Source organism: Microcebus murinus, chromosome 14 (assembly GCF_040939455.1).
Source record: "Microcebus murinus isolate Inina chromosome 14, M.murinus_Inina_mat1.0, whole genome shotgun sequence".
In the NCBI taxonomy this organism is placed as follows: Eukaryota; Metazoa; Chordata; class Mammalia; order Primates; family Cheirogaleidae; genus Microcebus; species Microcebus murinus.
In genome coordinates this window covers 72,604,414-72,675,090 of record NC_134117.1, presented here as the reverse complement: position 1 = coordinate 72,675,090, position 70,677 = coordinate 72,604,414, and the positions used below count along the sequence as shown (strand labels likewise).

General features: G+C 52.0%; 1 protein-coding gene across 1 annotated transcript; it reads right to left on the bottom strand.

Annotated features, from left to right (window-relative positions):
* Positions 1-17,757: 17,757 nt before the first annotated feature.
* On the bottom strand, positions 17,758-57,179 carry LOC105863936 (anthrax toxin receptor-like). Its single transcript, XM_012751520.3, has 17 exons — positions 56,685-57,179; positions 53,917-53,985; positions 52,692-52,763; positions 50,769-50,850; positions 50,632-50,665; positions 49,629-49,708; positions 49,484-49,552; positions 49,061-49,141; positions 48,911-48,971; positions 44,454-44,552; positions 37,774-37,843; positions 37,099-37,177; positions 35,238-35,510; positions 33,964-33,990; positions 32,655-32,798; positions 30,533-30,613; positions 17,758-18,101 (listed from the first exon to the last, which is right to left on the bottom strand). Exons 1-17 carry the CDS (start codon positions 56,924-56,926, stop codon positions 17,814-17,816), a joined length of 1,851 nt encoding a protein of 616 aa, XP_012606974.1. The 5' UTR covers positions 56,927-57,179; the 3' UTR covers positions 17,758-17,813.
* Between the last annotated feature and the right edge of the window lie 13,498 nt (positions 57,180-70,677).

The window sequence follows — 70,677 nt, the reverse complement described above, 5'->3', positions numbered from 1 at the left end:
ACTGGACCAGGAAACAAACCGAGAGCCACACGAGAGTACTGCAAAACAGGCTTTTATTTCGCCAGCGGGCTCAGAGCGGTCTCGCCTCCAAATTCTGAGCAACATGAGGTCTAAACATGGGGGCTTTTATACAATATGGAAGCAAATGGTTACAAAGTCTGCTAAAGCTCTGGTCTCACGGTCTAGTCACATGTTACTCTATAGTTGCTTTGCAGTTGCGCACAATTGAAGTCTAGCGAAAGGTTGCTGTGTTGAGGCCCAGCTGACTGCTGACCATGGGACCCTCGTCCTCTTGATGAAAACTTGTGCTTTGTAACTTTACTCTTAAGGAAAAATCTGTACTTTGTAAATTAAAAAACAAAGTAATTAACTGTCACTGATTGTTTACCTTGTCCAGCTGCATGTAGTTAAAATTTTACTGTGCTTGCCTAACCCTAGGAAAGAATGTACCCTCTGACCTAACTGATGCTATCTGCTTCTGTAAACCACATGCTTGCAAACTGTTATCAGAACAGGTGGTCTGAGGCTGGTCCTGGACCCCCCAGCCATGGAAAATATGAGGCAATAATGTTCCCACTTGTGTGCCAAAAGTCATGTAGCTCCAACTTGGAGTAGTATAAAATCTCCCTGCTTTTACGGCTCGGGACTGCTCTCTGTGCCTGCCTCTTTTCAGGGCAGGAGTAGCCACTGGCCAGCTAATAAAGACTCACAATTCGATTCGATTCAGGCTTAAGTGGTCTTTTCTCACACTCCATACCATAACAACTCCTTAGTTTCTTAGATACACAGTTGTGCTACTACTAGGAGGGGAGTGGAAAAAGTCTCCGTTACATCCCCCTCTTGATGCCCCTAAATGCGCTGTGCGATCACCACTGCATTAGCGGGCAGCACCTAAATTGTTTAGTGGACAGTATACTTGGAGGGCCATGATGCAGGCTGTGGCCCTTCGGGTGACCGTAGTTTCTATGAACTTAATGATCTGGCTGGTAACGCAGGGCTCTACAGTAACAAGGAGAATGGTTATGAGGGACCAGCGAGAGGGAGTAAACAAGAAGACTATTGTCCCAAGCTGAGACCTAACCCCCAGTTTTGGCTTTCTTATCTTTTTTGTTGGACTCTTTCTCTTAGTTCTTTTATCTTTTCTGTTACTATCCCTGATTGGGTGACATAATAACAATACCCCTCCCCCAGGAATACCCAGGTTCCCCCTTTTTCAGCACTCAGGAGATCTGGAGTTCTCTGGTTTTGAAGGGTCACTGCTGCTAAGGACTTTAGTTGACCCTGGAGGGTAGCCATGGAGTCTGCTATTCGTTCTATGTCATTTACCAGTTCCCGGGATAGTTTTTGGTGAATGTGTAAGTGAGGTCCCTAATCCACAAATCCGGCTCCAATGCTCGTCAAAATACCTGCCCCTGCGAGGAGTAGGGTGAACAGAGGGACTGCGTGTTTCCTTCAGACATTTAGGGGAGGGTTTAAGGCTGATTCAGCTTGGGAAGTATTGTAGATTAAAACATCTGGGACAGGAATATTCGGGTACAGACCCCGGTCCAACAGCCCAGAAGACAGAGATACAAGTTTTGCCACATAGGAAGAATGTACCTTCTCTGGGAGAAAGAATATTGGAGCTGTAGGTGTGACTTTTGTTGCATAGATTGCCTGGGAGAGTGCCTACAGGCTTGAGCTGAGGAGACAAGTGACATTAAATGATCTGGCCAGATGTACACCTTGTTACTGGTCCAACTAGGAGGGTTTTGTTGGGTTCTGGCGCAGGGGCTCTCCAACCTGTGGGTATTGGAACCCCCAGGTATAGTTGCCTATTGAGGGGTAAGCAAATCCAGCATTGGGTCTGATTAGGTAATGCCTTAAGTGTGCTATTAACAATCCGGGCTATCTCTTGGAGGGACCTGGCAGAGTTTTGGAAGGTGGGGAGAGTGGCCTTTGGGTGCCCACCCCTCCATTTGCATCTTGCTTTATTGGGAGCCCTGCTCCATAAGCCCAACAAGCCATGTCTCCTTGTCTTCCCCCTCAAGTATTTCCTATTAAGTGCCGTTCCCACTATTTTTTTGTTCCATGGATACATTTTTTTAGGCTTGTGACACATTCTGGCGTAGGGACTGTGGTTAGAGCCTGGAACTCATGAGTCCCATATGGCCCTGTTTCCAGGTCATCAATCCTCCTTACATATTTGTGACAAGAATGGGAACATGGGTTTTGAGAATTTATGTATTTGCGTAAGGAAACTCACGTTAAGATTATTAGTTGCATCTTGTGTCAATGACCTTTATCCCGTATTAAGTTAATTTTCTATAGGAATACCCAAATTAGAAATAGGACCCCTGCTATAGCCGTATACAATATGATAAAACACAATCTTTTACCCATTCCCCAGTCTTGGGGGCTGTGGAGTAAAGTCCAATGGCCAGTAGTAGGGCCAATAGTCCTGATAAGCCAATAGGGATGTAGGAAATCAGTCTGGCCAGGTCACTGTGTCAGAGGTGGACCTGTAGTGGGTCTTTTGGGTCCTGCTCTGCTGTCCAGGTGCCTCAGTCCTCTTCAGATGATGCTCTTTTTACTTGGGTGTGGTGGACCCAGGAAGTTATTTCTGCAATTTTAACTGCAGTGGGTGTGGTTAAGACTATAGTGTGGAGGCCTGTCCAGGTGGGCTCAAGTGGCGTCTTTCTCCAATCTTTGACCCACGCAGAATCTCCCGGGTGAGGGGGGTGGACAGGGTACCTCACTGCTATGGGTGTTCTTTCTCTAACCTTGTGATAAATTCTGTTCAGAACCTTGGACAGGGAAACAAGCTGAGCTTGTAGTGTCTTCTATTTGGGTAATATTGGGTAATATTTCCTTAAGCAGCCTGATTATAGGTGGGGGCCTTCCATAAAGAATCTCAAAGGCTGAATATCCTGATGGCCCCGGGGTACATCTGACTCTGAGTAGAGCTAGGCTGAGTAAGTCCACCCAGGGTAGTCCAGTTTCCTGGCACATCTTTGCGAGGGTGTGGTTCATACGCTTTACTTTCCCTGAACTTTGGGGTCTATATGCCGTATGGAGCTTCCACTTACTCCCCAATGCCCTTGTTAAAGTCTGCGTGAAGTCTTCGGTAAAGTTCGGCCCGTTGTCACTGCCCACAGTTGTGACTGCGTATCCTGCCTTCCATTGCCCGTTCTGGACGCATCTGCTGCGTGCATCTGGGAGTCCTGGATCAATGGGCAGGAGGGTCGTGGGGTGTAAGTTCTGCACGGCCTCCAGGGTTATCTGTGGGTTATCACGGGATAGTCCTTGGTATTGGGCTAACAGGCTGCTAGAGAACCAATGGTGCCCTAAGTTGTCGATGAGTTCGATGACTGTGTGGGGAATGTGAGCTCGAGTGTGTCCACTCAGTGTGAACTTTTCCATGTCTTTGAGAAGGGGCCATTGCCGCCATTACCCTTAAACAGGAGGGCCATCCTGAGGCCACCACATCGAGCTCTTGGACAGATAAGCCACCAGTCTTTGCCAGGGTCCTAAGGCCTGTGTTAGGACTCCCACTGCCACATGGTCATATCATTAACAAACAGGTTGAAGTCCCCAGTGTGACGTGGCAGCCCTAGGGCCGGGGATCGGTGCAGCTGATTCTGCAGATCTCGGAAGGCCTCTTCCTGCTCAGGTCCTCACTTCAGCTCCTGCGCCTCAGGCCCGGGCAGCGGAACCACTGGGCGTCCCCAGGGATGTGGCTCGGGAGTGTGTGGGACTGGGCACTGCTGGAGGGAGGGTGACCGTGGCTTCGTTTACCATCTGGAGATCCTGGATGGGCTGGTAAGTCCCATCAGGTTCCTTTACTGGGAGCATCGGAGTATTCCACGGGGACTGGACTGTCTCAGGATGCCTTCCTGAAGAAGTCTGTCTAGGTGAGCTTGGATTTCCTTCCGAGCTTCTCTAGGGATAGGATATTGCCTTTTGCAGATGGGCTGTGCTCCGGGTTTTAGCTCCCTTATGACTGGAACCCTTTCAACTTCTAGTCCAGGGGGATTGTCTTCTGCTCACACTGTCAGGAAGTTATGCCAAAAATCAGGGGGTGGGGTTCCCTCCCTTGATGGCCGAAATGTGGCCATCGGTGTAAGGATTCTGTAGACCCAATGGTCAGTAGCTTCTCCCATGCACCTTGCAGCCACATGCCCAGTGGCCATGGAGGCACCACTCCATTTATTTGGAAACTAAACAACATTTTACTTTGTTTGTTTCTCTCTCTCTCTTTTTTTCCTTCCATCTTCTCTTCTCTTCTCTTCTTTTCTCTTCTCTTCTCTTCTCTTCTTCTCTTCTCTTCTCTCTCTCTTTCTTTCCTTTCCTTTCTCTTTCTTTTCTTTATCTCTTTCCTTCTTTCCTTTTCCTTCTTTCCTTTCTCTTTCCTTTCCTTCCCTTCCTCCCCCTTCCTTTCTCTTTCTTTCTTTCCTTTCCCCTCTTTTCCTTCTTTTCTTCTTTCAATAAGGTCTACCTCTATTGCCCCTGGGGATGGTGACTGCCATTATCAAGGAACTGCACAGCTGCCAATGACAAGTCTGTGCCACCTTCAGGATGATAGGTGATCTGGGCCCCAATTTGTGCAGGAGGTCCTGCCCCAATAAGGGAACTGGGCAGTATGGGAGATAGAGGAATTCCTTGTCACTTAGTGTCCCCTTGTGGAGTGCCACAACTGTCTTTCCATTCATCAGTTGACATACGAGTTGTTTCTACTTTTTGGCCATTATGAATAATGCTAAGAGAATCTGACAGGTTGACAGAACCATTATGTGGTGCCACTGAGACAGAAAATGTTGGGCGCTGGGGCGCGGCCGCTTGCTACCTCCCTGTCGTTCCGCATCTCCCAGGGCCGGTGCTGTGCATGGCCGGTTGGAGGGTGCGCTGCTGGGGCCAGCCCCGAGGTACAGCCGCCACCCCCCCCCACACACATACGTGCTGGAATGTCCCCGGGCCCACTGCCGCCACCTGCTTCTGGGCCCTGGGCACTGACATCCACTGTCCAGGCCCGCTCAGTGCTCGCCTGCCTCCTGTCATCCTGGCGTGCTGCTCGCGTGATCCTGATTGGGTAATTTTTGCATCCCACTGTTGCTGATTGGATGTTAAAGCTTGTAGTTGATTGGATGCTTTTGGAGCCCTACCAAGGGTATAAAAGCAGGAGGAGAACAAGGAAGGGGGGCAGAAGATCAGAAGAAGGGAAGACAGCTGTGACACTTTCTGTACTGAGCCTGCTGGCTGAATAAAAGGCTGTTCTCCGAGTCTTCGTGTGCCGCTTGGTTCTTTCCCCAGTCAAGAGCTGTAACACTAGCTGTGCACTTGCCACAACACCACTTTATACCCACTGAGGCAGCTATAATAAAAAACAGACAATAATAAGGGGAGAAACTGGAACCCTCCTTCACTCCTGGTGGGAATGTAAAATGGTGCAGCCAGGTTGGAAAACAGCCTGGCAGCTCCTCAAGAGGTTAAACATGAAGACGCTCTATGACCCAGCAATTCCTTGGTGTGTTCCCAAAAGAATTAGAAACATGTCAAAGCAAAAACTGTTATAGGGATGTTCACAGCAGCATTATTCACAATAGCCAAAAGAAGGAAACAACCCAGATGCCCATCAACAGATGAATGGATGAACAAAATATGGTCTGTCCAGCCATGTGCGGTGGCAGATGCCTGTAGTGCCAGGTTTGCAGGAAGCTGAGGTGGGAAGATCGCTTGGGCCCAGGAGTTTGAGCTCAGCCTGGGCAACACAGAGACCTTGTCTCTAAAAATAAATAGATAAAATAATACTATAGTCTATCCATACAATGGGATATTATTCAGCCATAAAAAGGAATGAAATTCTCATACATACTGCAATGTGGACCAGCCTTAAAATTTTTTTCAAGTGAAAGAAGCCAGACACAAAAGGCTCTATGGGGTATGATTCCATTTATGGGAAAAGTCCAGAGTAGGCGAGTCCAGAGACAGAAAGCAGATTAGTGGTTGCCAGGGGATTGAGAGAATTTCCTTTTGAAATGATGAAAATGTTCTCAAATTGGCTGCGGTGTGGAGATGGCTGTACAATTCTGTGAATACACTAAGAACCACTGAACCTCCCACTGTGGATGGGTGAATTGTATCTCAATAAAACTGTTTCAAAGAACACACCCTGCTGGGCTGAGAGCCATAGTTGATTCAGATAATTACAGTCCTGTACCAGAGTTTGGCTTGGCTGTTATTTGGCCAATGAGATGGGAGAATGTTCTGCCAGGGGACTACGTAGGAGAGCTGCCATTGAGAAATTAAGATCTACAGGAGGAAACAGACTCTGAACAACACTTGAGTGTCATCTTCTCTATGTGTGATGCCTGGAGCTGCAGCAGCTATTCCTGGACATGAGATCAGGCCAGACCAAAGCCTCAGTGATTATTTCTTTGGCTGTGAAGAAGCTTTTACATTCATAAAGCCTTTATGGATCACTTGATAACCTGTTTCTGCAAAACAGTGTTCTCAGGGGTGTTGTGTGTGTCAGTGTATGTGTGAGAGTGTCTATGCATATGTCTGAGTGTGTGTATGTGTGAGCATGTCTATCACACATCCTGCTCTGCAGAGCTCAGTGTGGAAGGACAGAGATGATGCAGGTGGGACTCAGAGGCACAGTGGAGATGGAGCAGGGGATGTCAGGGAAGGGTCAGGAAGAGCTCTGTGGCCAAGCGGCCTCTGGGGCAGGTCTGGGAGGAAAGCACACTGCTCTAGGCAGGGCAGCAACGGGGGCAGAGCCTCCAGGAGGGAACTGTAGGGCCAGGCCAGAGGGCAAGGGTGTGTGTGTGTGTGTGTGTGTGTGTGTGTGTGTGTCAGGCGGGAGCTGCAGTTCCACTGGTTCCCCTCCGGGTATTGAGTCTGTTCTTGCGTTGGGGACCCTTGGTGCCGCTGGGGAGGCCTGGCCCAGCAGACACTACCCCGTCTGTGTCCTGGAAGTTGGCTGGAGCCAGGAGGGGACGTGGCTCCTTGGGCTCCCCACAAGCCACGTTGGGGCCTTGGAGACTCAGAGAGAGGCGTGATGGAAGACGGGCATGGATGTGTCAAGGCTGCACTTGCTTTGTCAGGGCCCCACCCCAAGCGCTTCTCAGCCCTCAAGCTGGGTGCCCTAGCTGAAGCTTCTGGGGCACCAAGGGCCTGCACCTGAGTGAGAGGACAGAGAGATGGACTCAGCAACGGGAACAAAGGTTGATTTTGTCAACCTGTGCGACTTTATTTTCCCTTTGATCCCAAAGAATCAAAGGCAGAATTCAGCACAAGCCGAGGTCCAGGCTCTGAACGAAACCTCAGTGTGTGCCCGTAGGAGCATGACATAAAGCCAGCACCACCCCAGGCCTCAGACAACCGCCCCTTCCTACCAGGGGAAGCTGCTTATGTTCTTGGCGAGAAGAGACCTCCCACAGGTGGCTGCTGCCGCAGCATCTTGCGTGCTCATGCCCAGGCTGGTGTGTTGGCTGGGCCGGCTCCCTCCCACACTGGAACTGCTGTCACTCCCCTGGAGTAGTTCCCATTCCAGTCCCAATCCTCTGAACTGGGAGGACTCACCTCACCTCCAGCTCCAGGGCCTGGTGGCTCTATAATGTGCAGGGTCCCAGGTTCTTTCTGTTTGGGCCATCTGCCTCTGTTGGGTTTGGTCTGTCTTCTTGCCACTCACAAGGAAGGATGCTGGGAGCCACTTGGAAAGGACAGATGCAGAACACGGACAGGCGACCCCTGAGCGTTCCCAGCTCACTCTGCCCTGAGCCCACCGTGTGGTCTTGGCTGTGACCTTTGTCTGACACTCTCAAGGCGCCAATACCACCCCTCAATTGGCAGGGTGCCAGCGAGCTCCCTCCAGGGCTGACCTCATGAAGACACACTGTTCTGGAGTTTATGCTGCCACATTGGCGCACAGCAACAGCCAATCATATCGTTACGCAATTGTCATGTTCAAGAATTTGGAACAATTATTGAATAATTAAGTCTCATTGCATTTTATAGTCCCTCACACAATCCTCTTTTTTCCTTCCTTGGACTACAGGCATGCGCCACCATGCCTGGATAATTTTTTCTATATATTTTTAGTTGTCCAGCCAGTTTCTTTCTATTTTTAGTAGACACAGGGTCTCACTCTTGCTCAGGCTGATCTTGAACTCCTGATCTTGAGCGATCCTCCCCTGTCAGCCTCCCAGAGTGCTAGGATAACAGGTGTGAGCCACCATGCCCGGCCTGGATAAATAATATTTTTGCATTATGAAAACAATCAAACTTGCAAGCTGAGGCCCCAGGCTGGCTGCCGGCTTTGGCCAATATGGTTGTATCAACCTCAGCGAAGACACGGCTGCACGGTGACATCGTCCTTCGTCTGGTTTCCTCTCCGGCCTACCCCGTGTCAGAGACTGGAGCTGGGCAGTGGCTCCTGGATGGAAGATGCGGCCCCCAGACAGTCCTGGTCCCAGAGGCCTGACTGTCACGTAGGCTGCATCTGCAACAGCTGTTTTGATCGCTCCCTTTCCATGCCCTTCCACAATCTGTCCAGGCTGTGAGTTCACTGACAAAGGTGCAACCCGAGCTGATGGCATGGGCTTCCCCAGCTCCAGCCCCAGCTCCAGTCTTCCTGGCGTACCTTCCCTTCACCAAACACGCGCACACCTGGCTTTGGCTGGTGGACGTTCTGGTCGGAGCTGGCTGTTGTGTTCCCAACCTCTTCCTGTGGAAGGAGTCCACCCCTGTGGACACCTCAGGAGCTGCGATGTTGGCCTGCTGGGCTTGTGGCAAACGTGCTGCTGTCACCTGAGGGGCCTGTCTGGCCTGTCCTCTTTCTGGAGCTCCAGGGCGTGAGTAGTAGCCGGAAGGACTCCTCCTCCGCTCATCGCGTGTCTCCCACCTGCCTCGTCTTTCTTTGAAACAGGGCACACATGTTGCCATCACTTCTACTTTTGTTCTAATGTCATTAACAATTACCTGTGCTCCTGTTCCACGGCAGACAGCAGGGACAGATGGAGGCAGGCCGGGTGCTGCCCTTAGAGACCCCAAGCCTGAAGGCGAGGGCCACACACAGCACAGAGGAGCAGTAAGGGCTACTGCGGACAGATGCCCGGGCCCTACAGGAGCAAGAAGCAGGACACTTAGCCTGGCTACTATGGAGAGCTTGCTGGAAGAGGGGACCTGTCAGCGAATCTTAAAGGATGGATAGGAGTTAGCTGGGTGGAGAGTGGGGGAAGGGCAATCTAGGCAAAGGAAACAGCATGTGGGAAAACACAGAGATATGAAAGAGCACAGGGAACAATCTTCTCTTTCTCTGTCTGTCCATCCACCCATCCATATACTCACCCATCCATCCATTCAGCAGTAGACGTGGCCCTGGAGCTGAGTCAGCTTCTTTCTCAGGGCTGTGGCTGGAAGAGAATCACTGTGAGAAACTGGAAGTACAAGGCCGCACGCCGTGGGAGGCCAGGACCTATGAACAGAGCTGTTCTGTGGGACCAGCAAGCCCCTGGGGCTTGTGCAGAGACATGCGGCTGCCGCACAGCGGTGTGCACGGAGAAAAACCCGCTGAAAACGAGCTCCTAGACGAAAATGCAAGCCCTGAAAGGAAACCCAATGACAACAAAAAGTACACCCAGGAAACCAAAGATAATAGTGAAGTCTCAGCATGCCTGCTGTATAAGCAGTTTAAGTGTGAGGAAAGATAAAAAGAGGAATGGAATCCACAAGAAGGAACAGGATAGCTATGGGAAAACAGAGAAATTCTAGAAATAAAAATGACAACAACATGGCGATCTGACTGTGGGCCGCAGAGGGACCCAGCTGCAGGGAGTGTGCAGCAACCTCTGAGGAAAGCCCTGGAGACACAGCACGGAGAGGCAGGGGCTGGGCAGGCATGTGCTGTGAGGACTTAGAGAGGCAGCAACTTCAAGTATGGCCTGGCAGTGCCTGTTGCCAGGCGGCGCTCTGGGCACGCGTGTCTCTGCACATGTGTGCGGAGTGTGCACTTTATCACCTCCTTGGCCGCTGAGTTGCCTTGCTGGAGACACGCAGCTCCTGCACAGGGAGACCGGGCTTGTCTTGTCTGTTCCTGACACTCAGCAACTCTTGCGACTTAGGAACCAGAGAGCCCAGGGCAAGATCTTCCTCTGCCTCGTTTGCTTCTCATTGAGGTCAGGTAGTGTGACGAAAGAAAACACACACGTTGGAGTTTGGGACTCTCTTGGACAAGCTTACCCCTCTCCGAGGCTCACTGTGCGCATCTGGAGGATACACAGGGACAGGGAGGTGGCAGAGGGCCACTGCAAAGGTCATGGGTGCCTGGCTCCTTGGAGGCTCTCAGTAACTGCGCTGTCCTCCTCTGCCCTGCACGGGCTTGCGCACTGGTGTTGCTCCCTGTGCATTCGTGGGAAGGAAACCAATCACAGCTTAGTCATGGGAAGAGTAGATAAAATAGTCACTTCCCATTTGAACACCGGCGGCACCCCAGGTCCTGAGGCTCTGCTCTGCTGCGAGCAGGCACCACGCCTGCTACTTCACTCTCCTGAAGTGAGACAGGGAAAAGTGTTCTTATAGAAAGAGTTTCCCTATCTGTCCTCACCCTGGGGTGCGTGGGGAAAATGTCAGGGAAGTCTGTAGGATCTGCAACACCTCTGGGGGCAAGGCCACTTGTTTTCAGGTGGTGGGCAAAAGCATGAAGTTCTGAGGCTTCCTTGTTGAGAAAGAAACAGGGTTTAAAGGCTTTCTTCCTTTTTAAATTCCCTTCTATATCAGATCTGCCCCAGTATCTTTTGATTAAAATGAAAATAAAAAACAAAAATATGCCAGAACCAAAAACAAATCTCCCAACTTCAGTTTTATTGATTTTAAAAGGTAACGCCTGCTCAGAGTAGAATATTGGTAAATACAACATTTAAAGTATACACAGGGCAGGTATGGTGGCATCTGCCTGTGGTCCCACCTACTTGGAAGGCTAAAGTGGGTGTATCACTTGAGCCCAGGAGTTTGAGGTTGCAGAGAGCTACCATTGTGCCACTGCACTCCAGCGTGGGTGACACAGTGAGACCCCATCTTAAAAAGAAAAAGAAGTATTGAAAATAAAGTATAAACCAGTGCATTGATGTTGCCCATAACCCACCGACATAGATCACACTTACGATCCCTGTAGGGGCCAAAGGGAAAACTTCCCCTTTGCAATCTAAAGATTTGCTGAAAAATCAGCTGACAAAAGGCATATAAATAGGAAAAATAGCAAACAGATCAGCAAGCATGCACAAGGAGAGTCACAGGGTGATTGCCCGATACTCCAGCGGGTACAGATGCTTATATACCCTTCTTCATGGGAAAAAGGAGGGGAGGAAGGGCAGATGATTTTAGGGGGGTAGTAAATGCTTTCTAAGGGAATTCACTGGACTTGAAGAACATACAGTGGCCTAAGACAAAGTCTGTTAGGCTTGCAGAGTGGAAAATGGCTTGTGACAAGTCTGTTCAGGTTTGTTCACAGACTTCAGTCTTTCTTTCTGCAATACAAGTTCAATCAGTGAAAACTCAGGGAAGGGGCCAGAGGCGAGTGTTTCTTTCTTTGGCAGGTTTGGGCTTCAGGCAGATTAGGAACTTCCGGAGAACAGCTTTAACTGCGCCTTGGGACCCAGAGGGCTGAGAGCAGGGCGAGGGAAGGACAGAGAGGGCCTGTGGCTTCTTTTTCAGTTAGCATGTCAGAGTGCTGTCTTTCAGGTATCAGCTTCTGAGCCCTAACATTCCCTTGTCTGAACTTCCCTAGAAATTTCACACACTGAAAACTGAGTTGGCAGCTGGGGGGAGAAAAATCAAGTTCATAGCCAAGTGGCAAAAGTCTGCGCTCAATTCGTCTCCCATTTATGGGAGTACGCCAGTCCAGTGACACAGTTGTGCCTCATTTCAGGAGATGGCATTGCAGACAGAGCCCCAAACAGGAGGCAAACAAAGACTAACCCGTCTCCTTGGGGACTGGGAGGCAGTCAGGTGAGGTGTCTCGGTGTCAGACTGAAAGCATCTCCAGTTACAGTGGAAGTAGGCAGTGGACATCTGACAGATTTTTCTTACCTGTAGTTTGTTTATAGATAAGCTTTAGCTTTCAGGGCCCCAGAAAAAAGGTAGTAGCAATTTCTTTTAGTCTGAGTCATAAAAATGGGGGGTGATAGGGAAAAACCTCCATCCTGGTGCCCCACGGCTGAACTCACTGTGGATTGGATATGAAAAGCTTGTTGCTGGTTGGATGCTTTTGAATCCCACCACTGATTGGGCAACTCCTCATGCTCATAGTTGATTGGTTGTGTGTAACCCCAAGAAGTGTATAAAACTGGAGGAGAACAAGCAGTGCTCAGAATTTGGCAGCATGCCCCTCTGAGCCCACTGGTGAAATAAAGGCTGATTCTCTGACCCTCTGTGTGCCGCTCGGTTCTTTCCCCAGTCAGTCGCTGGAACACTCGCTGGAATAGGGGAGGGGGGCAGGGAACATTAATTTGGAGCCTTGGAGCCGGGAAAGAATTCAGAATTCAGTCCAAATTGCAGGTAAATGATAAAAACTCCAAAACAATGAGCAGGGCTAGAATCTAATCACAGGTGTACTATAGTTTTCCTTTGAAATATAATTTGTTTCTCTTCAGTTCCCCATTTCTGCTAAAGATAAATCATAGTAACACCAATTTATTTGCCAAATAAGTTTTATTCTTATGATACTCGACCTAACGATTTGCGCACAGTGTATCAAGAATAATGACTAGCTATTTAGGCTCTATTAAGTTGGCTTTGAGGGAACTTTTCAATAAGTACTCTCCGATTAAACTTTTGAAAGCCTCCCAAGGCCAAGAGCAGTGGCTCACACCTGTGATCCCAACAGTTCCGGGCACCAAGGTTGAAAGGGTTGTTTGAGGCCAGGAGTTCAAGACCAGCCTGGGCAATAGGAGGACCGCTGGGGGCCAGGAGTTCGAGGCTGCAGTGAGTTATGATCACACCACTTTACTCCAGCCTGGGTGACAGAGCAAGACTCTGTCTCTAAAAACATTTTTTGAGAATACAAATGTTTCCCCAAGTATTTATGTGTGTGTGTATTTGTATGTAGACATATCTCTGCTTGTTTTGCCTGTGTGCGTGTAAACTCCAGAGCGACCGGGTGCACCACACTGTGTCTGGAGCAGGGGCTCCAGCACACGGACACACTCTGGCTGTCCCTTGTCTGCGGGGACACCCAGCAGGGCACGGGGCTCCAGGTGAAAGGGCCATTTCTTTTCTGGTGTTAGGAAGAAGTTGAGCTCCTGTTTCAGAAGAAAGGATAGATAGTTGGCTGGCTCTGTTGGGGTGAATAGGTGCCCCAAGTGTATGGGACCAGGTAATATTGGGTGGTCTTCCATTCAAGTCCTCTCTGGTTACTGCCCGCTAAGATTCTAAGAACAGGAGATATGGGGCTTTTGCATGGCCATTCATTTCTCATCCCAACCTTGTGACCCAAAGGTGGATAGAAAACTTGCATGCCTCCTGGCCAAGGTCAGATGCCTGGCGTATGGCCTTGGGGCTCCTCGTGGCTCCTGGGCTTGTACATGCGCAGTTCCACATCTGCCACATTGGAGGCAGCTCGTCTCCCAGGGTGGGCATAGTTTGGCTGCTGGCATCCTCTATCCACTCGGGCTGATGGTGTCCAGAGTCTGCCTTGGAGCTGTTTAGTTTTTTGCTTTTCTTATTCCTGCCACCTACTTTGGAGGCCAGAGGGTTGTCAAACCAGACTCCTTTTTACCGTGCTTCTCATCCTTATTGAAGAGGTCCTAGGAACCAAGCTCTCCAGATGTTTTTAAACCAGGTGTTCGTCAGCCTGTGTGTGGGTTTCTCCATGTGGTACTGGGAATGGCCAGAGCAGGCTCACTCAGGACACAGCAGCCTTTAGCATCTGGGCCCATTTTCCTGGCCCCCAAGAAGCCCCAATGGCCCCCAGTGCAGTATTACTGTGTCCTGGATGTCTTTCCATTTGGGCACCAGTTTCTGCCACCCAGCCACAGTGCCCCATCCTATGCAGAGGTCTCAGGACTGGCCTTCCTGCCTCCCTGGAAAGCCTCTCCTCCCGTCTGCAGCGAGACACCATTGTCTGCACCACACAGGTGTCCAATCAGCAACGCCTCTCCTGATGGACAGGTTCAGGATAGGTAGAGAGTTTTCCTTCCTGAGGGTGTCGGTACTTTGGTTGGTTCTGGCTAAAGTGGCTGCCCTGGTTTTTGCCATCAGGGTGTGACTACATGGAACTTGCAGGGAAAGACTCCACTGGCCTTTCATTCTTTCTCAGTTACTGAGGGCCTCAGTCATTCGATCTCCAAGAACTGGATTCTGTCAACAGCAAGCTTGAAAAAGGACTCTGAGCTTTAGCTGAGATTGCCGCCCCAGCTGGCAACTTGATTTCAGCCTGGTGAGATCCTGAGCAGAGAACTCAGATGAGCTGTACCCGGATTAGTGGCTCACAGAACTATGAGAAAATAAATGCTGTTTGTTCGTGCTGCGAAGTGTGTGGGATTTGTCAAGCAGCAATGAGTAACAAGTACATGGGGCATGACTTTTAAGGGCGCTTGAAGAGTCTGGCATAGGAGGGTCGTGGCAGCACTGGTGGAGCTTGCTCCTCCTGCTTAGGGCCCTGTACCTTGTAAGATGCAAATGCAGCCCTGGCTCCACCCCAATCCTCCTCAGAGTTCCAGAACCTTCTCTCTAATTGGCCACTGGACAGCTCCCTTCCCTGTAGTCTGAGGTCTGGTTGCCCAGAAGCAGGGCCTGAGGTGAGGGTATGTGTGGTGCTCCCGGTAGGAAGTGCTCCCGGGAGGCCAGGCAGGAAGTGAGGGACAGTGGACAGGGAGGCCAGCAAGGCTCGGGAGCCCCACAGGGAGGTCCCCGGGTCTGGGTCTGCTCTGGGAGGTGGGTGCTGCACCTATCTCCGTGGACTCTGCAGGCACCGAGCTGGGCAGTGAGGATGGAGACTCCAGGCACTGCCTGGGCTTCCGCACGTCAAGGACGTTCCTCGGAGGAAAGTGGCAGAGCAAAACTCAGACACCCAGGGATGGCGGTGAGCCCCAAGCAGTGCTGACAGCGTCCACTACAAATACGAGACTCAGTGTGGCCCCAACTGGCCTCCATCCAATCCTTGGGGGCACAAGCCTGAAGGCACACTAACCCCCTGCCCCTCCCATTCCTCCTCCAGGGTCCTGGGCCCACTTCTCCCCATCCTTCCCCAGCCCACAGGCCACATCCACTTATGGTCTGCCCCCAGTCCTTCTCTGCACCCCATGAGCTTCTAGAATGTTCCCCCCATCATGCCTTTCTCCTCACTTCCCTCAGCACCTCCCCAATGTGCTCAGGCTCATTTCAGACCCTGTTCCAGCCCTGCCGGGCTCACCCATCCCCCTGCGCCGCTGGGTCCCCGAGGAGTGCGCCGCCATGCTCAGGGGACCGCCCTGCCTCTGCAGCTGGGAGCCATGCCTGTGTCTCCCTGCCCTATCCTGTCAGGTCTGCTCCAGGTGGGAACTCGAAAAGTATGTATGGGACTCGGCACATGGCTAACGGAAAACCGAGGTCTGTGAAATAATGGCTGCAGGGGTCTGGAGAGTCCCCAGAGGTTATAAACCTAATAAACAGTTGCAGCCAGCATTTCCGCCCCTGACAAGGACAGAACTACCCCTCCCTTTTCTCTACAGGATGAAACTGATCCAGGGGTCCCAGAAATTTGTTGCTTAAAAAATTTTTTTTTATTGCAGCAGCTGCTCTGGCCCAGGAACTCACTCCCCCCTGAGAACTCCTCTATGAAACCCAAGGCTCTCATCTCCCTCAGTGTGGATGCTCTTTGGCCTCCACCCATCTGCTCAAAATAAATAACATTTTGCTGCACATGGGGCTCCGTGTCTCTCTAGTCTGTGGACCTAATGTGTGACGTTCATTCAGCGAGAATCACCTGGGCACCTACTAGCACACACTCAGTCCCCAAGCACACACCCTGTGCCCATGCACACACCCTGTCTCCATGTGCACGTGCTCCATCCTGCACACACGGGCCGTCCGTGTGCATGCACAGCCCACCCCAAGCACGCATGCTTCACACCAAGTCCTCCTAACCTCCCCTTCACCTTCCTGCCACCCCGCCCCACTCCCCTGACAAGCTTTGTTGGTGCCTGTGATCGTTCAGGGCCCGTGGAATGCCTGCCTCAGAGCAGACTTCTCGAAAATCCAGGTGTGATCTAGAGTAGCAGTGGGGACATGGGCAGCCCTGAAGCCAGGCAAGGCAGGAGCTTCAAAGAGAAGGAGGGTTCCAGGCTGTAGGAAACGGTCAGATGGGGCCTGAGGAGAGGGTGTGAGTGCAGACAGGAAGGCCACAGAGGGACAGCACCCACACACACACTGGGAGGCTGCACACTGCGGGGCCACAGAGCGCGGCTGCGTCTGGCATTGTCTCTGCACCACGCCCTGGGCCTGCCTCGGTCTTGGGGCTGGCATTTCTCTCTGGGCTCTGCCCAAGGCCCTCCCCGCTGTGGCTCCTTCTAAGGGGACCCGTCTCAGGTCACCTCCACAGCTAGACTTTGGCCAGACCCTCCTGGAGGAGACCCAGTCCCCAGACTCACCATCCCTAGTCACACCTAACTAATGAGGAATTAGCAAGGCTCGTACTTTGGAACAAGGAGTGCTTTATTTCTCATAAGGGCAGCGGCCGCTGGGCGGCTGCTCCAGCATATTGGGAAGCAGGCCCGGCCAGAAGCCAGACACACACGCTTCAAAGAAGAGATAAAAGACAACAGGGTGGCCACATACACATATTCAACAAGCTATAGCAATTATGAATATTCACGAAGGGAAATCATTTGTATGTGATTGGGCTTCTCTCAGGAGTCCAGGAGCCTCAGGGGTTCTGGGAGCCCCATCAGAGCCTTCCTGGGATGGAGGGGTGGTCCCCCAGGCAGGCCGTGTTTGCTGAAGGGTGGGTATGAGCTCCAGGGCTAGGGGGTGGCTAGCGAGGGTGGTGCTGGGGGAGCATCTTAGGCAGAGGCCCCAGGTGGGCCAACCTGGAGTGGCATAATTGAACCCATGCCCAGTGAGATTCCTCTGCCCCTTGGTGGCCGGTGACTCATGGGCCCCAGCGGAGAGCGGGAGGTGACCCTGCTTCTCACAAGAAGTGTGATTCTGGCAAATTATCTAACCGCCAGATCCTCTGGGTGTTACTCTAGTACTTGGAACCCATGCCTCCTCTTTCCTAGTGATCAAGGGGTCTAGACATGGCAAAACCCCAATGAATGGAGGCTGTTAAAATTCTCTGAAATTCTCCTGGGCTTGGGGACAGTGTGGGGTACGTGAAAGAGAAGTCATGTTTCTATAAAAGGCCTCCTTCTATGACACATGCAGAATTTGGGAAGCCAAAAAATGGAAAGCAGGGTTGTGAAGTGCAAGAAATGAGAGATTCAAGTAGATCTTTCACAAAACATCAGGGAAGGAGACACAGCATCATATTCATATTTAAAAGATTTTTTGGGCTTTTTTTCCATAGAAAATTTGGAATAAGACTGCATAGATTTGATCCCTTGGTGACAGCTGAGGTCATGGCTGTTGGGACTGGGACTCGCCCCTGCCCTCCATCCATAGGACACCAGGCTGGCTGTCCCAGCAGGGGCGGTCTAAACAGGTCTCACACAAGGAGCAGGCTCCTCAGGGGACAAACTCTTTGTCTGATCAGCAACAAATTCCAACTCCTTTGACCATAAACCAAGACTCAATATATATGTCTAATTTGGCAGACAAAGGCTTGTTAATTGTGGGTGTTTGGTGCCTTAGAGGTCAGGCTATAGGGGTGGGAGGGACATAGGCATTCTGCGGAGACACTGAGCAGGGGGAGGGGATAGCTGCAGCATCCTGGAGGAAGGCCTGGAGCAGCTGGCTGGGAGCTGTTGGCACCTGGACATGCAAGGTGCTTGCGTCATGGGCAGGCAATCCCAGCTGTGTGGAAGGCAGACCTTCGAGACGCAGGGTGCCTGTGTCATCGGAAGGCAATCCTGGTTGTATCGAAGGCAGAACTTGGGGCCGCAGGGTGCACATGGGGGCTGCATCAGGGGTAAGTTGAGGCACCTCCCCTGTAGGGAATAGAGGAGAGACAAGGTCACCGAGACGGCATTGGAATTGGGCCTGGAAGGCCACGGTTGCCTGGCTCCAGGGGGTCGGGACCAGTCAGGGCCGATGAGGGGCCTTGCTGGTTCTCCTGCTCTCCCCTGGGTGCTGGCCTCCAGCCTCACTCCTCCTTCCAGGCTCAAGTGAGGCACTGCATGTCCACCCTGCCTTCCCCAGCCTGCCCTAGGCACGGTGATTCTGGTCGCCTGTGCTTGGGGTTCACCTTGTCTGTGTGCCCCTGGGCTGGCAGCCTGGGGAGCAGGCAGCAGGAGGCCCTGCTCCCTGTGGCCCAGCGCTGCCCAGAGGCTCTGGCGAGCGTGTGTGGCAGGGAGCCTCACCGCGCCCTCAGGCCTAGCTGCAGGGCCCTGGGCAGGGGGAGTGCGGCAGCAGCTTTAGGAAGAGACTGGTCCAGACTCGGCAAACTCTCTCAGCAGGTCCAACCTCCCCTGACTTTGCTGTCACAACCCCACCCCCACCCCAGCCCCATGCCCTCATTCAAGCTCAGCTGAGGACCCCCAGCCTTCACTCAGAGTGCTCAGATGTGCCAGGGAGAGTGGCTGGTGCACAAGGGCCAGCTGGCATGGACTCGGCCCCTCCTACTCCAGGAGATCCTGAAGGCATTAAGAAGGGGGCCCACACTCCATGAGGCAAGACACTGCAGTTCCTAGAGGACCACAGGACTGCCTAAAACCCAGGGACACCAAGGGCCCCCTGGGCAGCCAGGCTTTTAGGAGCAGGGGCAGAACAAAGGCCCCTCCCCAGGTTGCCTGTGACCCCTGACCCCACATGCACACTCCCGCTTCAAGCCCTCCTGCCCTCTGTGCCTGGGCGGTGATGTGCCCTTGCTCTGTGCAAGGGCAGAATACGACAGTCCCTGCTCAAAGCAGTTTCTACTTCTGTGTCTTGCTATGGCTGGCCGAATAAGGGCCCTGAAAGATACCTGGGCCCTAATCCTTGGAACCCTGGCTAGGGCACCTTATGTGGCAAGAAACTTTGCTGCTGTGATCAAGTGAAGAGTCTCGAAGTGGGGTGATCAGGCTGGATTATCTGTGTGGGCCCGTTGCAATACCAAGGGTCAACAGAAGAGGGAGGCAGAGGGGCATTTGTCCACAGAAGAGGAGCTCCCAGGTGTGGAAGAGCAGAGAGACATGTGAAGACGCTGTGCTGCTGCCTCTGTGGCTGGAGGGAGGCCGGGAGCCAGGCAGTGCTGGGAGGCAGCGCTCAGTGCTGGAAAGGGCAGGGAGTGGATTCCCCCAAAGCCTCGGGAGGGAATGTGGCCTTGGTGACACCCTGATTTGAGCTCTGTGAATCCCATTTTAGACTTCTGGCCTCCATAGCTGAGAGAGCATACATTTGCATGGGTTTAAGCCACTAAGAGTGTGGAACTGTCACATCAGCAGCGGGAAACTGACACACTTCCCCAGGAAGACAACCTGCAGTAAAAGCCCTGCTCTCCACCAGACTGAAGGCAAGACCAGGAGAGGGCTAAGCAAATGTTCACTAAAGACAGAGTATGGTCTCCTGACTTGCCCCACGCAGTCCCCTGCCTCACTGTGCAGTCCTGGGCCTGTAAGGGTCAACCAGGAGGGAGGGGTCAGACTCAGAAGCCTGGAGAGTGGAGGGTGGGTCTCAGCCCAGCCCTCTATTGACTGAGGGGTTTGGAGCAGGTTCCAAATCTCAATGATTTCCTCTTCACAACACAGGTAATCACCTCCAGCCCCAGGGGCACAGTGTAGGGTAGCTTAAGGCATCAACTCTTGCACAGTGAAGTGCAAGAGTTAATGACAACACTCTATGAGGGGAGAAGGAAGCCATTGCTATGACCTCCAGGCCCTTCTCAGCCCTGTCTACAGGGCCATTTGTCCTCGCTGATGTCATCTGGCTCTGATATCTGCAGTCTTGGTTCTACCGTCCACCACTGTGGTCTCTTTCAGTCCTCCTGGGAATCTCTGTGCCATTAACCTGCCAGTGGCTATGATCCGCTGTTAGGGCAGCCTACACAGGAGAACAAAGAGGCTCCATGACAGGTACAAAGAATGAGTGCATGCATGTTGTCTGTGGCATAATCTCAGGGGCTGAGGCAGGTGTTAACAGCTGGACTTAAAATGGAATCATGCTCTTTGGTTGCTATAGCCTTGTGGTACAATTTGAAGTCAGGTAATGTGATGCTTCCAGATTTGTTCTTTTTACTTAAGAATGGGCTATTCAGGTTGTTTTTTGATTCCAAATGATGCTTAGGATTATTTGTTTCTACTTTGAAATATGATGCTGGTTTTTTGATGGAGATTGCATTGAATGAGTAAATCACTTTGGGCAGTGTGGACATTTTAATAATGTTGATTCTACTAATCTATAGGCTTGAAATGTTTTTCCGTTTGTTCGTGTCATCTGCGATTTCTTTCATCAGCGTTTTGTGGTTCTCCTTTTAGAGGTCTTTAATCTCCTTTGTTGAATATTTTCCTAGGTATTTTATTTTCTTTGTAGCTATTGTGAATAGTATTGAGTCCTTCATTTGACTGTCCACTTGAATCTTATTAGTACATAGAAATGCTGATTGGGGTACATTAATTTTGTAACCTGAGACTTTGCTGAATTCATTTATCAATTCTAGGAGTCTTTTGGTGGAGTCTTAGGGTTTTCTAGATACAAGATAATATCATCAGCAAACAGGGATAGTTTGACCTCCTCTTTCCTGATTTGGATGCCCTTTATTTCCTTCACTTGGCTGATTGCTCTGGGCAGGACTTCCAATATTATGTTGAATAGAAGTGGTGACAGTGGTCATTTTTGTCTTATTCCAGTTCTTAGTGAGAATGCTTTCAACTTTTCCCCATTCAGTATGACATTGGCTGTGAGTTTATCATCTATGGCTTTTATAATTTTGAGGTATGTTCCTTCTAGGCCTAGTTTGTTGAAGGTTTCTATCATGAAAGTGTGCTGGATTTTATTGAATACTTTTCTGCATATGTTGAGATGATCATGTGGTTTTTGTTTCTGTTTCTCTTTATGTGGTGAATCATGTTTATTGATTTCCATATGTTGAACCATCTTGGTATCCCTAGGGTTAAACCCACATGATCATAGTGAATTATCTTTTTGATGTGCTGTTGAATTTCATTTGCTATAAAAGTATTTTGTTGAGGACTTTTGCAACTATGTTCATAAGGAATATTGGTTTGTGGTTTTCTGTTTTTGTTGTATCCTTTTCTGGCTTTGGTATCAGGGTACTACTGGCTTCAAATAGAGACATAGACCAATTGAACAGAACAGAGAACCCAGAAATAAAACCATCTACCTACAACCAACTGACCTTTGACAAAGCAGACAACAATATAACACTGGGTAAAGGAAGCCCTATTCAATAAATGGTGCTGAGAAAACTGGATAGCCACGTATAGAAGAATGAAACAATAATCCTGTCTCTAACCATATACAAAAATTAACTCAAGACAAATTAAAGACTTAAATGGAAGACATGAAGTCATAAAAATTTTAGAAGAAAATGTAGGAAAAATTATTTTAGACAAAGAAATTTTGACTAAGAATCCCAAAACAAATATAGTAACAACAAAAATAAATAAATTACACTTAATTAAATTAAAAAGCTTTTGCAAAGCAAAAGAAATAATCAACAGAATGAACAGACCACCTACAGAATGGGAGAAAATATTCACAAACTACCCATTCAACAAAGGACTGATATCCAGAATATACAATGAACTCAAACAAACAAGGAAGAAAAAAATAGCCCCATCAAAAAGTGGGAAAAAACATGACCAGAACTTTCTTGAAAGAAGATAGACAAATGGCCAAGAAACATAAGAAAAAATGCTCAACATCTGGGAAATGCAAATTAAAGCTACAATGAAATAAGATCTTACCCCTATCAGAATGGCCATTATTAAAAAGACAAAAACAATAGATGTCGGTGTGGATGCAGATAGAAAAAAAAAATGCTTACAGACTGTTGGTGGGACTATAAGTCAGTACAATCTCTATAGAAAACAGGAGGTGGAGAAAACAGGAGTATGGAGGTTTCTCAAAGAAATAAATGTAGACCAACTATTCGATCCAGCAATTCCACCGTTGGGTATCTACCCAAATCAAATGATGTCATTTTATCAAAAAGACATCTGCACTAAAATGTTTATCACAGCACAATTCACAATTGCAAAGATGTGGAATCTATCTAAATGACCTTCAAGTTATGAGCGGATAAAGAAAATGTGATACACACACACACACACACACACACACACACACACACGCACGCACGCACGCACGCACGTCCATGGAGTCCTACTCAGCCATAAAAAAGAATGAAATAATATCATTTGCAGCAATGTGGAGGGAACTGGAGACCATTTTTTAAATAAAATATGAATCATTAACATTCAAACTATTTTTTTAAATTTCTGAATATTATAGGGATACAAATATTTTGGTTACATGAATTGCTTTTGTGCAGTTTGAGTCAAAGTTGTAAGTGTGCTCATCCTCAAGATAATGTGCATTGTACCCATTAGGTGTGAATTTACCCATCCCCTTCTTCCCCCTCCCACTTGCTTGTTTTCTGCTGAGTTTTATTACCATATATGCACATGAGTGTTGGTTGATTAGTTCCAGTTAAATAGTGAATACATGTGGTGTTTGTTTTTCTATTCTTGCGATACTTTGCTTAGAAGAGTGGTCTCCAGTTCCGTCCAGGTTGTAACAAAAGGTATTAGTTCACCATTTTTTTAAATGGCTGAATAGTACTCCATACTATACATATACCACATTTTATTAATCCACTCACTTACTGATCGGCACTTGGGTGGATTCCAACTCTTTGAAATTATGAATGGTGCTGCAATAAACATTTGAGTGGATATGTCTTTTTGAGAAGACTTTTTTCCTTTGGGTAAATACCCAATTGTGAGACTGTTGGATCAAATGGTAGGTCTACTTTTAGTTCTTTGAGGTATCTTCATACTACTTTCCATGAAAGTTGTACTAGTTTGCAGTCTCTCCAACAGTGTATAAGTGTTCCTTTCTCTCCACATCCACAGAAGCATCTGTTGTTTGGGGACTTTTTGATAAGCACCATTCTCACTGGAATTAAACAATATCTCATTGTGGTTTTGATTTGCATTTCCCTGCTGATTAGAGATGTTGAACATTTTTTCATATATTTATTGGTCATTAGTGTACCTTCTTTTGAAAAGCTTCTGTCCATGTCTTTTGCCCACTCTTCAATGGTGTTGTTTGATATTTTCATGTTGATTAGCTTGAGTTCTTTGTAGATTCTCACTATTAGCCCTTTACTGGATATACAGCAAGCAAATATTTTCTCCCATTCTGTAGGTTGTCTATTCACTCTGTTGATTGTTTCCTTGCTTTACACAGCTTTTTATTTTAATCAAGTCCCATTTGTTAATTTTTGTTGTTGCTGTGATTGCTTTTGGGGTCTTCTTCATAAATTCTTTGCTTAGGCCAATATCTATACGAGTTTTTCCAACATTTTCTTCTAGAATTCTTATTGTTTCATGTCTTAGGTTTAAGTCTGTTTTCCACCATGAGTTAATTTTTTTGATTGGTGACAGGTGCAGATTCTGTGTCAGCCCTCTACATGTGGCTATAAGTTGGAGCTAATAGATGGGTACACATGGGCACAAATTAATATAAAGGACATGACAAACCAAGAAGGGGGGAGGGTAGCAGAATGGGTATGGGATACAAACTTACCTTTGAGTACAATGAATACTATTCTGGTGATGGGCATACCAAAAGTCCTAACTTAAGCATTATACAAGGTTAAGTTAAGATAATACAAGTTATCTTTATAACAAAAACACTTTTACCCCTTTAATTAATATTTTGAAATTTAAAAATGGAACCAATTTCTCCACATCCTTGCAAGCATTAGTTATTTTTTGTCTTTTGGATAAATAACCATTCTAGTGGGGGTGAGATGATCCTCACTGTGGTTTTGATTTGCATTTCCCTGATGATTAGGGATGTTGAGTAATTTTTTGTGCATTTTTTATCCACATGAGTATCTTCTGTTGATGAATGTTTATTCAGATCACTTGCCCACTTTTTAGTCAGCTTGTTTACAATTGTCCTGTTGAGATGTTTTAGTTCCATGTATATTCTGCATATTCATCCCCTGTCAGATGAGAGTAGTTTGCAAATGTTTTCTCCCATTTTGTAGATCATCTTTTCACTCTGTTGATTGTTTCCTTGGCTGTGTAGAAGCTTTTTAGTTTAATATAATCCCATTTGTTTATTTTGGTTTTGCTGCCTGTGTTTTGGGTGTCTCATTAATAAAACATTTTCTGGACCAATGTCCTGAAGTTTTTCCCTATGTTATTTTGTAGTTTCATAGTTTGAGACTTACGTTTAGGTCTTTGATCCATTTTGAGTTGATTTTTGTATATGATGAGAGGTGGGGATCTACTTTTATTCTTCTGAATATACCCAGTTTTCCCAGCACCATTTATTGTAGAGACTGTCCTTTCCCCAGTGACTGTTTTTGGCACCTTTGTAAAAAAATCAGTTGGCTGTACATATGTGGGTTAATTTCTGGATTCTCTGTTCTGTTCCATTTAGCAGAATGTGTCTGTTTTTATGCCAGTACCATGCTGTTTTGGTTATTTAGTACAGATTGGTAGTGTATGTTGAGATCTGGTAGTGTCTTCCACTTTGTTCTCTTTGCACAGGATTGCTTCGGCTGTTCAGGGTCTTTTGTGTTCCGTACACATTTTAGAATTTGTGAAGAATGTCATTGCTATTGTGATAGGAATTTCACTGAATCTGTAGATGGCTTTGGGTAGTATTGTCATTTTAACAATTGAATCTTCTGAACTCCGAGCATGTGATATTTTTCTATTTGTATTATTTTTAATTTTTTCATCAATGTTTTGTAGTTTGTAGAGGTCTTCTACCTCCTTGTTTAAATTTATTTCTAAGTATGGTGTTATAGCTATTATAAATGGGATTGCCTTCTTGATTTCTTCTTCAGCTAGCTGGTTGTTTGTATATAGAAATGCTACTGCTTTTTGTATATTAATTTTGTATCCTCTGACTTTACTGAATTTGCTTACCAGTTCTAAGAGTTTTTTTGTAGAGTCTTTACATTTTTCTATATGTAAGATCATGTCATCAACAAAGAAGGACAATCTGATTTCCTCCTTTTCAATTTGGTTATCTTTATTTTTTTCTTTTGCTTAATTGCTTTGGCTAGGACTTCCAGGACTATGTTGAATAATAGTAGTAAGAGTAGGTATCCTTGTCTTGTTCCAGTTCTTAGAGGAAAAGCTTTCCCCTGTTCAGTAGGATGTTAGTTGTGGGTTTGTCATATATGGCTTTATTATGTTGAAATATTTTCCTACTATACCTAACTCATTGAGAGCTTTTTTGTTATCCTGAAGGAATTTTGAATTTTATCAGATATTTTTTCTGCATCTAGTGAGATGATCATATGGTTTTGTTCGTCATTCTATTGATATGGTATATAACATTTATTAATTTGCATATGTTAAACCATCCTTGCATTCCTAGGATAAATCCCACTAGATCATGGTATTCATATATTATATTTTGGAAGTGTTGTTGGGTTCAGTTTTCTAGTATTTTGTTGAAATTTTTTGCAATTACATTGATTAGGGATATTGGTCTATAGTTTTCTTTTTTTGTTGTGTCCTTGTCTGGGTTTGGAACCAGGATTATCCTGACAACATACATTTAGTTAGAAACAGTTCCCTGTGCTTCAATTTTTTGGAATACTTTGAGAAGAATTAGTACTAATTCTTCTTTAAAAGTTTGGTAGAATTCAGTGGGGAAGCTATCTGGTCCTGAACTTTTCTTTGTTGGGGGATTTTTTTATTACTGATTCAATCTTGTTACTCTTTACTGTTCTGTTTGTTTTTCTATTTCTTTTTGTGTCAATCTTGGTAGGGAGTATGTGTCAAGGAATTTATTCATTTCCTTTAGGTTTTTTAATTTATTGGTATATAGTTGCTCCTAGTAGTCTCTAATGATCCTTTGTATTTCTCTGGTATCTGTTGTGACATCTCTTTTTTTTATTTTATTCATTTGGGTTCTCTCTCTGTCTTTTTTTTTTCTTAGTCTAGTTAGTTTTTATCTTTTCAAAAAACCAACTTTTCTCATTGATGTTTTTTATCTCAATTTTGTTTATTTGTGCTCTGATCTTTATTATTTCATTCCTTCTACTAATTTTAGGTTTGGTTTGTTCTTGTTTTCTAGTTTCTTGAGGTGCATCATTATGTTGTTTATTTGAAAATTTCTAGTTTTTTATGTAGACATTTATTGCTATAAATATTGCTTATCTCCTAATACGTCTTTTGCTGTGCCCCATAGCTTTTGGTATATTGTGTTTCTATTTTCATATGTATCATGAATCTTTAAAATTTTCTTTTTAACTTCTTCCTTCACCTATTTGCTGTGCAGGAGCATATTGTTTAATTTCCTTGTATTTGTATCATTTCAAATGCTTCTCTTGCTATTGTTGTCTACTTTTATTCCATTGTGGTCAGATAAGATACTTGATATGATTTCAATTTTTAAAAATATTTTGAGACTTGTTTTGTGTCCTACTTATGGTCAATCCTGTAGTGTATTCCATGTGCTAATGAAAAGAATATGTATTTTGAATCTGTTTAGTGAAATGTTCTGTAAATGTTTGGTAGGTCAATTTGGTATGGTGCAGTTTAAATCCAACATTTCTTTATTGAATTTCTGTCTAGATAATCTGTCCAATGGCAACAGTGAGGTGTTGAAGTCCCCAACTATTATTGTATTGGGATATATTTCTCCCTTTAGATATAATAACACTTGCTTTATATATCTGGGTGCTCTGGTGTTGGGTGCATATATATTTACAATTGTCATATTCTCCTGCTTAATTGATCCCTTTATGTATATAATGTCCTTCATTGTCTCTTTTTACAGCTTTTGACTTGAAATGTATTTTTTTGGTATAAGTACAGCTACTCTTGCTCACTTTTGGTTCCCATTTTCATAGAATATCTTTTTCCATCCCTTCACTTTCAGTCTTTATATATCTTTACAGATAAAGAGAGTTTCTTGTATGTGGCATATAGTTAGGTCTTGTTTCTTTAGTCATTCAACCAGTCTATATCTTTTAAATGGGGAATTTAATTCATTTACATTCAAGGTTATTATTGATAGGTGAAGACTTACTCTTGTCATTTTATTGATTGCTTTCTGGTTGTTTTGTGTATTCTTTGTTTTTCAGTTCCTCTCATTGTATATTATATTTGTGGTTGGGTGGTTTTCTGTAGTGATAAAGTTTGGTTCCTTTCTCTTTCTCATTTGTATATTGGCTTCCCAGGGAGTTTTAAAGTTTCCATGTTTTTGTGATGGTGTTTATCATCTTTCACTTCCAGATGAAAGACTACCTTGAGCATTTCTTATAAGGCCTGTCTTATGGTGATGAATTCCTTCAGTTTTTGCCTGTCTGTAAAAAAAAACAAACACTTTATTTCTTCTTTATTTCTGAAGGATAATTTTCCTGGGTATAATATTCTTGACTGACAGTTTTTTTTTTTCACTACTACTTTGAATATATCACCCCCTTCTCTCCTGGCCTGTAAGGTTTCTGCTGAGAAATCCAATGTTAGTCTAATAGGGATTCCCTTATATGTAGCTTGACGCTATTCTCTTGCTGCTTTTAGAATATTTTCTTTGTCCTTGGCTTTTGACAATATAAATAGGATGACCTGTTTCAGTTGAATACTTTTCAGATTCTATGGGCTTCCTCAACCTGATATCCATCTCTTGCTCTCAATACTTGCGAATTTTTCTGCTATAATTTCATTTAATATATTTTTCCTCACCTTTTCCCTTCTTTTCTTTTTCAGGAATGCCCATAATACAAATATTTGTTCACTTAATGTTGTTCCTTACATCCTGTATGGTCTCTTCATTCTTTCTTGTTTTCTTTGTTCTCTTTACTCCAATGAATAGGAACAATTATTTTTTATTTAAAAATTTTAGGCCGGGCGCGGTGGCTCACGCCTGTAATCCTAGCTCTCTGGGAGGCCGAGGCGGGCGGATTGCTCAAGGTCAGGAGTTCGAAACCAGCCTGAGCAAGAGTGAGACCCTGTCTCTACTATAAATAGAAAGAAATTAATTGGCCAACTGATATATATAAAAAATTAGCCGAGCATGGTGGCGCATGCCTGTAGTCCCAGCTACTCGGGAGGCTGAGGCAGGAGGATCGCTGGAGCCCAGGAGTTTGAGGTTGCTGTGAGCTAGGCTGACGCCACGGCACTCACTCTAGCCTGGACAACAAAGCGAGACTCTGTCTCAAAAAAAAAAAAAAAATTTAATATTATAGCACAGTTTCTAAAAAAATAAATAAAATAAAATGAAACTGAAGCCAAACCTAAAAACAATTATTATGTACATGACATTGTCCCAACCCTAGAGAGGATGCCAGGATGTAGACAGGTCAGTAAAAATGGGCCCTGAATGCTGCTTTCTCTTACTGGGACTCTCTCTTTTAATGAGAGTGACCCTTCTTCCCTCTAGACTCCAGCCCTGGCACCTGCCCTCTCTTGCCCTGTCCTACTGGCCCCTACCTTAGGATGACGCTCACTTTTCCCTTGTGCTCTCTCAGACTCTGTTCAGAGCCATCTGTGTCGGCAGGCTCCCATCCACCCTCATTCTCACCCACCTGGATTCTTTCTGACTGTTCAGGATTTCAGCCTCCCTTCTTAGTCTGACTGAATTATGTTTCCCTGATCTCCCTGCCTACCTCAAAATCCAGTTGTCACAAACCATCTTCCTTTTCAGCTCACACCCTTTGGTAATGCTCCCTAGTGTTGGGAGAATCCAATTCCTACACCCAACCCCACACACCAGGCTCTTGAGCTTGTCACTACCCTTCTTTGAGGCTCCCACAGCATGGGGGCTACTACAAGACCTGGCTATGCCCCTAGAACACTCTCTTTCACTCCTCTGCCTCAAGAGCCCTCCTCCTCACCTCTCCATTTTGCAGGGCATTTTCTGAGCCTAGCCGCAGTTCTGATGATGTCTCTGCCAAGCTGCCTTCCCTGAAGCCAGGCTGGGAAGAAGCACCCTAGCCCTAAAGTCCCAGAGCACTTGAACTGAGTTCCTTTCCCCAACACAAAAGTCAGACACAGGCCCCCCACTCTTTCTGTCTCCTGGAACAGTTTGGGGGCTCCTTCACCTCATAGGCCCCTGTCCCTCCCTGTCTCGGGTCACACACTGAGCTAGGGCCAATCCCAGAACAAGAGCAAGCAGAGCCTGGCTCAGACCTCAGCCTGGAGGCACGGGGACAACTTCTTTCCACTTCTACTTGGAGCTCAGGACAGGCTCAGCAGCACACTCCACCCACCACCAACCTTCTGACCAAGAATTGGCTGGGCCCAGAGCTGGGACACACCATCAAGATGTGCCAGGCCATAGCCAGGCCTCACTGGGGTGGCTCTGTCAGGGGGAGATTAAAGGCCCCTTTTCACACCTTGTGGGAGTTACTCAGCTTCCAACCTTGGCACAGGGAGGATCTTCTCTAATGTCCAGTTCTCTCCTCTGTTCCAAGAATGTGGCCAGTAAAGCCTTCATTACAGACCCTGAGGGCCAGACTATCCCTAGGGCCCTGGTGGAATCTGCAAAATGTGGGACCATGGAAAGGCCAGGCAGATACACCCCAGCTGCAGCCAGGAGCCTGGCTCTCCAGGGCCCCAGGGCCTGAGCAGGGCAGCCTCTGGGGGTGGGGGTAACCATCAAAAGGTTTCAAGTGCTGATCCAATGAGGGGGAAGCATGAAGGGCAGAAGCCCAGCCGAGGTTCACCTCCAGCTCTACGACTCCTGGACTTTCGGACCTGGGACACACCACTCAACCGCTCTGTGCTCAGTTCCCCTCAGCAAACTGGGGCAATAAACAGTAGCACCTACTCATACAGACACTGGGAGGATAAAGCAGTGAACACAGGGAAGGCTCCTAGGCTAGCAACTGGCCCGCGGGGCAGCCCTCACTATCAGTCCTCATTGACTTTAGGTCACAGGAGAAGTACAGTAACAATCTCGGTTCTCCCCATGGCCCCAAGGCGATGACACAAGGAGGGACGCTTTACCACCTTCTAGAACCGGTCAGTGCTGCCCAGACCGCACCGTCAACCACACCCACCAGCACTCTTGGCACCCAGGGACCAGCAAAGGAAATGCAGCGTGCCTCACCCAGAAACGGTCGGGGGACCCACGGGCACCGTTTCCCCCTGTCCTGGGCGTTCCTGCCTGGCAGGTGCCCTGACACGGCTCTCTGAGCCACAGTCCCAGAGGGCCACTGTCAAGGGCAAAAGCAGTGGCCTCCTGCCCATTGGGAGGGTCCCTGTGCCCGGCTCACCTGGAACCTGCGTGGACACCACATCGGTGACACCTGGTTGCAGCTGGGCTGAGCGAAGCCACACATGGTGCCCAGATTGTCCTGAAAAGCAATGTGGCCATTAGGAAGCCAGGCGGCCTGGACGCTGCCCCAGAGGCGTCAGGATCCCACTCCCCGCAGCTCTGTCCCCAGGAAGACAGAGCTCCAGGTCCCCTGGGGAGGGGCCCTGGGGGCCAGTGTGCTGAGGGGTGGTCACTGAGGGTCACAGGGTCACAGTGAGGTTTGCAATCTGGCACAACACCGTATTTTTGGTGTAGGGGGAGGAGAAGCCAGGGCAGATCTAGAGGAAAAGTCCAAAGTGTAGAGTGAGGTGTGGAGGCCCAGCAGAGGTCCTGCAGGGCACTGGGCACGGGCCCTGGCAGGAAGTCGGGGCGGGCGAGGAGGCGGTAATAGGGGCACACGAGGGGAAGGCGATGCAAGGACTGTGCCCTGCTTAGGGGGCCGGGTCCCCGAGACCAGGGCAGAGAGAAGAGGCAGCAGAGTCCAGACGGGCTGGCAGCCATGGGCAGCAGCTCGGGCCCAGGGCTCTGCAGTGTGGCCTTCCTGGGCCCTGGAGGGGCTGGGGGAGGGCTGCGCCCTACAAGCAGGAACAAGGCGCTGGCAGGAGACTTCCTCCCACTGGAGGGCATGCTTTGGCTTCTCTGTGCCACACACTCAGGGGAGAGGCAGGTCTGGCCTCCCTGCTGCCCTCTGGGGCGGCTGAGGAGCTGGAGGCTCCCAGCAGGAAGCGGCAGAAGAGACCATGGTCAGAGCCCGGCCCGGGAAGGAGGAGGGCAAAGCCAGGCCGGACGTCTGGAGTTCTCGCCCCGTCACCACCAGCCCCCCAGGGGCCGCTCCCTCCCTGTCCGGAGCCCCATGGCTGCTGCCTGGCTTGTTCCCCGTCCCCTAATGAGGCCACGGGACTTCCTGGGCAAGGAGGGTTCCTCGGGGTGAATTCCCGTCGTCTGGGTCCCAGGGCTCAGACTCCTGCCCAGTTGCCTGTGAGGCCCTGTGTCTCCATCGCCACCCTCCTCCCTGCAGCCCTTGACACCCCATCTCAGCAGGTGACGAGGCCCATTCCGTGAGCACTTTCCTCACTCTGCTTAAATATCCTGCTGCTCCAGTGGGAAGGTGCCACCAGCATTTATGAAGCGTTTCCGTGGTGGTAAGTACATGGCTCAGGACTGGTTCTTTTTATTTTTATTTTAAAAAATTAATTTCAAGACCCTCTAGATTTATTTTGCCATGGGGGAAGTCAAGCCCTGGAGACTGAGTCACATAGCATGTTTGCAATCCTGCTTTTAAAAGATATCTTAACTCTCCTTCTCGCTCTCGCTCTGCAGGGGACTAGGAGAGGGGAGAGCAGCCCACGGCCTCCCTGAGAGAGTCCGGCCTCCTCTGCTGTCCTGTGCAGACCTCAGGCCAAATGGGCCCCAGTTACTCCTCCACGGTGACATGTTCACTACACCTTTCCTGAAAGAGGGTCTCGGCTGATCAGAACCTGTATCTACGCATTGAGCTTTACATAAAATATGTTAAAATTCTGTTAAACATTCCTGAACTTTGTCTCTATGAACAATCCCCAACTGCCACACTTTGAAACGCTGATGTCTGTGCCTTGGAGCCTGTGCCTCCCGGTCAGCTCAGCCTCAAACTTTGTGACAGAATAAACTCTCTTTAAACAGATTGTTGCAGGCTGACATTTTCCTGACCTGCATGAGCGTCTCGGTGACTCAGTTTGTCTGACTCATACATCTGACAACCACAGGCAGGTGGTTTCAAACTGAAGCCACTGCTGGACTGATGGCACCTCTGTGAGAACCAGGGACTGGCCACGTGTCACCAGCTGCCACTGTCCAGAAACCTGGGAATTCTCCCAAAGGGGCAGCTTCTTGTGCAGGACCGGCCTGGGGCTGGGGCACAGGAGCCTCACACCGCCTCCCGCCCTGGGGAGGCCCGGCCTCTGGCGTTCCTGCAGCGCCAAGCTGCCACACCAGCGCCCACAGAGCACGCTGCCTCCCGGCCCGGCCCCCGAGGCCTGGCCCAGCATCCCCTCCTCCTCTGCCCCAGCCTAGGTGTCACAGCCCCAGAGTGTCCTTCTTACCTTCCTCATTCTCGTCCTGCACAGTCTGCACACTCCTTGGTTCTCACAGCAACTGACAACCACTGTGGGGGCCGGGCAGACGGCAGGTTGCGGTGGGCATGGTGTCACGGGCTGTGTTGCTAACGGGACACACGCCAGTTCCACCTTTTAGAAGGAGAAAAACCGCTGTCTGCCTCCTTGCCTGGCAGACTCTGGGCAGCAGGGACGTGGGGTCTGTGGCCGCAGCACCTGGCACAGGGCCGGCTCCTCAGCAGACACTTGTCACTGAATGAAAGCACCAGTGAGGGGCACCCAGCACGGGCAGCGTCCTCCGCGGGAGAAACGCGCACACTGCTCAGGGCTGCGCACACGGCTCTTCCCCTAAACGCCAACGGCTCGGCCTGTGCCCTGCCTGCTTCCTCAGCCACTCACGTTGGCGGAAGCCTGTCCTGGAGGCTGAGTGGCCGTCCCTGCCCACGCCCTCTGCTCTGCCCCTGCGGCCACAGCGTCCCCAGGCCCACGCTGCCCGCGCAGAGGCAGAGACAGCCAGGGTGTTTCCACCGCAGCCCGGCCAGGGCCTCCTGCCTCAGCCACCCTCCACGGCCACTCACGGCCCTCGGGTCCCCAGCCCGGGTGAGCCACAGCCGGCTCCTGCCCTTGGTCCCTGTGCTCACTGGGGCTGGCGTCCCTCCCACCCCCTCAGCCCTGCAGTCCCTGGAGGCTGAGCCCAGCCAGCGCTCGGCCTGCCTCAGCCACCCTCCACGGCCACTCACGGCCCTGGGGTCCCCAGCCCGGGTGAGCCACAGCCGGCTCCTGCCCTCGGTCCCTGTGCTCACTGGGGCTGGCGTCCCTCCCACCCCGAGCCCTGTAGTCCCTGGAGGCTGAGCCCAGCCAGCGCTCGGCCTGCCGGGAGACGGGGACCAGACGCATCTCACGGAGCCAAGCCTCCATGCAGAGCCTGGGCTGGGACCAGGTCCCCAAACTGGAGGCTCCTTCTCAGAGCTCACCTGGGTCCTCACATCCCACCACAGCCCTTTGAGGACCACACTAGAGCTCCACGCATCGCAGCAGGGACCCCGCAGTTGCGGAACCTGGGGCCCAGGCTGCACTTTCCCTGACAGAGGCTCATGACAGGCGGTGCTGGGAGCGGAAGGGCCTTGTCTGGGTGACATCACAGTGAGTCCCACGCCATCCCCTGGCCACTCCCTGCCCCTCTGCAGCCCTCTCCTTTGCCCAGGAAGGTGGGAGCTCAGGGACACAGGCTTCACGGAGCCTCCTCGTGAAGGGCAGCGCCCCTCAGATGACAATCAGAACCAGAACCATGACTTACCTTTTCTGCCCTCTGCCCAGACTTCTTCTGGAATGTTCAAAAGAGAAAGATGTGAGATGGGGGGGGGGGGCTCTGTCTGGTCCCTGCACACAGACGGGACCCTGGTCTGGAGCAGCAGGACAGGCGCCAGACTGCGGGTGTCAGTCGGGGCCCGAGCCTGTGGCGCTGTGGCCAGCAGGCCCCACCTTACCCCAGGGGAGTCCCTGCACCCCTGCCCTGGCGTCCTCCGGTATCAGCCAGGTTATGGGCCCGGGCCCTGGAGAGACCCAGCCCAGGACGTGCCCCTCATCAGCCCAGAGCCCACATGGGGGGGAGGACACAGGGCCCACTGCCCTTCCCCTGGGAGAACTTCTCTGTCCCTGACCTCCCAGCCCTCAGGGACTGTCCCTCTCCTGGTCCCTGCAGTTTCTCTCCTTGCTGCTCCCCTGCAGAGATCAAACCCACTTGGTCTCTGTGGCCGTGCCCTGTCCCTCCCTCCCTGTGCTCTGTCCCCTGTCTTCTCCAGCTCTCTGGGTGGGTCCTGTCCACCCCAGCTCCCAGTGCCTCTGCCTCCCCGCCAACCCCGGGCGAGTGTCTGCCGTTTTGCTCAGGCTCTGCTTCACGTGGAGCATGGGCCACATCATACGATGGTGGACGTTTCACCCTGGGGGTTAGACCAGAGGCAGGACTGTGAGCCCCTGCAGGTGACAATGGTGGGGGCTTCATTTCTGTCCCTCCCCAGCCCTGCATGGGGTCCAGGAGGAGCTGGCACTTAGTAAGGACAGAGGAAGGCGTGGGGAAGGCACTAGAAATGGGCCAAGATCCACGCTGGGTTTTAAAGCACAGCCGGACCAGAGGTTACCGTCCCTCCCTGGTCAGCCCTGTTCTGCACTTGGAGCCATCAGTGCTTCATGCGGACCCTCCCATCCTCCCTCAACATGGAGCCCCCTCCTGGCCCGTTCCACCTGGGGCTTCCAGAAGATGGGCTTGTGTGAGGCAGCCCTGTTCCAGGGGCTGGGGTCACTTCTCTCAGGACCAGGGCAGGCCTTGGCCCCATGTCCAGGGCGTCCCAGGCCACTATCTGTGGCAAGCCGGGGCTGAGGTGTGGTGGAAGCCCAGGCTCTCCATGGCCTGCTAATGCAGGGACCGAAACTGCCCTCCCCTGGCTCACGTGATGACCTCGGAGCCAAAGGGAACCTGCCCAAAGGCAGGATTGTGGGGCCGTCACACGTTCTTGTTCCTCAGAGGCTGGGCCTGTTTGGGGGCCCCAGGGCCGGGTGGCAGGGAGCACTTACCTTCCTGCGGCACAGATACCAGATCCCACATATCAGCAGCAGGAGCCCCAGCAGGGCCAGCAGGAGCAGGGGTAAGAATAAAGGGTTGCTTGTCAAGCCCTCCAATGGGCCAGCTGGCTCGGGATCACCTCCAAGGCCCGGTATTGGTAGGCCTGGTATGCCCGGTATTGGTAGGCCCGGTATTGGTAGGATACTCTTCCGCCGTGAACCACTGATGAAGTCGTCGTCGTCGTCGTCTTGGACTAGACTGGCACTGCGTTGGGGACCAGCGCTCTGTAGGAGAAAGATGTCACCACGGATGATGCCTGGCAAATGGCACAAGTGTCAGCAGCGGGGGAGGGTTTGCTTGGCCCCATCTATCCCTACTCCCTTGGCCCCAGACAGCCCCACCTCAAGGGGCCACAGTGGGGCAGGAGCTGGGCTGGTCCCAGCTGGGCTGGTCCCCAGAGACCTGCAGGCCCCACCTCTGGCTCTGCTCAAAGGCTCTGCCCAGAAGGCCCAGGACACTGCCCAGTCTGACAAAGCCACCCTCGCTGCACAGCTCGGCTGCCAGCACAGGGCTGGGGTGAGGCCCGCAGGACCTACAGCCCGCAGATGGGTGAGGGGCGCGTGCTGAGGCCCAGGAGAGGTGCAGGCCATGAGCAGGGGCAGCCGACCCCTGCATGGCCCCAGAGCCTCTCTGCCGCCTTGGGCACACAACTCGGGCTCTGGCCTCAGTGTCCACACCGTACAAAGGGAAGGAGCGCCCCCGGTGGGCAGGTGTGAGGTGTAGAGAGGCCAGAGAGTCCTAACTCGGGCCTGGTCCCTGTGGGGGAACTGCAACGGGAACTTTCGTCCTGAGTGTTCTTCCCAATAAAGGGAGCGTGGGCTGCACCGTGGGAACACAGGCTGCCCAGTCCTCCCCTGAGTCCAAGGAGAGAGGGGAGACAGCCTGTGCCGGCACAGGCTGCTGAAGGAGAGACCCCTCAGGCTGAGGGCAGGGCCCCTGGCTGGGCTGGAGCCCCAGGGCTGCTCCCCAGGTCCTGCCTACATGTGCCTGGTGTCGCGGGCTGCCAGCGGCTGGACTCCCCATGGCCCATGTGTGCTCCGACTGCTGATCATGCGTGATGTGCAGGGACAAGTGAAGGCAGACCCAGAGGGAGGACTGTCAGCTCTGCTGGGTCCTCACCAGCCGGGACTGGGCACGGGGCGGTGCAAGTAGGCTCAGGCCCCCCTCCCCGCCCCCGGCACGTCCTCCTGTCATGCTGCCCTGAGCCAGGTGCACAAGTCACGTGCAGCTCTGACAAGCAGGCACCTGGGAGCAGCACCTTCGTCCCCAGGAGTCCCTTCCTGCGCCGAGCCCGGCCCACACCCCTGACGGCTTCCCCTCCAAGGCAGGGGACACACACACTGCAGGGGTCACAGGGTGAGCAGAGGGATGGCTCAGGAGCCCGAGAAAGGAGAGGCAGAAAGGAGCTGCACAGCAACAGCAGGTGGTCACCAGGTGTTCACCAGGCAGGTTTGGGGCCCGGGGATCATGAGTGAGCTTAGGGCCAGGTTGGCAGTCGGGGCACCGACTCAGTCACACACACCCTGTCTGCAGCCGGTGGATTCCTCCCGATGCCCTGTGCCTGGGACGCCCCGTGGAGGGGCCCTAGAGGTCCTGGACTCTGGCTCCTAGCAGCCAGCCTCCCAGCCCCACTCCTGCTCCAGGTGGAAGCCAGATGGAGCCGCTCCGGGGGCCTGTGTGCTCAAGCTACTTGGGATTACTGGGAACCAACTGCCCTAACTGGCCTCTCCAGGTTATAACTCTGTCTAGTGCAGGGGCTCTGGACAGCCTAGGGGGTGGATACATTGCCCCCATCCCACTTCCAGTACTCACACAGCCGGTGCTCTTTATACTAAGGTCATTGGAGAGGAAGTTTTTGCCATCATTCAGGCTTGCTTCAACAAAGACCTGCCTAAAGCACAAAAAGGGCAGATGGTGAGAACCAGCTCAGAGAGATCAAGTTTGTACCCTTGGCTCAAACCATCAGCCACAGCTCTGCTCATTGTAATGACTCTGAACATCAGCATGGGGGGGCAGAAAGCGACAGCACGGGGAACAGGAGGTCAGTGCCAAGCATGAAGAGGTCAACCTCAGCACTGAAGGCCAAGGTGTGTGGGTCATGCAGGGAGAGGCCCTACATGAGGTCTGACGCCATCATGACCGTGGGCTATGTGACCAGGGAGGGCTGCTTGGTGTCATCATCCAGATCCTTCTGTATTTACAGTGTGTGCTGGCTTCCATTTGAAAAGTGACCTGGAGCAAATGTACCATTCCTTGGGTGTGTCATGTCCTGCATCTGACCGCCCTCAGTAGACCCTGGGACACCACATGTCCCTTACTCCTTGGAAGTCACCAATGAAGGCAGGTCGGGAGGGTACCCTTAGTCCACCCACAGAGAGACACATGCTACCCCAGCAGAGGGGACATCCCACGTTCTGTGTATGTCATGGTGGCAAATGCTGACCACGTGATTCCCTGCCCACTAGGTACCCTACCAGGGGCACTCACTCTTCATGACTTTCTATGTTTGGTGCAGGGCAAATGATGGAATTCTCACCCATACCGATTGGTCGTTGATCTAGAAGGAAATGACATGAGAAGGATGTCAACGCACACGTCCACCCGCCGCCCCTCCCCCGCCTGCCCCCGGCAGGCAGAGCTGACACTTTGGGCTGTCCCGGCCTCTCCTCTCTGCCGTCCTCTGTGCTGAGACCCTGCCGAGCACCCAGGACGCCCCGCCCTGTGCAGAGCTTGGGGTTTGACAGGGGCGAGGCAGGCAGAGTCCCTGCTCTCAAGGGACTTACCTTTTAGGGACTGCAGGGGAGACAGACAAGAAAATAAAAACAGTGAGCAAAACCCACGGCAGAGGGTGCCAAGTGCTGTGCCTGCGCAGCGGGCAGAGGGAGCGGGGGGGAGGGGCGGGTGCTCATTTCGGGAGACTAGAAACATCTCTGTGATGCCCCACAGTTTCTTCAATTCTAGTTCATTTCTCATTCTTCCATCATATTCAAGTGAAATTAAATTCATTCTGCCGTATGTGAGAATGCTCACAGCACTGCTCTTCACCTTGGGTTGGGGTAATGTTTTTGTTCTCTTTCCCTGTTTTTTACAAGGCATAATTTTTATAATAAAAATTATAGTTAATATTTTAAAACAATTACAATAATTTATAACTTAAAATATAATTTTATAATAAAAATGTTATTTTATACATAAAAGTAATTTCCCTTATTTTTCTCTTTCTCATCTGGGGCAGCGCTATTGCTCACATCATGGGCCCTTTGCTCACGGCACAGTGTGTTGACCCTATCACAATAATCAGATTAGCCTTGAATTTCTGAACCACCGAACCTCTTCACGGATGCTAATAAGGAGAACTAGACACAAAAATTGATTGGGAGAAAGGATCTGCCTCTGAGGGGAAGAATGGTTGAAATTAACTGTGGAAAAGTCCCCAGGAGGTGTGAAATGACTTCCCAGGCGGGTGTTCGGGGCAGTGCAGGGGTGCCGGCGTGGGGTGGGCAGAGAGCCTAGCAATGCCGGCTGCTGGGAAAGAGTGTTCAAGCCAATCAGCTGACAAAGCACAAAACTTAAGTTGTCATATGAAAAACCTCATGGAAGCCCTGAGTTTTACATGTCTTACTGCACTTCTCTATTTCTAAAATGTTCCTGTTTTCATCAGAGGAGAAAGTAATTAGGAACATCAAAATCAGCCCTCATCAGAGCATCTGGGCCCCCTGCAATTGCAGCCTGCTCGGCCACTCCTGGCCCAGGCACCACCGGGAGCACAGTGGCCATCCGCAGAGCGCCAGGGTGGCTGCACAGGCTCTCCTGAGGGAGGCGCTGTGCTGGCCCACCGTGGAGAGAAAGACTGGGGACCCACAGGAAACCAGAACCCCACAGGCCCACAGAAGAAACACCTGAACACCCTTGCTGGGTGTGGGCAGGGCCCCACCTCCCCCAGACGTTCTTCTCAGGGAGGCAGGAGGAACCGACAGGGCAGACAGACCTCCTGGGCTGCTCTCTGGCTCTGCCCTGGAGCTGTGTGGCCCGAGCGAGCCCTTCTATCAGCCCTGCTTCTGCTTCTCTGCCATACAGAGCATGAAGAATCCACAGAGATGGTGTGTGCAGGGCACTGGGCACAGTGATGTAAGAAGTACTCAGTGAACGTCGCTCTCTGTAGGAAGGGGTTGCTCAGTCCTTAGCCACTCCCGAGAAAGTACATTCCAATGAAAACCTACTTCCCTGAGACCATGCACACGGCTGTGCCCAGTGAGAATGTGGCAGTGACGCCCCTGCCCCGTTCTCTGCATCATGGAAAGAGGGGAGATGGCCAACAAGCCTCCTGGGGAACAGGGGTCATTCTGGGTTCAGCAGATGGCCCTGGAATAAGGTGTCATGGAACATAATCTAATCAGATCCAATGAGTGTATCAAGGGCCAGGTGAGGAGGCTGCCCAAAGTCCAGCTGTGCCCTGGCTAGTGGGAGGAGCCCTCCCACGTCAGCGCCGAGGCCGCTGCACTGTGGACAGGCCACGCCCTGTGGTCGAAGCACCCCTCCTGCCTGACAGATGCCAAATTATAGGAGATTTTTTTTAAGTATGGGAGAAGGATTAAGAAGGCTGACTAGATGCAGGCTGTATATGCCTCCTCCACGGACAGGAGCCAGCATTTTAAGTAGATACATTTTTAACACATGATCTACAACAGAAAGTTAGGATTCATCAGCTAAGTGACAAAATGCACCGAAAGTGATTAAGGAGAGGGTTCGCAGCACCTTGCCTGAGGACTGGAAGAAAGCTGGGAGAAACTCCTGGACTCGGAAACAATGAGAGAGAAACCCACAGGGTTCCACACTTCAAGGGGCTTTGACGATCTTGGCTACGGGAGAATCCCTTGACAGGCAGGCCTGTGCAGAGACATTGCTTCAACAGGAAACTCGCACGGAATCCACAGGCCTCCAAACCTAGAGCGTCTCCAGCCGGGACCTTCCTGATGGCCTGGACACACATGTACAGACATAGCCGCTGGCCTCTGCACTTTCCGAAGAGGGAGACGGGAGGCTGGGGACTCCCACCCACACGAGGAAGGTCCCCCTCACCCTGCTGTGTGCTCCTGCTGAGACTGAGATGTGAGCAGACCACACTCCACATGGCTTGCTGCCCATGCTGCTTGCCTGGGAAGGGCCTCAGTCTCTCTGGTCACTGGACCAAGGCACCCTTTTGAGAGTTTAATAGAGGGCTGTGTCTTGCCCACTGGCTGAGTTCAGGCTGATGTGGGTGTAGCTGCTATCTTGCTGAGGAAAGACGGGGAAATCAGGCTCTTTTATGCATTCTTAGGACAATACCTGCCTCCCTGCAACAGGATCCTGTGAGACTGAGGTGCAAGTGGACCCCACTCCCCACATAATCTTGTCTACACTGTTTGCCTGAGAGGGGACCTGCCATCTCTGGTCATGGGCCCACAGTCAGCACCATTTTGAGAGTTGAATACTGGGCCGCACCCTGCCTTTGGGCTAAGCCCAGTCTGTCACTACTGTATCTGCAGCCCAAATGACAAGAGGAGGAGGGGAGACTGGGTACTCCATGGCACCTCTGGGATGATTCTCACCGCCCTGCTGTGGGCTGCCGTGAGACTAAAACTTAATCAGAGCACATTCCTCACAGCTTCTTGCCAATAATTTTGGCCTGAGAGGGACTCTGCCTTCTCTGGTTGCAGTCCCACAGCTGGCACCATTTTAAGAGTTTACCACTGGTCTATTCCCTGCCCCTATGCCAAATTTGGGCTTATCTTTCTGCAACTTCCTTCATGCCAAGGAGGGAGAGGGGAGAGCAGGGACTCTGATGCACCCCTAGTACAATTCTCACTAGCTTTCTATGGGAGGCTGTGGGACTGGAGACTAACCCCTCCAACCCATTGCAGCTACCAGCAATGCCAACATGGACTACTTGGGTCCCAGGGGTTGCTCTGTCACTGCTACTGACATCACCCACATCATACCAGCTGCCCACATACCCAGCACACTGCTCCCACTACTAGCTTTTGAGCCAGCCATCTGGAGCCCAAGAATGGGCCCTTTATCACCCACTAGCACTGTTGCCAGCCTAAGCTGCTCTGAGGCCTACCAACAGGCATACTTAGTCCACTGCTGCCACCATGGGGGCCTGAAGACTGACTCAGTTGGTGTCTAAGTTGCCAGCAAAACTTCATCACATCTAATAACTTCATCACAACTAATAACCATACCCTAAGCCACAGAGGAAATGACAGACACCACTGATGCTGTGTACTGCCAAAGAAATCATACAAAGATAACACTATGGGAGGTACCCAAAATAAAAATTGAAGTGTCCTACTCAACCAACAACAACACACACACACACACATATATGTATATGTGTTTATATATACACACATACACATACATACACACATATATATTTTTTCAGGAAAAATTTGCCCTATGAAAGCAATTTCAAAAAATTGAAGATGTGACTGCTACCAATGAAAGGACATAGGAAACATGAAAAAGCAAGGAATTATGATACCTTGCAAAGACCACAATTGTCTGGCAACAAATTTCAAACAAAAAGAAAAATTTGAAATGCCAGATAAAAAATTCAGAATTTTGAGGAAGGTAATAGCAAGGGACGTAAACAGGTGGAAAACCATACCATGCTTGTGGGTCGGCAGAATCAACATTGTTAAAATGTCTATACTACCCAAAGTGATCTACAGAGTCAATGCAATCCCTATTAAAATACCAACATCATTTATCACAGATATAGAAAAAATAATTTTACGCTTCTTATGGAACCAGAGAAGACTCTGTATATCAAAAGCAATCCTAGGCAATAAAAAAAAATGGGAGGTATCAATTTACCAGACTTCAAACTATACTATAAGACTATAGTAATTAAAACAGCTTGGGACTGGTACAAGAACAGGAACATTGATCAGTGGAACAGAACAGAGAACCCAGATATAAAACCATCCTCATATAGCCAACTAATCTTCGACAAAGCAGACAAAAACATACACTGGGGAAAAGAATCCTTATTCAATTCAACACCCACACCTTTCACCTCTCACAAAAATCAACTCACGCTGGGTAACTTGAACCTTAGGTGTGAAACTATTAGAATTCTAGAGGAAAATGTTGGAAATACCCTTCTAGACATTGGCCTAGGGAAAGAATTTATGAAGAAGACCCCAAAGCCAATCACAGCAGAAACAAAAATAAATAAATGGGACCTGATCAGATTAAAAAGCTTCTGCACAGCCAAAGAAACTGTCAAGAGAGCAAACAGACAACCCCCAGAATGGCAGAAAATTTTTGCAAGCTACACATCTGATAAAGGGCTGATAACTAGAATCTATTTAGAACTCAGGAAAATCAGCAAGAAAAAATCAAACAACCCTATCAAAACATGGGCAATGGAAATGAACAGAAACTTCTCAAAAGAAGACAGAATAATGGTCAACAAATATATGAAAAAATGCTCAACATCTCTAATCATCAGGAAGATGCAAATCAAAACCACAATGAGATATCACTTAACTCCAGCGAGAATGTCCTTTATCAAAAAGTCCCCAAACAATAAATGCTGGCATGGATGTGGAGAGATAGGAACACTCCTACACTGCTGGTGGGACTGCAAACTAGTTCAACCTCTGTGGAAAGCAATACGGAGATACCTTAAAGCGATACAAGTAGATCTACCATTTGATCCAGCAATTCCACTACTGGGCATCTACCCAAGAGATCAAAAGTCACTTTATGAAAAAGACACCTGCACTCAAATGTTTATAGCAACACAATTCACAATTGCAAAGTTGTGGAAACAACCCAAGTGTCCATCAATTCATGAGTGGTTTAATAAAATGTGGTATATATATACCATGGAGTACTATTCAGCTTTAAGAAACAATGGTGATATAGCACCTCTTGTATTTTCCTGGATAGAGCTGGAACCCATTCTACTAAGTGAAGTATCTCAAGAATGGAAAAACAAGCACCACATGTACTCCCCAGCAAATTGGTAGTAACTGATCAACACCTCAGTGGACATGTAGGAATAACATTTATTGGGTGTCAGGCAGGTGGGAGGGGAAGGAGGGGAATAGCATATACAAGCACAATATACTATGAGATGTGCAATGTTTGGGGGATGGTCATGCTTGAGGCTCTGACTCGAGGGGGCAGGGGGGCATGGGCAATATACGTAACCTTAACACTTGTACCCCCAAAATACACTAAAATAAAAAAATGAAAAAAAAAACCATAGTAAGATACCATCTTATACCAGTCAGAATGGTTATTACTAAAAATGACAAAAATAACAGAGGTTGGTGAGAACGTGGAGGAAAGGGAGCTCTTATACACTGTTGGGAGGAATGTAATTACTTTAAGCTCTATGTAAAACAGTATGAAGATTTCTCAAAGAAGCAAAAATAGGCCTACCATTCGATCCAACTATTCTATTACGGGGTATCTACTCAAAGGAAAAGAAATCATTATATCAAAAATTTACTGCATTCACATGTTTACAGCAGTACTATTCACAATAGCAAAGGTGGAATCAAACTAACTGCCCATAAATGGAGGATTAGATAAGGAAATTGTGGAATATACACAAGGGAACACTATTCTGCCCTAAAAAAGGATGAAATCCTGTCATTTGCCACAACATCAATGGAACTGGAGGCCATTTTCTTAAGTGAAACAACTCAGGCACAGATAGACAAATACTGCATGTTTTCACTTATAAGTTGGAGCTAAATAATGTGTACACATGGGAGCCGAGTGTGGAGTCATGGGCATTGGAGACTCAGAGGGGCGGAGGCTTGGGAGGGTGGGTGATGGGAAGCTGCTCGGGGCACAGTGTCAGCGTGCGTCGCTGCAGTGAGCGAGCCACGCCCTGATCTTCACCACAGTGCAATATGTCAACGTAGTAAAATTGCACTTGCATCCCACAAATGTATACAAATTTAAAAATTATAACGCCCTCTCATGCACCAACTGTTCTACCCATGTGATCTTACTTAGTGCAACCATAGGTTGAGTGAGCATCCTTAGTCCAAATATCAGAAATCCAGAATGATCCCAAATCTGAAACTTGAACGTCAATGTCATGCTCCAAGGAAATGCTCATTGGAACATTTTGAATTTTGGAGAACGCTACTCACCAATGACTTTGGTGTTCCTGAACTTGAATCTGCAAATAACTTGGTCCTTCTCCTTTGCATTATTAAAGCCATATCCATGAATAACCACTTGCTTGGATTCTGCAAGGGCAACATTCAGAAGTCTGAGTGAGGAAGAGTGGAGGGCTGTGTGCACTTTATCTCACTATTCATGGTGGTCTGTCCCCAAAACTGAATTCTTGGGGGGCGCCTACAAGGAAGCAACTGTGCTTGAACGAACATCTGTGTTTCTGCCAGGCCAAATTTTCATCTGGTGTCACTGGGGGTCCAAGAGGAGGTGACTGGGTCTTGAGCATTCAGGGGGCCTCTCCCTGATTGGGCCCTGACCCAAGGAGTCCGTGAAAGACACCTGCCTTGGCCCTTCTACAGGGAAACTCAGCCAGGGCTTTGCCACCCTGAAATCCTTAGGTGCTCCCTGAGGCCAGGGAGTGAAGTCCATGCCATACTGAGCAGTAAGGGAAGGCTGCCGACTTGCAAGAATGACAGAAGAAAGTCCCTTGGGCTGGGGAGGGGTGAGGACTGGGACAACAACATGCCGTTTGTCACAGCCACTTGGACAGAAATACAACACTACTGACCAACTGTTAACACATGTGTGCCCTCAATGCAGCCACTCTACTGCTGGTCTCCAACTCAGGGAACCAGGGAGCCACATGCACAGACAGGTAAACATCAGGTGCCTGCAGGAACATGGCTAGTAATAGTGACAAATCAGGAACCAACTTCATTATCCACCAAGGGAGAGTGAAGAAATAAAGTAGGTCCGTCCAGGTAATGGAATACAGATAGAGTATTCCTCATTGAAATGAGTGGGATGAGAAGCACTTCGTTTTCCCGGTTTGTGTGGAGTTTGGGATATTTGCATTGTTCTTACTTGATCAGCACCCACATCTGAAAATCTGCAATCTGAAATGCTCCAGTGAACATTTCCTTTGATCACCAGCTCTGTGCTCAAAGAGTTTTGAATTTTGGAACATTTTGAATTTCAGATTTTCAAATTTAAAAATCTCAACCTATACTATGCGGGAGTTGAAAATGTTATGTACCAGATGACCCCATTTGTGTAAAAATATCTTTTTCAAGAATATGTAGATAGACATCTATGTATAAATTATCCACTGTTTTTGGTGGTTATGTCAGGGAAGTGATGATGATTGGACCGAAGAGGAACCTCACCATAGTGGCAGGACAGTGGCTACCCAGGCCGGCTGTGGGGATGCCTCTGCAGGCCACAGGGCCTCTGTCTAGCCCTGCCCTGCCCTGCCCAGCACTGCCTGCCCCAGCCACTCCACAGAGCCGGTTTTCCAGCCGCGCTGCAGACACGCAGTTCAGCATGCCCTGGACGCAGGCCTCGAGGGAAAGGCCTCCTTGTACCGTGTCCTACTGTGATCCACCACTGGGTGTGCCCAGCGGGGCAGAGTCGTGGGACACCCACTCTGGGCAGTCACACCCAGGAGGAAGCATGCCATGCAGCCACCTGCAGCCTGCAGCAGCACACCTGGCCTGCACAGATCTTGGAGCCAGGGCCCTGTGGGCGGGAAGCCAGGCCTTCCCTCCTACTCTACCATTCCACTGTTGTGATGTGTCCAAACAGGCAAAACCTTCTATGGTTAGAAAAATCAGAATGGCAGCTGCTTCCAGAGCACATGGGTAGGATCTCCTGGGACAGGGTCTGGGGATCGTGGTAACCTTTTGCACCCTCATGGGGTCTGCGGTGCACAGGTGTTGTGTGTCCCTGTCAAAACTCATCAGATGACACACTTAAGATTTATGCATTTCTAAAAGAAAATGTAAACAAAGGTAGGGCCCCTAACTAAACATATGCAGGCTGAAGGATTTAGGGGTGAAGTAGCCTGATGACACTGAACCTGCTTTAAAATGTGTCAAAATATAAGATGGATTGATGGAGAGAGAGAGAGCGCATGGCTCCTTCTACTTGGCTTGGGGTCAGGATGCTGCCTTGGCTTTCCCTCCACGGGACTGTCCCCCTGTGTGGGGCAGCTTTGCATAGATCAGTTGACAGGTCAGGGCTGGGACCGCTGGCCACGCAGGCAGAGGCAGTGTGCTGAGCTGGTGGACAGAGGGCACCTGTCACCTCGACTCAGCTGCTGGGAGGGAGGAGTGACAACTCACATCCTCACCTGGGCCGTGACAGGGCTGCTCCGACGCCACGGACTGTGTGTCCAGAGGACATGCGCGGCTGCAGCTGTCAGGCCGGCTGCACGGCCAGGCTGCTTTACGGCAGGAGCAGCAGGAAGAGACCCTTCAGGGCACGGGGGTCTCTCTACCCCCCAGCACTGCAGCCTCTACCCCACCCCCACCCTTCGCATGGCACGGGGACTGGGACCAGAAGCCAGGGGCAGAGATGGAAATATCACACCAGCTACTGCTTCTCGGGCCCAACCAGCTGCCAGTCCTGTGCCAGCCTCCGCACAGCCCACGGCCTGTGCATCTCACGACACACCTGGCGGCAGCATCTCCGCTCACAGGAGCCTCCGCTGGAGCTGGCGGGCGTCAGGCAATTGCTCCAGGTTGCGTGCCCGCAGGCGCAGAGCTCGCACTCGAGCATGGTGTGTCTGTCCCCACAGCCTAGTGCAAAGGCACCTTCCAGTTAGGAACATGGAGGCAGAGCCTGCAGCTGGTCTGGACCCAGCTGCACCCAGCTGAGCACTGTCCCCACGAAGGAAGCACACCCAGGGCAGCCGCAGTCATACAAACACCTGTAGTGTGGGGACCCCGCCTGCACCCACAGAGCTCAGCACACAGATGTCACCACCTTACACCACACAGGGCGTCCTCTGCACACCAGTGGGGCCTCAGCTTGGCGAGGGTGTCCTTGTCACTTTCCTGACCTCAGGACAGGCGCTGGCATAACCGCTGGGGGCTGTGAGCCCTGGGGCCTGTGTGGTGCCTTTGTCAGGCCGTGCAGGTCCCCTCCTGTCCCTAGCAGGATGTGGAGGTTGGACTGTGCCCGACTCGTTTTCTTCCCCATTGAGACAAGCGCCCGGTTTCTCTCCCCCTGTCATTGATGTGGTGAGTGACAGGGACGTTCCAGGTCCTGCAGCAGCCTGGGCTTCTGGGACAAGCCCTGCTGGTTGCTCTTGTCTGTTTATACGTTGCGGATGCACACACCACATGCACACAGAAACACACCACACCACACCCACCTCTCACACAGCACACATACATGACACACACCACATAAACATGCCACACCAGAAACATACACCCCATACAAACCATAAATACACCAAACATATCACCACAGCACACACAGTGCACAGCACACACAGCACACAGCGCATGCAAACACCAAACAGCAGCAGAGCCGCACAGCTGCGCACTCAGAGAGCCACACATACTCCACACGGCCTCTGCACGCCGCACGGCCTCTGCACGCCGCACGGCCTCTGCACGCCGCACGGCCTCTGCACGCCGCACGGCCTCTGCACGCCGCACGGCCTCTGCACGCCGCACGGCCTCTGCACGCCGCACGGCCTCTGCACGCCGCACGGCCTCTGCACGCCGCACGGCCTCTGCACGCCGCACGGCCTCTGCACGCCGCACGGCCTCTGCACGCCGCACGGCCTGTAGCAGGGATGCCGCCGCCACACGGCCTCTGCACGCCGCACGGCCTCTGCACACCGCACGGCCCGTAGCAGGGATGCCGCCGCCACACGGCCTCTGCATACCGCGCGGCCTCTGCACGCCGCACGGCCTCTTCACGCCGCACGGCCTCTGCACGCCGCACGGCCTCTGCACACCGCACGGCCCGTAGCAGGGATGCCGCCGCCACACGGCCTCTGCATACCGCACGGCCTCTGCACGCCGCACGGCCTCTGCACGCCGCACGGCCTCTGCACGCCGCACGGCCGCAGCACGCCGCACGGCCTCTGCACGCCGCACGGCCTCTGCACGCCGCACGGCCTCTGCACGCCGCACGGCCTCTGCACGCCGCACGGCCGCAGCACGCCGCACGGCCTCTGCACGCCGCACGGCCTCTGCACGCCGCACGGCCTCTGCACGCCGCACGGCCTCTGCACGCCGCACGGCCGCAGCACGCCGCACGGCCGCAGCACGCCGCACGGCCGCAGCACGCCGCACGGCCTCTGCACGCCGCACGGCCGCAGCACGCCGCACGGCCGCAGCACGCCGCACGGCCTCTGCACGCCGCACGGCCTCTGCACGCCGCACGGCCTCTGCACGCCGCACGGCCGCAGCACGCCGCACGGCCGCTGCACGCCGCACGGCCTCTGCACGCCGCACGGCCGCTGCACGCCGCACGGCCGCTGCACGCCGCACGGCCTCTGCACGCCGCACGGCCTCTGCACGCCGCACGGCCTCTGCACGCCGCACGGCCTCTGCACGCCGCACGGCCGCAGCACACCGCACGGCCGCAGCACACCGCACGGCCGCAGCAGGGCTGCCGCTGCACTTACCTCCCAGGCACACAGTGGAAGGCTCCACAGATCGAACCTCAAGACAGGCCTTTGTTCCGATCTAGAACAGCAAGAGGGTGCAAAGGGCAGGGAGTGTGAGCCCGGGCACTGGTGCCTGGCTGCCCCTCCCCTGGCTTCGGCCCCACTCACCAAGTCCACTAGGCCATACCGCTCAGCGGGTCCGTTGCCTAATGCGAACCTGTGGTCTGGGCTGTCTACAAGTGCTTCCACCTACAGAGAGAGGAGGTGGCTTGGAGCCCCAGCCAGGGGGTGAGGGTACAACAGGTCCCCAGGCCCAGGAGACAGTGTCTTGCCCACATGCCATGGGAACAGTAGGGTGGCAGACTCTGAGGGCCAGCCCCTGGCCCTGCCAGCAGCCCACTCTCAGTGAGCAAGAAGTTCCCACCCTCCCCTCTGCTGTGGGAGGATTTATGAGTGCCTCTGCAGTGCCGTCAGTGCCCTGAATTCCTTGGGGCAGGTTAGAAGAGCACCCTCTGGGTGGCCCTGGGAAAGCTATGACACCTTTCCCCACCTGGGCTCAACACTGGCACCCAGTTACCTGTCCTGAATTACCTGCTCTCTGTTGTTCACGTTCGCACTCACGAAGTAGATGTACGCCCCCATTCTCTGAGCCTTGGCAAGCTGAGAGAAAGAAGGCATGGAGTGCAAGTCACCCGGACACTGCAGCAGGGGGCTGGGGATGATGGGGTGCACTCACTTCCTCCTGCGTCTCCTTAAATGTTTCTGGCATCAGTTTTCCACTGAGGAAAATGATAATCACGCTGGACACCTTGATGTCTGCAGGGGAGGCAAGCAATGGCCTGGTCGGCAAAGGCACCAGGGTGACCTCCAGAAGCTCCAGGACTGCCCCAGGCTGCCAGGGCCACAGCACTGACACTTCAGGACATGGCCGGGTGCTGCCCGCACCTCATCCTCCTGGGGAGAGGCTGCCCAGACCTGAGCACCCGCCACTCAGAGACTCCCAGAGTGAGAAGGGCCTCAGCCCAGGACCCATTTTACAGATGGGGACAGAGGCAGTTCAAGGCCTTCCCAGTAGGCCACCTGCCACGCCGCAACCCTCTGCCTGAAGGGCAGCCCCGGCCACCGCCCACAAGCGCAAGCCGGGCCGTGGCCAGAGGAGGCCAGCCAGGCGCTCCTGTGAAAAGCAGGCTCAGGGGGCTGCGCAGGGCGGGTCCTGCTCCTGCCGGCAGCAGCGCTGGACCCGGGTCAGGACTCCAGGTCAGCCACACCGGCAGGGCCCACGCCTACCCGACACCCTCCCCACCAGGCGCCTCCCTCCCAACAGGAGCCGCAGGTCCACAGCGGAGGGACTGGTCAGCTGCACCCTGCAGCCTTTGGCACCATCTGAGACACCGTCATGGGATGCAAGTCAGCCGGAGGGGACACTGGACAGGACAAGGACAGAGGCGCCCTCGAGGGAAAGCGGCTGTTCTCTCAGGGTCCCCGGCTTCCCCCTTTTCTTCTCCCCCGGCCCAACTGCAGGGCCACACCGCCTATTTGCTAAGAACCAGGGACAGACACACGTGTGATCTCAGGAGTTCTCAGCGCACCCTGGGCTGGCCACGCTCCCTGCACAGGGAGGAGCCTGGAGCTCAGAGCGGGGGCGCCACGTGCTCCACCAGCCACAGGGATCCGCACACAGACCTCCCTGAGCCCCGGTCTGCCCCGTACCTGACGCCATGCAGGCAGCAGGCACTTACCGTCAGACATGGCTTGTCGAATCTGCTCATTTGCCTGCAAGGAAATGAAGAAATATGGGGATGGACGGTGAGGTGAACCCAGTAATGGTAAGACCTTGGAAACTGGAATAGACTCTGTGAGTTCTACAGGATTATACCTTTCTAATTCCTTTCTGCAAGTTAGTTTCTCCGTGAGGTTCAATGTCCTCCAATAGGGTAAGTTGGTCACGGATGCTTTCTCTGAAAAAATTATAAAAAAGCGGATGGAGGTGGAGAGGTTTGACTGCTAAGAAACAGCCCCAAGCTAGCCTGGAGCCCTTGTCCACTGTGGACACCTGCCTGGATGGCAGAGGGGGCTGGGCAAGTGCCATGTCCTGCCCATTCCTCACTGTGAGTGCGACAGCAGATTTTCTGTCTTTCTCTGTGATTTAGTGAGCAGTGGCAGGGAGGGGCTTGGGCTGATCGGCCAGTCCCATGTCAATGGGTATGACCTGGCCCTGTCTGAGCTCCTCCCTGTCGCAGGGACGCAGGCCTCAGGGACATCCCCAAGGGCCCTGCTTGGACCATCCGCGGTGAGTGTCAGAGTTTCCCAGGGACGTGCAGCTGCAGGCCAGGCCCTCCCAAGGGACGAGCTTTCCAAACCCTGACTGAAACCCTCAGCCTAACCCAGAGAGGTGCAACTGCCAGTCAGGGCCTGGCAATGGGGCCGGCCATCTAACCCCCGCTCTAACCTAACCCGAGGCTGAGCGTGGCAAAGGTCACCTGCTAAGCCCCCAGGCCTGCACCCACCCCCACGGCCTCACAGCCTGGCCTGACTCTATCTCCCTCCCCTTCATCCTGCCGAGGAAGCAGCAAATCTCACTCGGAGCCCTGGGGCCCTTGGCGGCCTGTGCTCCCGCAGGAGGGCAGAGGTGGGCGCGCCGGCTCTGGGATGAGGCCTGTCAGCCGCTGTTAGAGCCGACAGGACGCGGTGGGCAGGCGGGGCTGGTTCTGGTGGCAGGACTGGGCCAGGAAAGGGGGGCCCAGCGTCTGGCTAATCCAATGTGACAGGCTGAGCCAGCACAGCAAGGCTGAGCCACGTGTGGACCCTGAGGGCCTGCCCCGCGCTGCCGGCAGAGAGCGGCCAGGGCAGCTCTGAGGGCCCTGCCCCGCCGGCCCAGGGAGGAGGCCGTGCCCTGCGTGCCCAGGGGAGGCCACACTGGGCTGGGCCCAGCCCAGCTCCCACTGCTCTCTGGCCACCGGCCAGGTCCTTCCCCACATCCTTGATTCTCCCCCATCAGGCCCACTCAGGTCTCCCCCAACCCACAGCACGGGACATACCCCCAGCCGCCGCAGCCCGCGGAGCGGCACGCCTGCCTGCTCCCCTCGAAGCTGCCGGGGCGGCCCAGGCACCACGCGGTGCGCAGCGCCCTCTCCTCCCCGTGCCGCACCCGCTCCGCACCCCGCTCCACGCCTTGGCTCCCCAAGGGGTCCTTCACCTCCCAGCCCACCCGGAACCCTCAGGACACCCACCGCCAGGCCAGGCTCCCCTACTGGGACCCTCCAGCCGCCTGGACACTTGCTCGTCCTGCCGCCCTCTAGCACCCCAGCCTGGCCTCTGGCTCTGGACCCACCCACGGGCCCCTGTCGGGGACCCGCCCTGGACCAGGCACCCTGCACTAAATTCCCCAGCACTGCCCCGCGCTCAGACCGGCTCCTGTCCCCACTGGCCAGGGCCGAGAGGGCCAGGCACAAAGCCATGCCCAGCACAGGCTGTGTTCACCAGGACCCACACACACCAGGCCCCTGGGCCCCGGATCCTCACAGCCACCTCCCAGGAGAGGAGGCAGGACAGAGGGAGGGCAGGGACAGAGGGTGGGAGGCGGAGGACTCGGGGGCACAGGACTCTGCAGGTCCAGTGCAGCCAGGGGTCAGAGGGCACAGGGGAGCTGGGGCTAGCCGCAGGGTGCGAGGAGCACCGTACAGGGCCCAGGCTATGCCCTGGCAGGGTCCCCACTGAGGTCTCGGGGAACCCTCGGCTCCCTGGAACTCCCTGTGGCCCAGCCCACCAGGACTCCTTGAGAGTTCACACTAGCACTTACCTGTTTGAGGTGAGCCAGATGTTGACTTCAGCTTTTGTAGAGAAGGTGATGAAGGACATTCGCAGCTTCGGGCTGGGGAGGAAATACGTGCCGGTGAGAAGCCACAGGCACAGGCTCCAGTGGGCATCAGTGAGCTGCCAGGGAGGGGTGAGCACCACCCGCCTGCTCCCCACCCCAGCTCTTCCGCGCTGTGGCCCGTGTGGAGCACGGGGGGGGCCAGGTGAGTTAGTGAAGGGATCTGAGGCCTGTGGAGGTGGGGCCCCCGGAGGCAACCTGCTCCGTCCCTGCACTCCAGCACCCAGACGCCCACACGCACCCGATGACCCACACCTCCACCAGCGCCTCCCTCCCACTGGCCTCTCCTCTACTGGGCAGCTCCTGGTCCCTTCACCCATCTCAGAGAAATCGTCCTCCCTCCTGGCGACCACGCACACCTCCTCCCTGTCCTCCCCTGACCACTGCCTTCCTGCCTGCTGACCCCTGTGCCCCTCAGGGAAGCTGCTGCCACACGTCCCAGCTGCGCTCCTGCTCTTGTCACCACCCACGTCCCCCACAGTTGTCAGACTTTTGTCCCCGCAGCACAACCCTGATGACGTCACTCCCCTGCGCAAGAACCTTCTCTGGCTCCCTGTGGCTCCCAGCAGGAATCGGAGCCCTTGGGCTGGCACCATGAGCTCCTGTGTCCCTGGCCCCAAGCTGGCCTGCCCAGCCTCAGGCTCCAGCCCTCCCGAGTTGGCCCCAGGCCCCAGGCGAGCCAGACCCCTCACGGCACCACAGGTCACCTGATGGCTCCTGTGGCTGCGTCCTCTCCAGCCTACAAGACCCAGTTCAAAGTTCTACTTCCACTGGGAAGCCATCCTTGACTTTGTCCCCGGGAATTCTCTGTTTCCGTAACCTTCCTTGGTGAGTTCTGTGTCCCTTTCCTTGGGCCTCAGCGCGGTGTAGCCAGGGCTGTTACTGAGCCGCTGCTCTGCCCAGCTTCCCTTCCCCAGCCTGCGAGGGCCTCCAGGGCGGCAGTGGCCTCTGCCATTCACCTGGCTCTCAGGCAGGGGCGGGCCACTGAGCGCAGGCCAGTGAGCGCTGGCCTGCTCCTGCTTCAGAAAGCCAAAAGCCAGCGGGGCTAAGTGCTCCCCACGAGGGGCTCCCTGCTCACCAAACCTAATCAGACGGGCCCTCTGCCTGCCAGAGGGAAAGCCCCAGAGCACAGAGGAGACGGCAGCCATACTTTACGTATTTCCCTGCAATGTGCTTCACACAGGTGTAAAGGTCAGGCCAGGACTTCATGTTGTCGGACCTGAAAACAATGGAGACGTGAGTCAGGGCCATGAGGCACATTCGCGGGGTGGGCAGTGTCCCCAGCCCACAGCAGGCTCGTTAACAAGCCTGTCCCCACCGCAACACAGCTGAGGGCTGGGCACACCCTCAGTGGTCACCCCGGTCAGCCTAGGTGGGGACTTCCGTCAGTTGAGTGGTCTGCCTAGCGCGGCCACCCAGACCTGTCTGTCTGGGCCGGAGGAGCTTCCCGGGATGAGGGGCATTTGGTGGCCAACCAGGACAGCTGCTCATGCCAGGCAGAGTGGGGAGCTCGGCTGGGTGTGGCAGCTAGAAAGCCTCCAGGCGACTCTGAAGCGTCACCCTCCTGGTGCCACACTTGCCTCGGGTTTCGCCATTCCCAGTTGTCTGCGTGGCTGGGGTGAGGACAGGGCTCTTTGGCACCGCTGCCATCACAGCCCCTTGAAAGCAGATGCCTCAGGCACAGAGGGTGACCCAGACCTGGCCGGAAATTCCCTGCTGGACTCTTGCATTCTTGGGTGTCAGACCTGTCTCTCAGACTGGGGACCCTTTTGGAAGCCTAGGTCTGACCTGCTACACCTCCTAATGACACCCGCAGGTTCTGCTCACTCCCTCATACTTCCCAGGGCCCACAGAGGCGTGGAGACAGTCCCTGCAGGAGCCTGGGCCTCAGGCATGGGAGGATGGCCACCTTAGACCACTCGATTGCCCAGCTTTCCTATCAGTCTGCAAAGCTGAGCCACTGGCGAGGGAAGGCATTTTCCAGCAGGCACTGCCAGGGGAGGGCAGGAGCAGGCCTGGCCACTGCTGTCCTGGTTCCTCATGTCGCAACCAGCAGGGAGAGCTGCAGCCCCCTTCCATCCCGACTACCTGATCCTTGTTCCTGTTTTCTTCTGCTTAGCTCCTGCACAGAGAGTGAGGAGGCTGAAGGGGGCTGGGACTCATGCACCTTCCATGTAGGTGAGAGTCACTCACGTCCGTCCTACCGGCCCAGGTGCGTGGTCTGTGCCATCCCACAGTTGTCAGTGCCAGTGTGCATAGCCCTGCAGAGACGGGAACTATTCCAGGTATGGAGGGGAAACGTGAGGCTTGTGGCTTAAGGTTCTTGTCCTAGTTCCAGAGACAGTGTGCTATGAAACTGAGGCTGGTGCCTTAGCCTGGGCTTTTTCTCTGTGTCTGTGTTCGGTGGCGTCTTGTGTATGTTATGTGCTCAGGGAAATCTGCCAGGCAGCTCTTCTCCCCTCCAGTAATGACTGTGTCTATAAAGGTGCACCCCATGAACATCATGCTTCTGTGTGGTGATTCTCAGGTACTCAAGAGCAACCTTCTCCTCTCCAGCATTCTACTGCCTCCTCAAGGTTGCATCTCAATCTGTGCACAGCACGGTTCCCATTTTACAGATGAGCAACTTGAGGCTCTGACAGGTCATGAAATTTGTCATAATTGCCACAGCTATTGTGGATCTGAATCCCGATCTATCCTCAAACTCTATGCTTTGCCCATTGCACTGGTGTATCTAGGTGACACTGCAGTGTACAACAGATACTGGAGGACAGACAGCTGCAGCCAGGACTGGGGCAGGCCCCTGCAGTGCCGGGAGTTCCCAGCCTGTGACTCTGCCTTGCCTGGCAGCTCACGTCACACTCTCCCTTGGCTATTGCATCTGACCTAGGAACTCTCCCTTCTTCCTCATACACCTGGCAAGGTGGGTATGAAGATACCCTTTTCACAGATGGGGACACTGAGGCACAGAGACTTGAAGCAACTTGCCCAAGGCCACGTGGCTGGTGAGTGGGGTCTGCCTGCTTCCAAAGCCAGGCGGCCCTTCCCCAAGGGCAGCCAAGCAGTGGCCAACCATTAGCATCCAAGGGAACGAGGACGTCAGAGGAGCTCCACCTGGGATGGTGGGGGGAGCGCAGTGCAGGACGCCAAGTCTTGTCACGCCACCTGCCTCTGGGACTGCACCAAGCTCCAGGAGCCCCCCTCGGCCAGGAAATAGGATAGAAAAATGCCTGCGCTCCTCCACATCCTGGGCTGGATGTGAGGATGCAGGAGTGCAGGGGAGGGCTCTGGACACACCGAGGTGCTTCGGCACCCACTGACAGTCGCTCCACTGCCACTGGAGAGCAGCCACCAAGTCTGTTCCGCCCAATGGCAGCAGCTGAAACACAACCAAGACAACATCGCCAGGATCGAAGACCCACCCCCTTTCTTTCTTTGAGAGTCGGAAGGTGCCTAGTGCACAGCCCAGCTGTCCCAGGACCACACTGAGACAGACCAAGCTGCTCCTGAAAGTGCAGGAACTGTCATTGAGTCTCCAGGGTGTAGAAAAAGCACTTAGAAGCTGCAAAGCAAAGGACTTTTCTAAGCAGTGACACTATTAGAATGGCCAACAGAATCAACAAAGCCATCTCTGAGAATGGGAGGCAAAAACCTACAGTGAGCTTCAAACAACTGCTGAGAAGTAACTGCTTATGGTCATGAGGACAAAAATTCAGGCCAAGTGGCTGGAGGGACAGACCCACCCAGATCCCCTGTGGCTGTTCCTTCCCCTGCCTCTCCTGGAGACAAAGAGACCACAAAGGACTAGTTCCCCCTATCTGACCAACAGACTGAACTTGCCCCTCGTTAGGGCCATGTCCTGCCTGTAGTGACCCAGGGTATGGCAGCCCTTGGACCAGCGTTGGACGGACCACTCACCTGTCCAAAATGAAGTAGATGTCAAAGGCTCCATTGCAGTACTCCTGACTCCTCTTTCCATGGCCTTTGCCAGCCCTCTCATTCTGCTCTTGGAAGCTCATGGGGTATGGGTTTGAGTAGTCATAGTTGATTCTACCATTAGCGCTGTGGTACCGGAAGCTCCCCATGCTAAGCATCAATGGAGGTGGCAGCAGCAGGAGGACAAGAGTGAAGCCAGGCACCCGGGGGCTCTGGCTCCCCATTTTATTGGCTGTCCCTGTGACCCCAGCTTACTCTTGGGACCCTGGGCCAAGGCCCAGGTTCTCTGAGCACCAGCCACCTCTGGCCACCCTCTCTGCCACCTCCACCTGTGCTTGGGGCCACGCCCCTTCCGCAGTGAGCACTGTGGCCCAACACCAGGTACCTGCCCAGATTGCAGGGACCAGGGACAGTAGCTGGCTCTTTGGACACCTGCCTCAGCTACCTGCCTGCCCTTCCCCCACCCTGGGGGCAGAATTCCCTGTTGTTATGATTGACAGGAAGGTTGACATGGTGACTTTGTGACCTGCAGCTCTGCCCTACACATTGACCATCTCAAGTGGGAGTCACAGGGCCGTTGAGGGGTGTAAGAGGAAGGCTTCGTGCTCCTTGCTGCCCTCACAGGTGTCCCTTCACATCCCCTCAGAACCTGCCTTTGTGTTAAGTGACAGAGCTACCTGAGGTGGCTCAGGTAAGGAGGTCACTGTGGGTGAGGGGTCAAGGAGCTGGGAGGCGGGGGTTGGGAACGGAGACAGCATCTGCGTGAGCACCAACGTGCCCCAGGGGAGGGCGGGATCTAGAAGGTGGCGAGGACTGTGCGATGCTGCCGACGTCCTTGTGAACAAGGGACGTGCCTGCTCTCCACTGCCGTGCACCAAACCACCCGCTCTTGGTGGCCCAAGAACCATCTTATTATGCTCACAGGTTCTGAGGATATTCAGACAGAGCAGAGTGGGGAGGGCTCCACATGTCCAAGGCCTCTAACAGGCAGACTTGAGCTGCCAACGTGACTTGAATGACTGGGACTGGAATGATCTGACAGCGTCATCACTCAGGAGTGTGGCAGCTAGGCCTGAGGACCCCAAAGCTGTGCTCAGCTGGGATGTTAACAGAGATCCTGCATGTGGCCTCCCATGTGACTTGGACTTCCTAACAGCATGGTGATTTCAGGGTGCTTAGACACCTTACATGGTGGCTTTGTGAAAAAATGTGAATGTAAAACAGTTAATTTCTCAAGATGGATCCAAGTGGTTATGGGGATCTAAATTTAAAATACAGCCAAGTGACCATTTGCTGACTAGGGAGGGGTCTCATATATGCTCTGAGTTCCCAAAAACCTGTACCTTTTATCTTTCAGCTTGGAAACCAATCAATCAGAGCTCACCTGTTCCAGCCAATCAGGGCTCAGCTGTATCAACTAATTAGGGTTCGGCTGTATTGACCAATCTTGGCTCAGCTCAGTTGATCAATCAAACCTAAGCAAGTTTCAAGCCTTCATTTGCATAAACAGACCTGATTGGGAACCTGGGCCGGAAATTTTGCTGTAAAACCTGAGCCTGCCCTTTGTCCTCTGGAATACACCTTCATTTTACAGCAGAGGCTGCCTCTTTCTGGTTTGCAAACTGTTCACTAACATAAAGCTGCTTTCCTCCAAATTCCTTTTTAGAGAACTTTTGTTCACAGCTCAGAGTTCCAAGAGTATTTCCAGTGGGCAAGGAAGAGATTGTAGAGCCTTTTGTGACATCACTTTGGGAGTCACATGTCACTTCCACTGTGTTCCATTGGTCAAAGCAGTCACAAGGCCGCCAAGATTCAGTGGGAGGGAACACAGGTCCACCTCTCAAGGGGGGAAGAGTAGAAAAGTTTACACGCATGTGTTGAAACTGCTGCATGAGCATGGCTTTTGTGCACCTTGCAAGAGTCAATCCTTCAAGATGAATCCTGAGTAGCTACCTTAGCCTAAATTCAAATTGGAGCCATGTGACCATTTGCTGACTAGAAGTCATATGCTATAGTATGAGTTCCCAGGAAACCACATGACTGCTTAACTTTGGGTCTTCCATAGCTGCCTGTTCTCCTTTATGAAGACTGACTCCACCAATAGTCTGTGACCTATGTCAACCAATCAGAGCTTAGCAAATGTCAACCAATCAGAACTAAGAAAGTTTGATTCCTTCCTTTGCATAAGCAGACTGGAGAGGTAATCTGGGCAAAAAATTTCTCTGTAAAAGACAAACCCTCCCTTTGTTCTCTGGAAGCCACCTTCATTTTATACCAAAGGCTCCAACTCCCCAGTTTGCAAACTGTTCAGTGGAATAAAGTCTCTTTTCTCTAAATTCCTTTTCAGAGAACTTCTATTCACATTTTGAATGGCAGAGAGCTTATATTGTTTGAAAAAACATGGGCATATGCAACATTTACTCAAAAGGGATTCGGAAGAGTCAAATTGTGATTATAAAACATTTTTAGAAATACCTTATCAATTATATTGTCTTCAGTTTTGAATGCACAAATACACGATTTAAAAAAAACCCTTCAATAATTCTAAAATAAATCTTTCAATATATATATATACATATACCTTAAAAATTACAAGTGCTAAAAAGCATTGCATTGGTGGGAATTTTTTGTCTTGTTTTTTGTTTCTTCTTCTGGAGTTGTATTTAAAATAATGGAGTATCTTAAGTTAGTGATATTTTTAGAATCAATGAAATCTGGTATACTTATCCCAACAGCTATTAGGGTTCTCTTGCTTATCATCTTTCATGACACTTAATAATTTTATATTTTTGGCTGTTAATTAAACATCTTGTTTTAATTTGCATTGTACTAATTACAGATGGAATTGGTTATCTGTTCACATGATTTTTGGTCATGTTTCCTCCTAAAAGAACCTATTCATGCCTGTGTATCCATCTGCTACTGGGTGCTTATCTCTTTCATAATAAGTCATTAACATTCTTTATATAATCTAGACACTAATCCTTTATCAATTGTTGCAAATATCTTCTTTCAGTGTGTGGCTTGTTTTTTATACTGCATTTAATTTAATTTTTTATTTTTTAAATAAAAAATAAGTTCTTTTATTTAAAATATATGCCTTTGCCTCACCCAAGCCAGGGCTGTAAGTGTGCCCTTCCCCCATACATTGCACTCTGCATCCATTCATTGTGAGTTTACCCACCCCCACATCCCCCTCCCACCTGACTAGCACCCAGTGAATATTACTACCATGTGAGCACCTTAGTGTTGATCAGTTAGTACCAGTTTGATGGTGAGGACATGCAGTGCTTGTTTTTCCATTCTTGTGATTTCTCATTTCAAAGGATGGGCTTAGGCTCTATCCAGGATAATATAAGAGATCTAGTTCACCATTGTTTTTTGTAGTTGAGTAGTAGTCCATAGTAAACATATATCACATTTTATTAATCCACTCAAGTATTGATGGGCACTTTGGTTGTTTCCATGTCTTTACAATTGTGAACTGTGCTGCCATAAACATTCTAGTGCAGATGTCTTTATTATAGAATGTCTTTTGTTCCTTTGGGTAGATGCCTAGTAGTGGGATTGCTGGATCAAATGGTATTTCTATTTTTAGCTCTTTGAGATATCTCCAAATTACTTTCCACAGGGGTTGTATTAATTTGCAGTCCCACCAGCAGTGTAAGAGTGTTCCTATCTCTCCACATCCATGCTATCATTTGTTGTTTTGGGACTTTTTGACAAGTGCCATTCTCACTGGAGTTAAGTGATATCTCATTGCGGTTTTGATTTGCATTTCCTTGATGATTACAGATGTCGAACACTTTTTAATATGTTTCCTAGCCATTATTTTGTCTTCTTTTGAAAAGTTTCTGTTCATGTCCTTTGCCCATTTATTGATGGGGTTGTTTCATTTTTTCTTAATTTTCTTAAGTTCTATATAGAGTCTTGTTATCAGCCCTTTACCAGATGTGTAGAATGTAAATATTTTCTCCCATTCTGTAGGTTGTCTGTTCACTCTCATGATAGTTTCCTTGGCTGTGCAGAAGCTTTTTAATTTGATCAGGTCCCATTTATTTCTTTTTGTTGCTGCTGTGATTGCCTTTGGGGTCTTCTTCATAAATTCTTTGCCTAGGCCAATGTCTAGAAAAGTTTTCCCAACATTTTCTTTTAGAATTCTTAAGGTTTCATGACTTAGATTTAAGTCTGTTATCCGCCATGAGCTGATTCTTCTGAGAGGTGAGAGATGGGGTCCAGTCTCAACCTTCTGCATGTGGTTATCCAGAGGCTTTTAATGTAGTTGAACCCTCATTTTCTCCGCCTTGCCCCATCCCACCCTCCACGGGCAGCGATGTTAGGTTGAAATGGTCAGGGAACGGCCTTTAAGGCAGAGTGCAGCCACTGCACACCTGGGAGCCTGGAAAGGGGAGCGGCGGCGGCCGCGCCGGTGAGCGGCAGGGCGACTCTCCTGGGCGCTGGGAGAGGCAGGGCCGCTGAGCCGAGCGGGAAGGAGGCCGCTCCGCGTCCCGGCGGCGCCCACGGGAGCCGCAGGCCCTGCACGCGCCGCTGCGCCCGCGTCGCCTCTGCCCGGCGGGCCCAAGTGCGGAGAGGCTGGGGCGCGCAGGGCTCAGAGCGCGGAGAGGGGCGCCGCTCCTAAGCGACGCCCTCCGCCCACCCGCAGGCGCCACCCACGCCTCCGGCCGGCCAGGGCGGGACGCGGCGCGGAGCCCGGGCAGCACCGGCCGCAGCACAGCGGACCGGGCGGGGTCTCGAACCCGGAACGTGCGTCCCCGCGCGGGGCGCCCTCCCCGCGAGGCCCGCCCCCTCGAGCCCGCGAGGCCCCGCCCCCTCGAGCCCGCGAGGCCCCGCCCCCCGAGCCCGCGAGGCCCCGCCCCCTCGAGCCCGCGAGGCCCGCCCCCTCGAGCCCGCGAGGCCCCGCCCCCTCGAGCCCGCGAGGCCCCGCCCCCTCGAGCCCGCGAGGCCCGCGACACGCGGAGGGCGCGGAGGCCCCGCCCCCAAGGAGGGGCGGGGCGGGGCTTGGCCGCCCGCGGGCGCCAGCGCAGGTTCCGGGCGCGCGGCGCGGCTGCCCTGTCCGCGGGAGCGCCCCGCGCCGGCGTCGCCGGGACCGGGTGAGCGAGCGCTGGGGCAGAGGCGCGCGGGCGGGGGCCATCTCCCTTCTGCGGGCTTCTTCCCTTCCCTCGGTGCCAGCGTCCTCCTCTCTCCCGCGTCGGGAGCCCGGCCTGCCCCTGCCTCCCTGTCCCCTTTCTCTTCCTGTTGCTCTCCCTCCCATCTCACTTCTTCTTGTGTGTCTCTCCTTCACTGGCCGTTTCCCCTCTTCCTTTTCCTTCTGTCTGTCTCTCCCTCTCCCCTCCTCACTTTCCTCTCTCTCCTCCCTCCACCCCTTCCTCTCCCTCCCTCCTCCTCTCTTCCCCTCCCCCGCTTCTTTTCAGCACAAAAGAATTGTGCCTTTGATTTTTTTTCTCCTAAGGTGACTTTTCAGACGGCAGTTCTTCGAATTCTTTCCTCCCTTCCTCCCTTCCTCCCTCAGTTCATCTCGTATTGCTCCCTTATTCTCGGCGAGGGCTTGCCCTGGGCAATAGCCCAAGAACCCTGCATCAGCCCAGATCCTTTCTCCAACAGACCACATCCAAAGATCTGCACAGGTAACCTGTCCAGTGCCTGTCGTGGGAAAAAGCACATAAATGATCAAATTATACATTTCCGAATTTTCAGAGTGAGCTGAAAGAAAATACCTGGTTTTAGAGAAAAGGCGTTGATTGCATTATTTTCTTGACATTTTGCCTTTACTGTGGGCACAGACACCACAGCAGGAAGCTAAGCCTTGCAGGAGGATTTGGGGGACCATCTCACCCACACCTTCCTCCTGGGCAGGCTATGAGAGGCCAGTGCAGGATTCAGAGCTGGGCTGTGGGGAAGACGGTGACTGGGAGGCCAGGGCTTTGCATTTGAAACACTTGGGTAAGAGTAGAAATAAAAAAATCACAGTAAGTTTCTAAATATGTACTTATCAATGCCTCTGATGTACAGAAATGAAGTAACATAATTGCTCTTGAGTGATTATTTTGTAAAAATAATTGTAGCATTTGAAATTAATATTTTTGTGTAAATTAGGTAGTAGGAACAAGGTGAAAATATTTCAAGTTAATATCAAAGATTGCCTTAGAGGTTTAGTAAGTGAACAAATGTAGACAAGCAAGTCTCACTCATTTCTGAGGGATAAAGTGGAGGTATTGTATCCAGGCAACATTTTATTCCTGTTAAAAATTTAATCTTGTCAAAGATGACAAAGATGACAAGAGAGATGTGATTTCATTTTTTTCATGACATTTTTATGATACATACCTGTCTATATGTTCAGACATACATAATATATACACTAAGTTTTAAAAAGGACCCTTGTTTGTTTTTAATTATCTTAATTACCAACTAAAGCTTGAAGCTTTGGTTTCTTGGAAATAATTTAACCTAATATTGTAGTTTGTTGTGACCTTTATTGATAATTCAGCTAACTTAATTTTTCAGTTGTTGCAGAAAAGGAAATTTGGCCATAGATAAATCACACACAAGTGAGCAGAGGTTAGAAATGATGGAGGAAGAGTGCAGTGTGTTTAATGAAAGAATTTACTCACTTTTGATCAAGAATGTTGGAAAAAATTGTAGGTATGTGCATGCAACTTTGGTTGGTGAAACTATTTTCTGGATTAAAGAGTTAAATTGTCTTTTAAGTAATCTAACTATGACTTCCACTGTATCATCTGGTGGGAGGGGTAAAAGGTTGTCAAATAATTTAGAATTCATCTGATTTGCTTAGCACCTTTTTCTTTCAGAAATCTAGGAGAGGCAACCCTTGTTTAAAAGAGATAATCACACCAGTTAAAAAAAAATAAGTTTTGGGCTTCAGTGCTTTGAAACTTGCCTTCCTTCACGAAGTAGTCTGTGTCTCTGTAAGCACATCTTCCTTCTACCCTTAGATGGATGACTCTATTGTTGGCATCTGGGAGGGTCTGACTGAGCAGTTGGTGTGTAATCACAGACTGAAGGTTTGCACAGTAATTGTGACCACCGTTTAGGGATCTTGCTTTATTTCTTAATCTCATGAGGAATGAGAGTTGCCATTCTGGGGACTCTTACTACCTGCCATGCACAGAGCTCTGGTAGTCCTGTTGGGAGGCTCCTGAAGGGGAGATCACAGCCTCTCTTACTTATAAGGAGAATGAGGCCCAGAGTGGTCATCTGTGATCACACAGGTAGTGAGTGGCAGGGCTGATTTGGAACCCAAGTTATCCCCTGGAGCCTGAGCATGGAGGGCTAATTCAGTCCCGTTGTGTGACTTCCCTGTTGCAGTGCAAGTTGTGTCTGAAATATCCTTCCACACAGATCCGCCCATTGCCAGTGGGCGGTGTTTGGTAGAATCCTGTTCCTTGTTCTAGTGTCCTGCTGCCACCCTCGGCCATGTCTATGGCTGACTGTCCATCTACACAGCAGGACCCCTTTGAGGTACTGGCCTCTGCTTTCATTGGCCCTGCATCCACAGAGGCTCGGGCATCTGAGTGGCTGATGGGATCCCATTTTCCCCTATGAGGGTCCACATGGCTAAGGGGTGTTGATACCAGGGCAGCCTCACTGCAGGCCTGGGGCTGACTGTGTGCCAGGAATCTTATACTTGGCTTTGCTGGAACACAGTAGGCATTGCTGCTAGAGAGCTGCAGCCATAGCTGGCAGTGGAGCTTGTGGGGGCTGTCGGGAATCCCTCCTCTCCCTAGCTCTGGGGCACCACCAGCCAGCCTGCAGAAAAGCTTGGGCCACTCTTCAGTATGCAATTTTTTCAGTGTGCCAGAGCCAGGAGCATGTCTAGAAACGTGTATTCCCTTTGTTAGGAAAACCCAGGACATATGCAAAATAAGTTAATGGATACCTATCCTCTGGAATCTTCTGCAGAGGCCTGGGAAGCCTCTCCAGAGACCAGGGACACCAAAGGATTGGAGGCACAGGAGGTACTGTCTGTTCTTGTTTGTTTTAGCAGAAGAGAAAGGCAGACACAGCAAAGCACTGCCTGGGGCCTATGTGGTGTCAGGGAGTAAGAGCTGGTGTGTGACCCACAGCTGGAGGCTGGCCAGTTGACTTGGGGTGGAGAGTGCCTTCAGCCATCTCAGGAAAATGAGGTCATCCAGTTGGTTGCCAAGAGTTCTTTTTTCTGCAAGTGGAGCGGAAGGAGAAAAATGCCCAGGCCATTTTGTCATTCATTAAACACTGTTGCATGCTGGTTCCGGAGAGCTCACAAGTAGAGGGAAGGTGGCCATGATGTCTACTCCACCTGCTTGTCCTCTGAGAACAGCTTATCTCCCTGACGTTTATTGAGCCGGACTCTCTGGCACTTTAACCGTGTTAGTCCATCCAGTCTTTCCGACAGTCCAGTGAAGTGAGCACCAAGGTGATTCTCTTTGCAGATGAGAACTCGGAGGCATGGGGTGGACCCACACCTTGCCCCAGGAGGCAGGGTTGGTAAGAGCTGGGCCAGACTGGAGTCTAGGCCCCCTGAGCCTGGTGCCCGTGCACTTAACCTCTACGTGGATGGAAGGCTTGAAGGTTACCTGGGACAACCTGGTCACGGCACAGACAGGTAACGTGGGAGCATGTGGCCAGCAGGTCCCAGGTGAAGGGAGGATCAGTCCGCAGTCAGTGCCCAGGGGATGTGAAATAAGCCAAGAATCACGAGCTTTGAACACTAGTGTTGGTGAGGCCTCACCTCCCTGAGTGGAGCACTCCCTGAGATGGGTAGTAGCAGGACCCTGGTGGTGCCCAAGGGGGTGCCCAAGGGGGTTCAGAGCCTTAGGGAGAAGTGTCCCCTATAGGAGGGAAGGCCAAGCATGGGGCAGTGCCCTGCAGACGTGGAGAACTCAGTTTCAGACAGTTTCGAAGTTCATAGCTTCATGATCCCTGACCTGAGGGCTCTGCGGCGGCGGGAGTCTTGGGATTAAATCAGGCGCTTGCTAGTGAGGCGAGCACGGAGACGCCTCTGTGTGGTCGGAGGGAAGATAACCAAGGATGACAGGAGGAATCTTTCTTGGGACATGCACAATGACAGGGGACACACAGTAAAGAGTGTTGGGGTGAGTGCCCACGACGAGCTGAGCCTGTTGAGGAGAGCTGAGGACCACAGAGCTCTTTCTGGATTGTGTTCAGCGCAAGGGGAACAAAGGTTGCAGAGATCATTCACTATCTGGGCAGCTGGTGTCTCTGGCAGGGGAGGGAGGGAGGAGCAGCTCCACTCGGCCACAGAGGTCTGGATGGAGATGGGCCTGCAGGCACATGGGGCCTGGGGAGGCCCGCAGGAAGGCAGGGGTGAGGCAGTGCTGAGCTGCTGTGTGTGGTCAGGGGCCCTGACCCAGGGCCTGGCATGACCTGAGGTACCGTCCCACACCTGCAGTGCTCATCTGAGAGGTGTGGGGGTCAGGCGTTGTTGCAGCCTGCATGGGTGAGACTCTAAAATGTGAGGGTGCTCCTGGGAAAGATCCTAGCATAAGGGGAAGGGCTGGGAGTCTGGAGGCAAGAGGAGAGGAGTGTATGGAGCTGGCAGGGGCTCCTAGGAACAAGCCACGCTGGACTCACATTCCACTTTGAGTGGCTTTGATCTGGCCATTGTCACAGACAGCCTGGAGGGAAGTTGGAGTGGGGCCCCAGAAGGAGTTTTGTAGGTGTCCTTATACTTGCCCGAGTGGCCTTAGCCATGCAGTGCTGATGCCTGCATGTGACAATGGTGACCCTGGGGGGGGGGGTCCCGGGGCATGAAATGTCCCCAGCCACTTCAGATCTCCCCTCCTCATTAATGTCTGGATGTCAGCTTTGGTGGAGTGTGAAGTTGGACAGGATGTCTGCCTGAGTGTTTGGCACTGTCCAGGCCCGCAGTGACCTCACCAAGCTGGAGTGTGCGCTGAGTTTAGCAAGGTGGCCTTTGGCAGGTAGGAGAGAAGTGCACTTGGATTGAGGTATGAACCTCCCTCGTGTGGTGGTTGTGAAAACAAATGAAATAAAGTGTGGAAGCTTCTGGCACGTGACAGTAAATGTGCCCTCCTGCTGTGAGACCACGTCTCTATTTTTAGTGCTGAGAAGAGGGTTGTCATGTCCCGGCTCAGGGCACTCTGGGCAGTTCTCACGCTCAGGGGCCATAGCTGTGGTTGACTACGGTGGCCTGAGCCCTGGAGGCGGCCTGGTGCAGCGGGACCCGGAGGACAGTGGGCTGGGCCCTGTGCAGCCTTGGGAGCAACACGTGCGGAGCTCAGCTGTCCTCTGGAGGGCCGTCTGAGGGGCGGACAGCGAGCGCGTGAGCGTGCCTGCATGCCACGTGAGTGTGTGAGCGTGTGCGTGTGTGTCTCTGTGAGTGTATGTGTGAGTGTGTGTGTATGTCTGGGTGTGTGTGTGTGTTAGTTTGTGTGCATGTGTATTTGTGAGTGTATGTATGTGTGTGTATGGGAGTGTGTGTGAGTGTATGAGGGTATGTGTGTGTATGGATATGTGTGTGTGTGCAACTATGAGTGTGTATATATGTGTGTGTGCAAATGAATGTGTATGTATATGTCTGTGCGAGTGTTTGTATGTATGTGTGACCGCATGTGTGTCTGTGATGTATGTGAGTGTGTGTGCGAGTGTGTGACCGTGTTTATGTGTGAGCATGTGTGTGTCTGCATATGTGTGTGTGAGCTGTGTGTGGGTCGTTCTTTGCGTGAGCTCATGGCAGCTCAGCGAGGAAGCTTCAGACAGACCAGGTCCCCTGAGAAAGGGAGAGCTGGCTTCCTCCACTGGGCCGCACACTGGGGTCTGGGCGGGCTGTAGAGGGAAGTTGGCCCCGCCCCGTTTACACACGGGAAACGGGGCTCAGAAAGGTCGAATGCTTTCGTGGGTGCCTCGGAGGACTGGTGTTTCTGTCTCTGCCTTTTCAGGAGACTTTGGCCAGCATTACTCGGGCTGTCACAGAGCTGCCCGTGGCGTTCCCTTGAGGAGGGGCCCGCAGGGCGGGCGGCCCTGCCATTTTACCACAGGGGCCCTTCAGAAGCTTTTGGCCAAAGTGGGCACACTGAAGCTTTCAGTTTACGTTTCCTGCTTTCTCCACAACTTCTGTGCTTTTAGGCTGTCAAAAAGTCAGCTTCCTTGTCTCATCTGCTAGAGCTCCTGACAGAAAGTGCCTGCTGTTTGCCTGCCTTCACAGGCGGCAGCGGACAGGGAGGGGCTGGCTGGAGGCTACATCACGCGTCTGCGTGACACGCCTATGGAGGTCCCGGTGAGCCTGGTGCTCCCCACGCCTACGGTGCTGGACTCTGGCGATAAATGCTGCCAACAGTGACAGCTCTGGAGTGACAGCAGAGTTTGGTTCCACCAGAACCACTCATCAGCTGTGAGGGACTCCTGAGGATGGCTTTCTTAGTTTCCAGAACTTGAGGATGGGGCTGGGAGGGGCAGGGCAGGGATGAAGGCCTTCCCGACAGGTCTGGTGCCACCTCCTCCTATTGCCACCTCTCCCTGGATGCCACCTCCTCCTAGTGCCACCTTCCCCTGGGTGCCACCTTCCCCTGGGTGTCACCTCTCCCTGGGTGCCACCTCCCCCTAGTGCCACCTTCCCCTGGGTGCCACCTCTCCCTGGGTGTCACCTTTCCCTGGGTGCCACCTCCTCCTAGTGCCACCTTCCCCTGGGTGCCACCTCCCCCTGGGTGCCACCTCTCCCAGGGTGCCACCTCCTCCTAGTGCCACCTCCCCCTGGGTGCCACCTCTCCCTGGGTGCCACCTCTCCCAGGGTGCCACCTCCTCCTAGTGCCACCTCTCCCTGGGTGCCACCTCCTCCTAGTGCCACCACCCCTGGGTGCTACCTCTCCCTAGGTGCCACCTCTCCCTGGGTGCCACCTCCTCCTAGTGCCACCTCTCCCTGGGTGCCACCTCCTCCTAGTGCCACCACCCCTGGGTGCCACCTCTCCGTAGGTGCCACCTCTCCAGGGTGCAACCTCTTCCTAGTGCCACCTCCCTCTAGGTGCCACCTCCCCCTGGGTGCCACCTCCCCCTGGGTGCCACCTCCTCCTAGTGCCACCTCCCCCTGGGTGCCACCTCCCCCTGGGTGCCACCTCTCCCTGGGTGCCATCTCCTCCTAGTGCTACCTCCCCCTGGGTGCCACCTCTCCCTGGGTGCCACCTCCTCCTGGGTGACACCTCTCCCTGGGTGACACCTCCTCCTAATGCCACCTTCCCCTGAGTGCCACTTCCCCCTTGGTGCCATCTCCCTCTGGGTGAAACCTCCTCCTAATGCCACCTCCCCCTGGGTACCACCTCCTCCTTGTGCTACCTCCTCCTAGTGCCACCTCTCCCTGGGTGCCACCTCCCCCTGGTGCCACCTCCCCGGGTGCCACCCCCTGCTGGTGCCACCTCCTCCTGGTGCCACCTGCTCCTAGTGCCACCTGCCCCTGGGTGCCACCTCCTCCTTGTGCCACCTCTCCCTGGGTGCCACCTCCCCCTGGGTGCTACCTCCTCCTTGTGCCACCCCCTCCTAGTGCCACCTCCCCCTAGGTGCCACCTCCTCCTGGTGCCACCTCCTGGTGCCATCTAACCTATGGTCATTGTATGTCTTCCCCTCCATGCCGAGGGCACCTCCAGTGCAAAGCCAGAGGCCAGCCCGCCTGTGGATGCCTGGCAGCTTGACATGAGCAGACAGACAGTTGGCAGACATTTGCCAGCAGAGGCGACTCGAGTAGATTCCCGTGTGGAGAGAACCAACACCCGCACTTGCTCCAGGGGCGGGTCCAGGTGAAGAGGTGGCTGCTTCTGCATGGGTCCGGGGCCAGACATAGCTCAGATGCACCCTGTCAGGCCTGGGTGTTTATCGCTCCAGGCTCTTGTCTCTCTGACCACCTGTGCTTGCAGAGCCTGCAGTGGCCTGGCGCTGCTGAGGGTCAGGAGAGAATTAGCAAGCCAACCGGCAGGGAAAGAAAACTGCCCTCTACTGGGTCAGAGCTGGCAGGAGGGGCCCTTTGTGCTCTGTTAATGTGGTGGCTGCTGCCTGGATGCTGATAGGTGCAGGGGCAGGGCTGAGCAGGTGCCTCTGGGTGGCAGTCCGTGTGTGTGTGTGTGTGTGTGTGTGTTTGTGTGGTGTGTGTGTATGTGTATGTATGTGGCGTTATCATTGCTTCCAGGTAGAGCTCTGGAGGTATAGCGCTCCAAATTGGGGTGAACTAGTTATGGCCTCTGTAGCAAGCAGGCTTCTTTGCAGATGAGCTAAAAAACCAACTCCAGTCAACTTAGCCAAGCAAGAATTAATTAGAAAGTTACAGCAGGGGTGTGGTGAGGTGTGTGGGGTCAGATCACAGCTTCAGAGGGAGCACTGGAGAACTTAAGCTCAAAAAGAACAGGGATTGGGTTGGGCACAGTGGCTCACACCTGCAGTCCTGGCACTCTGGGAGACCAAAGCAGGAGGATCACCTGAGTTTAGGATTTCAGGACCAGCCTGGGCAATAGCGAGACCTCATCTCTACCACACATAAAAAAGTAGCTGGGCCTGATGGTGTGCACCTGTAGTCCCAGCTACTTGGAGGCTGAGGCAGGAGGATTGCCTGAGTCTAGGAGTTGGAAGCTGCAGTGAGTCATGATGATGCCACTGCACTCTAGTCCGGGCAACAGAGCAAGACCCTGTCTCCACATGTGCCCCATCCCCCCAATAAAGACAGGGATTGAGCTGCTTCAGAGAATCCCAGTAGCATGAACACATAGGCAATTTCCTAAAGTGAAACTGGCTTTGGTTAGACAGGGCAGCACCAGACAAAACCATCTGATGTCTGCTCCGTGCGTGGTCATAGACGTCATGTAATCTTCCTTCCCATCAACCAGTTAAGAACTCGGGCACCAGGGGCCATTCAGTGTAGCGCACACTTCCTGAGAGTCTTCTACATGTCCCCCAGGGTGCCTTGTGGGGGCCACCAAGGTTGATCACACATGGACAT

Excerpts from the sequence above, each read along its gene's own strand:
- LOC105863936 (XM_012751520.3), bottom strand. The coding sequence starts at position 56,926 with ATGGGGAGCCAGAGCCCCCGGGTGCCTGGCTTCACTCTTGTCCTCCTG. Across the intron at positions 44,553-48,910 it reads TTCCACTGTGTGCCTGGGAG|AATCCAAGCAAGTGGTTATT; the intron begins GTAAGTGCAGCG and ends TTGCCCTTGCAG. Across the intron at positions 37,178-37,773 it reads AACATAGAAAGTCATGAAGA|GCAGGTCTTTGTTGAAGCAA; the intron begins GTGAGTGCCCCT and ends TTTGTGCTTTAG.